At 38.1% G+C, this 72089-nt stretch overlaps 1 protein-coding gene and 1 long non-coding RNA gene across 3 annotated transcripts; one reads left to right on the forward strand and one right to left on the reverse strand.

Moving 5' to 3' along the window:
• Positions 1–3139: 3139 nt before the first annotated feature.
• Positions 3140–36024, forward strand: LOC140847903 (uncharacterized). Of its 2 annotated transcripts, none has more exons than XR_012128167.1 (3): positions 3140–3293; positions 32681–32913; positions 33703–36024. It is a non-coding gene; the product is annotated as an uncharacterized lncRNA (long non-coding RNA). The 2 variants fall into 2 exon arrangements; XR_012128166.1 differs by lacking the exon at positions 3140–3293 and adding an exon at positions 29760–32383.
• On the reverse strand, positions 13746–29263 carry LOC140847902 (ankyrin repeat domain-containing protein 26-like). Its single transcript, XM_073229510.1, has 4 exons — positions 29038–29263; positions 21845–21914; positions 20761–20806; positions 13746–19674 (listed from the first exon to the last, which is right to left on the reverse strand). Exons 1-4 carry the CDS (start codon positions 29187–29189, stop codon positions 19538–19540), a joined length of 405 nt encoding a protein of 134 aa, XP_073085611.1. The 5' UTR covers positions 29190–29263; the 3' UTR covers positions 13746–19537.
• Positions 36025–72089: the final 36065 nt, after the last annotated feature.

The following is a 72089-nucleotide window of genomic DNA, read 5'->3' on the forward strand; positions in this document are numbered from 1 at the left end:
ATATGTTTTTGGGAGGAGATTTCTTCTGTCCTACTCATGCTGCCATCTTGGCTCCTCCCCTCCCATACATAACCTTTTAACTGACATCCTTTGATTCCATTGTTACCTTTATTACAGCCAACAATCCTATTTTACTTTCCTTTTCTTCCCATTTATTCTTGTTTCATTCTTGCTACTTTGTTTAAATATGCAATGTTTATATACTGTTCTTCCACTCAAGCTGTCATCTTGTTTTCACATCAACTCTAAAATTAAATATGTTAGATATTTGTCATTAGTTCTTTTGCTGATATTTCCCCATTGATCTCCCATTTGCATAAAACTCATCCACCTGTATATTCCTCAAGAAAAGCTCAGGTGTACAGTACAGGCACAGATCTTGCACATTCTAAGAAGTTTTTCTATAGTCTGGCCCCTTGAATGACAGCTTGACTAAAATCCTTGGCTTACAGTTTTTTTTTTCTTGACTTTCTTGAAAATATTATTCTGCTCTTGATATCACTGGTGCAAGGCTATTTTCTTACCCTCATTTTTTTGCCTTGAAGCATTGACATATTTTCCATTGTTCGAGTTTTACTAGGATAGTTCTCAAGGTTGATCATTTCTGGCTAATTTTTCTAGGTTTCTTCATATGTACACTTAACTTTTCTCATTTCTAGCAATAATTTTCTTGGATTGTGGTATTGGTTCTGTTCCATTGTTTTGTTTTCTTCAAGGATTCTAATTATATATTTAAATTCTGGTATATGTATAATCTTTCTTTGCTTATCTTCTGTTTCAGTTCCTTTCTCTCTCTCTCTCTTTGCTATTGTACCTACTTTGTTTTTATTCCTTCAGTTTTCTTGGTTTTACTCAGTATTTCTTATTAAATTTTCATTCAAATATATTTTCCTTGGACTCCTAATTATTTATTCTTCATTTATGAAATCTTTTCCCTTCCATTTCTGTTTTTATTTTTTAAATATCTGATTCTAGATTTTCTTTTTTAAAATTTATCCTAAGTGAGGTTAATGCTCGCAGTCCAGTGACTACCAGGAAGAAGAGTGCATTGAAAGTCATTGACTTGAAAGACAGGCGGCCAATGAACAAGGCCTTCTTCATCTGATGAAAAATCTAGATATTTCCCCATGTATTCACTGAATGTGGTTCGGCAACTTATGAATGATTGGTTAGGTGTTCATAAACCCAGAGAGATGGACACTCTGCAGGTTTGTAGGGGGGCAGAAATTTATTCATCTCACAGTGTAAGAATAACAAAGAGACAATTTTTTTCTTAATTTTGGTTCCAGATATTAGGTTGTGTATTTTAGGGCTGGAGCTGGACAGTAGGACTAATAATACCTTGTTCAGCCTTAGGTAGATAATTAAATAAGTGGTGATAAATCTTTTAGTAAAAAAGGGTTACACATGTTTATAACTTTAAGTGGGATGCTTTCTGTTAAAGTTGAATAGCAAAAGAACTCTAGAGCCATAGCTGTGGGTTTTTTCTCTGCACAGAGGTCTCATTTATGTTTCTTATATTGCATAATGTTTGAGAGTGATGACCTACTTGTCCTTGTGGTTAGGCAACACAGCCTGACCATTTAAAGTGTTAAAAGCAACTGTTATTAATAGCTTGTTTAGCCCATCAATGTTTTGTAGAATACAGTTGCTGCTTTCCAGAAATATTGGCAGGCCAATCGCTCTTACGTTCTCATCAATAACACAACAGGTTCTAATAAAAGCCTTTTCCTTTCTTTTTTAGGCTATTCTGCATAAAACTTGCAACTAAAACTGCTATATTTCACAGGCTAATAATTTTATTTAACCTGAGTATAAACACAGTTAATGTGTTATTGTCATACTTTTGAGGATTCAGTTGACATACAACATGAACTAGGAAATGCCCCCCACCTAGGGCAACCCATAAGTGAGGCTACTTGTACTTTAGCAGATGTGCGGGAGGTTGAAACAATAAGGGCATGGAGCAAAGTATGGGCTACGACTGAAAGGAGAAGTGCACAAGGCCCTGTGAAGGTCTCCAGGACCTGAAAGAAAAATTCAATGGGCAGCCCAATAGAATCTTGTTAGAACTGTGGCAATATTACAAGAGTTTTGGGGTCTTTTGGGCTACTGAAAAGGGTTTATCCAGCACTTGGTGCAAATTCTGAGGCCCTTATACCAGTTGGTACGGAAGGACATCAGGTGGGACTGGGATGAGACACATGCAGCTGCTTTTAGTGCTGCCAAGTGGGCAGTCAAGGTCGTACAGAACTTGAATGTAATGGACTCACCAAGGCCCTGTGAACTAGATGTTCATGTAACCGAAGATGGTTATGGATGGGTTCTTTGGCAGCAGCTTGAACGGACACGCCAACCTGTTGGATATGGTCACAACTATGGAAAGAAGCAGAGGTCCGGTACACCTCAGGGGAGGAAGAAGGGGACTGAGGGGTATTATGATTAGTACACATGGTGTGGGGGGATCATGGGGAAGACAGTGTAGCACAGAGAAGACAAGTAGTGACTGTGGCATCTTACTACACTGATGGACAGTGACTGCAATGGGGTATGAGGGGGACTTGATAGTATGGGTGAATGTTGAAACTACGTTTTTCATGTGAAACCTTCATAAGAGTGTATATCAGTGACACCTGAATAATAATAATAAAAAAGGCTGCAGGCTTATGATGGGGATTATGTTGAATCTACAGCTGATCTAGGGAGAACCGAAATCCAGTTGAATTTTGGAATCCCTGAACATGCCACCTCTCTTCATTTATTCTTCTTTAATTTTTCTCAGGAATTAAAAAAATGTTTGTTATTAATAACAATGTTATGAAGGATTCACATAAGCAACATTGCGGTTACTATATTCACCCATGTTATCAAGTCCCCGCAACACACACACACACACCCCTTTACAGTCACTGTTTGTCAGACTAGTTAGATGCTGCAGTGTCACCACTTGTCTTCTCTGTGCTATGCTGTCTTCCCCGTGACCGCCCTACATTATGTTGTGTTAATCGTGTTGCCCTTTAATTCCCTTCTCCCACCCTCCCCATCCACGCTTCCTCAGTAATGTTTTATGGTTGGTTCAAACCACCCTCTCCCTAGCAACAAGGTTCCCGCCATAGAGCGAGCGGCTCTGGGTGTAAGGAAGGTGGTGCCTTAAAGCCGTGAGTGTCATTAGCCAGGGTTGGTGCGGAGAGAAGCGGAGGAAGTGGCTCGAACATTCGGGCGGCCGCAGGAGGAGCAGACGGATTCCCCCAGGTGTGAGCGCAGACTGCAGGCGAGCCCGCGGCGCAGTAACGGTGAGTAGCGGGAGGGACCGGGTAGCGGCGGAGTCCGGCAGCCGGGGCGACCCGGGGGTTATGGGGGCGAAGCGGCCGGAGCCGGGACGGCCAAGTGGGTGGTAGCGCTCTCTGCCCGCCTCCGCCGCCGCAGCTGCCCGACCCGCGCCGCGGCCCCTCCGCTCGTCCTGACCCGTTAAGTCTCTTACCTGGTTTCTCTCCCGCCGGCCGCTCCTGCCGCCGCCGCCGCCGCATCCCCGGCGCTGGGCGGGCGGCCGGGACGCGGCCGGCCAGTTTTCTGGTCTGGGTGGAGCGGCTTGTTGCTTCTCTCCGCGCGTTTCCCCACTCTGCTGCCCCTCGGCGCCTCGTCGTCTCCTCATCCCCGTCCGTGTTAGCCTCCCTCAGCGCGGAGGCCCCCGGGAGCCGGGGAAGTAACTTGTGCTGGCGCGGACCCTGCAAAGTGCTTGCCGCGCGCCGCGGCCCCGGCCGTCGTGGTCGCTGTCACTCGGCCCCGCGTCTTGGGCCTGCCGGGGCTGCGGGCGCGCGGCGTGTGGCGGCGGATTGCGGGCTGCGTTTCGTCCGTGCGCGCGTGTGCGCGGGTCCCGGCCGAGTGTCAGTTAGGAACTGTAGCTATTGGTAGGAGACCGTAGAGTATGGAGGCGTGGGAAAAGCTTCAACGTCTGTTTTGCAGTACCAACTACATGTGTGCTGAAATTACTAGTTACAGATGCTTGTGACCACTTAATTCCCTCTCCCCTCCCTCTCTTTCCCCATCCATACTTAAAATTAAATGTGAATGGAAGATAAACGTGGGAATTAGGTCAATTTCTTATTTTTATTGCTGTAGTCTAAGACTATTCAAAGATCTTTCTCTTTTAAAGTATTCTAATTTCAAATTTTCAGATAAGTTTATTCCAATTTTGGTTTTTAGATATCTTAAATAATCCAGTTTCAAATTTCTTTTTGTAAAATGTGATACTGTTGTTATTTAGATAGCTCAGTTACTATTCGTGGTCATCAATGGACAATATATCCTAATTTTCCTAATCTAAGATCTTTATATCTATTCAGTCTACATTCTAATTGAATGTTTGGGTTTTTTGTTAAATGCTCAGTGTGAAGAGTTTTGATTAGAAAATTCATGATTCTCTTGGAATCTTACATTTTTAATATGGAAGGCATCCTCAGAGGTCCGTCCCTTTTTATCTGAAAACTGATACAGATAAGCTCAAATTTAGGGTCTTTCAAGTTAGAAGCTGCTTAAGAGGCTTTCACATGGCTTTGAGGAGGAGTCATAGTCACGTGTGGGACAGGGCACAGTGATACTCTTCAAAGAATAGATGGTGCTAACTTGGGCTCAGGATAAACTTACTCTGCCTTAGATCTTGAAAAGGCTGTACAAAATCACTGTTTCTCTTTAATGTTTTCTCCTTTCTACCCTAAAAAACTAAGTCGGTATTAGTTTTGTAATAAAGTTGCTATTACTGATGTAATAAACATTCGTTTTTTAACCTCCATCAAGGTTAAAATCTAGACATGCTCATACCATACTGAAGTTTCTTGTCAAAACTGATGTCCCGATAATGCTTCCTTTAGGAACTAAGTTCCTATTCCTTCATTTCTTTTTTAGCCCTCTTTTGATACTCTTGCTTTTTGCTTCTTTTTTTTGTGGGGGTTGCTGGGGGGATAGTTGGAGGAGAGAAAGTAATTGCATATTAATAAATATTGATTAAGAAAATTAATGAAATAATTTTGGAGCTGTAAGAATTTGGAGAATAAACCAAATCCATTTTTGCAGATAAGAAAACAGATTGAAGACATAAAAGGACTGCTCAAGTGCTAGTACTACTTAGTATGTATACTAAGTACTAGGTTATAGCTTTTCATACTCGGAACTCAGTATTCCTCTTATTAGACTGTTTGTAACAGCTGAGAACTGGATGCCATGAATTTTCAAATTTATCATAGTTCAGATCAAGATGTTTAGAATGCTTAGTCATTTCAGGTAGAAGTATTTCTAACCACTTGCCAAAATTGTATCAAATTTAGTAGTTGGTGTGACTAACAAAATATTTGAGTTGTAGAGAGTATTGCTTATAGGCATATTCCTATTTGGATTACAATTTTTACTTTTCCCATTCTCAACTGCCATTCACTCTGTCCATCCCAATCCTCACTTGTACCCCATCTAATGTGTTTTATATATGTTCTTGGTTATGTCTCTGTCCTTGTAAAATTATCTAGTTCTTTTGTGTGTTTTGCATCTGCAAAGCTGCCATTTTGCTATATATTTTACTTTGTTCACTCAGCATTCTTTGAGATCTGGTCATGTATGTACATCTAGGTCATTGCTACTAACTGCAATATTTCATGGTTTACTTTATCATAAATGCACAAATGGTCACAGTGACCTCTTTTTCCAAAGGTGAATTGATAGAATCATAAAATAAAGTCAAAGTTTAACAGTAGCAAGTAGAAGTTTTGGAGAGCAATCTTTGATTCAGGGATGTTGACATGACACTTTGGGGAAATTCTATAGACTGTGAGGAGAATGTTGGATAATTTTAAGTGATTTATGAAGAAGGTAGTAGTACTATTTAAGAGTAGGCACCAGGGGTAAAGAGAGAAGACTTAGATCCTTCAGAGCAGTTGTTCTTCATCCCCTGAGGACCACATTCTTTTGAGACTCTGATGTTAGCTTACAGAAATTTCCATATAAATTCTACAGTTTTACAACTACATGAAAGTCTTTCTATGTATGGGTCAACGCCTAACCCTATTCCCACTTAGAACCTGTACTTTAGAGGTTCTTGAGAGGTTTTATCCTGTAGCTGTATGCTCATGATAAATGTCTCTAAGATAATTTCAGCTGTTGTTTTATTAGCTACTTCAAGTAGTTTAACTTTCAGTGGCACTTGGTTTTATCAGGCAAAACAGAGGACTGTTACTGATTTTTACTTTAGAGCTGAAACTATGTATATGGCCTAATTCCCTTTCAGAGACCTTCAAAGAGACAGTATTCCGTCCTTAATTTACTTGAGTGGCCTGTTTTTCTTTTGTAAGACTAATAAGTATGTATGTTACTTGTTTTGTTTGTTTTGTGGTTGTTTTTGCACTTCTTAAAAATTTTGGTATCATTAATATAAAATTACATGAGCAACATTGTGGCTACTAGATTCCACCCATTATCAAGTCCCCACCACATACCCCATTACAGTCACTGTCCGTCAGCATAGTAAGATGTTATGGAGTCACTAGTTGTCTTCTCTGTGTTATGCTGCCTTCCTCATGCACCACCCTGCGTTATGTGTGCTAATCGTAATGCCCCTTATTCCTCTTCTCCCTCCCTCCCTTCCCACCCACTCTCCCCAGTCCCTTTCCCTTTGGTAACTGTTAGTCCATTCTTGGGTTCTGTGAGTCTGCTGCTGTTTTGTTCCTTCATTTTTTTGCTTTCTTCTTATGGTCCACAGATGAGTGAAATCATTTGGTGCTTGTCTTTCTCCACCTGGCTTATTTCATGTATGTTACTTTTAAATAAGAAAAGCTCTTGCAGCTGAATAAAGACATTTATTTTTTAAGAATATGTATAAATGTATAGCAGTTTACAGCTTTGACCATCAGATAATTTGGGATGTTAACGAAGAATTCTGGGTATTTATGACAGGTCCCACCCACTTCTCTGCTAGGGAGACTAGGTCATGTAATATATGGTATTTTAAGTTGTTCTGGATTAATCCATCTCAACAGCACAAGAGAGTAAAGTATACCGTGGTAGATATTGTGGTATAACCTTCATAAAGTGTTTCACAGAAAATAAGTATTTCTTGATTATATTTTTTAAAATAATGCAAAATTGCTGTGTTACTATGTATTTCACTTGTGTGTGTTAGTGTGAGGACCGTAAGAATCTGAACTTTTTCCACTTCAAAATTGGGCCAAATGAGTCCTCTCGGGTGATTACATTATTTTATCTGTGTCTTGAAGTTCCCAAGTTCCTCCCTTCCCCTACCAAGCATATCTTTCTTTCAGAAGTCAAAACAGGGGGATTCATTTTATGAATTATTAACTTATTCTTTTGGTACACACAGGAAACCATTTGTATGATAAACTATAGCAATTTAAAGTTTGGTTTTTGTCGATGGAGCTGCAGCTAATCTTTAAGACCCACTGATAATGTTTTAGTAATAGCAGTTAACATTCCGAAAGGAACAGTAAATCACCTTACTTTTCATTTTCAGATTTGTATAATTTTACAATTTGGTACTCGATGACATTCTTTGTAGAAGATGAGATAGTATAATGTATCAAACATTAAATGATTGCCTAATGTGTTGTAGGACTCCTAAGTGCTAGGGATACAATGGTGGAAAAAACTGGTTTTGCACATATGGAGCTCATGGTCAAATGGCGGATAGAGACATAGAGACAGATACTGTTAATACAGTACAGTCACTAAAATATAGAGAAATGGAAAGAATGGTCAAAGAAAACATTACCTGGAGAGATAATGTCCAAACTGAACATTAAAGGATCAGAGAGAGAGAAGGTGTGTGTGTATGTGTATGTAAGAATCGAAGTGAGGGGCACAGGGGGATGGAAGCACAGGACCAACCGAGAGGAGAACAGGAGCAAAAGCACATTGCAAATAAGGGGCAGAGAGTGATGGAGAGGTATTGAGGCAGACTGTGGAGGGTTCTTTATGCCATGTTTAGAAACTTAGACTTCATCTCTGATTCTATGGTTTTGGGAAGCCATCAAAGAGTTTTAAGCAGGAGCCTGATCTGATTGTAGTTAGGTTTAACAGATTACTCTGGTAGCTGTTGTGGATTATAAATTTGAAGGGAAAAAGATTTGAGGCAGGGAAGCCATTTGGAAGATAGTGGACTTAATGAGAACTGATGAGGGTTTAGATTCACGCTCAGTTCATAGAAATGGAGAAGAGGGACAAACTTCAGATTATTTACCTTTGTTGTTGGTAAGTAAGAAATTCAGTAGGACTTGATGCTTGCAAGTAGTCAGTGGAGAAGTAAACAAGCTTAACTCCAAACTGGGTTCTAGCTGGGGTGACCGCATGGAAGGTAATGACACCAAACTAAGAGAGAATTTGTATGGGTCAATTTAGAAGCTCAGGAAGTCAGTTTGGGATGTTGTGAGTTTGAGATGGTAGTGAAATATCCAGTGCAGGGTGTCTAACAGGGCATTTGGCCTTTTGAATTTGATACTGTGGGATGTGACGGGCTCTGGGCTGGAAAAATCAGTGTCTGAAACCATGGGACCATATAGGGCGTGTATGTGGGCTCAGGAGAAAAAAGAGAGCAGAAGACAGCAGCTTGGGGACCATCAGTGTTTCAGAGTCAAGCAGAGGAAGGGAAGTCCCACAAAGGAGAGAAAGTGCTAACCAAGGACAAGTGAAGTAATGAGTGATCACTATTGGATCAAAGTGAGAAGAGAAACTATGCATTGTTAATGAAACAGGTTGGTACAGTTGTGATTTCTTTAGTTGCCCTCTGTAGCCTAAATGAGTGATGGAGATCAGGAGGTAGCATTCATCTAAGGACTGAGGTTTTACCAGGCTGGTACAGTGAAAAATGATGTGTAGGGAAGCTAAGGTATTGATTTAGAGCAGTTTAGACGATCCATTGTAGCAAATGTTGCATATTATGTTCTGTGTATTATTCTGTATAAATATTAACCTATTTAATCCTCGCAACAACTGTAGTTGTCACAGAAGATTGTAGAATGTAAATTCCATGAGGGCAAGGAGGTATTTTTTTATTTGTGTATTCCCAGTGCCTGGCATAAAGAATGGGCTCGAATACTTGTTAATGAGTAGATACGAAGTGTACATATTATCCCATTTTACAGGTGTGGAAGATGTAACTTATGCTACTTAATGGCAGAGCTAGTAGGGGAAGGAAGTGAGTCTAGGAGAGGGAGCTGGGATTCTAGGACTGGAGATCTCTACGAGGTGTCCTAGAAATGGAAGGCAAGAGAGATAAGAGGAGGAAGTATGGTCAGAGAGTGCAGTGTTGGATTCTACCTTTTTGAGGTGGAGTTGTTCTGGGTGATGACAAAGGGACAAGTTTTAGGACTGGAGTAGAACAGAGGATATTTCATTGTTGAAGCTCAATGGGACAATACGTAGATGTTGAGAGATTCCTAGGGTTTAAAATAAAAGTTTAGGTAGAGAGGAAGATTATGAGCAGTCCTCAGTAAGTGGGGAGCTATTACATGGAAATGTATAGGTGAGGAACAATAGAGAATAGTTGTGGGATTTGCATATAAATCAAGTATAAAAATCAAATGAATAATTATATCTGACTTGATTGTTTATAGTTCATGATGCGTGATCAAAACCAAAAGATTCTATGATATGACTGCCCTTGCATTGTTCACCATGTAAGAACTTGTTCGTTATACTACAGAAGATTGGAGACTGTTGAGAGTTAAGGTTTAGGGTTGATTAATGATTGTGTATTGAGTCCCCTATACAGAATTTTGTTGTTGTTAACAACCATTTGATCAATAAATATGAGAGGTGCACTCTCAGCACCACTCTTGCACAGTTAAGCCTCGAGTCCCCTGGTTTGTCCTTTCAGATCTTCGATATCTCGAGTCTCTTCCATTATCTGCGGGTCAGAGGCAGGGAGGGATTCAACAAATAGAATAGATGAATGTCTATTTCTTTGAATCCAGGTTTTTAACATAGGTTGGGCTTAGATCTGGTTTGCTGAAAAGACTGGATAAGCTGAGCTTGCTGAATATGATTTATTTTTCCCTCCTGGATATGGATTATCCTTTTGGAAGACTTCAAAACTACTCAGAATATAAATATGAAAGTTTATAAGTTTGCCTGATACTCCAGCCATACTTAAGGTATGAATTCTAAATGTTACATTTTCCCCTTCAAAAATCCTACCTCACTCTTTTTATATAGTAGTAGAGAGAATTTTGTGTCTGTAGCAGCAGCATGGCCCACCTCTGTGTTCGGAAACGGTTGGGTACACATCCCAAGGATAGTAAAAACAGAATACATGTGCTCTTCTAAATCTTCAGCCACTGCCCAGTGGATCCTCATTTGTTCCCTTGCTGGCCCTTTTACCCTCCTTCTCCTCCAAGTATCTTTTTGAATCCTTTTGTTTCAAGAAGCTCTTGAGAGCTCTCTTTCTACATACATTGTGTGACAGAAGAAAAGTAAAAATTCATTTCAACAGTAACCTATACTTAATATGAAGTTGAACACTTTCAGGATGTTTCAGTAAACCTAAGCAATTAATCCTGGTTCATTTTTAAGATTACTGAATCTCATATTTCATTTGCTCGGAAAGGCTCTCGTGTAATTTCATAGATTTCAATAGCATTGTAATTTCTGTCCTGATTTATTTCCTTTCAGAAAAATATGAAAACCCAGTGATTTATTATAGGTTTATATTAAACCTAATTTCACTATTTATTGTATTGATTTAAAGCACTGATTAAAGTACCTGATTTATGGAATTTATCATTCTGTGGTTGAATACTTATGCCTGCTTGTCCTTTTGTTTGTGTATGTATGTGTGTCTTTCCCACAAATGAGTGAGTGCTCTTAGGAAATCACAAGTTAATCAAATATGGTATGAAATATGTTTGTATAATTAAAAGTTTGGAGGAGATGATTTTCAAAGATGCCTTTTAGAGCAGATATACCATCATTTTGTGGTTCTCTGTGCTCTGTCCACTTTACTCTTCGTATGCAGCAGCTGCAATACTGCTAAAGGACCTTTGACACAGAGCCCATGAATACCCCAAGTATGATTTTACTTTCACCTCCCTCTTTGGAGACCTAAATGTTTGTCAAATCAGATGTGTGTTGAGGAGGAGAACAAATCATGGGGTCAACTTGGCATAATCCCCACATTTATCTTTATTATAGAGGTTTATTGGGGGATGGGGTGACAGTTCTTTCTGAGGAAAAAGTGCAAGTGAATGTAGGTGGACTTGCTGTCATCTTCATAATTTTCCCTGCAGCCTCGCCAGCCCGGTGATTTCCATACATTAACATAGAGTAGAGTAGGTGGTATCTGTAGTCTCCATTTGATCCAAGTACTGTTACAGGAATATTACTTGACAAATTAAGGCACTGTATTTGGAAGTATTTAGCTTTCCCCCTATCAGTAGACTAGATTAGATTACCTCACATTAGTTATTATCATGAGGCCTTTTATTTGTTCAGGTATGTGTATAGTATGTATTAAAATATTTTCTGTGTAAATTTTTGTGAGTCTGGTAACTTTACCAATTCTGAAGTATAAAATATTTAAATATAAACATACTTCAATAAGTACTTAATACCTAATGGGAATTAAATTTTATACTAATAAAAATGGAAAATTCTTGAACTTTCTTTTATCCTTTAAACTTTCTGAATTAGGTTCTGATAATCTGTTTGAAAATTAGGAATATGCTTAGAATCACATGACTTTTACTGGCAGAAGCTACTGTGTCTTTACTGATTATAATCGATTAGAAGCTGCAAACAACAATCACTAATTGTTAAACTGTAAGAACATTGCAGAGAACCATATGACCAAAGTAGTTAGCTTTACAGTTTGTTCACTGTACCCTATACTCTTTGTTTCAAAAGAAAAGCTCTATTCAGTGTCTTGTGAGAAGACCCTTACTCCCTTTAGACAAGGATTGTGGGAAATTGCAACTAATTCATTTTTTTCTTGTTTTGCTGAATCAATAGTCTTGTGACTAAAACTTTTGCTGTTTTAACAGATTTAATAAAGAAATATTAATTTGAAACTCAATAAGTATTACGTAGAGTCCAGTACTTTTGACTTTGGAGATCATAGAAATCAAGGTATTTAAATATTTGTTCAGATAGTAAGTTTGGACTAGAAGGAAATGTTTTCTACCAGAGGAACTGGTTTTGATATTAACAACTTGGGGTCGAGAGGAGTAAATTGGGGAGGTGATTTAGCCCAGATTAACCACTAACATGCTAAAAACCCAAATTCATAGGCATTATACTATTTATATTTTCAACATTTTCATTGACTAGTCTTTTTTATTTCAGGCCTCCCAAGTTTATCCGTAACTCCATTTACAGCTTTATCCGTAACTACATTTAGCTGAAGATGAAGGCATAGATTTTGGGGGAGTTGTTTTATACAATGTAAAAATTCTTTCACAGCTATTTAAAATAGAAACATTAATTTCAGCTTCAGAATTTACTTAAAGGTCAACTGATAACCTAAAACTCATATTTTTTCCTCTAAGTTTGTCACATTTTTCAGTAAATGTGGTGACTGGAGATCCTATGTGCTATTGTCCAGCTGTACAAAACTACTTTCCAGAAGTCTTGATGTTTCCCATAAAGGTATATAGACAAATCAAAATCTTAACACTTTTTATGGGTTATGAGACTCATCTTGACTAAGCAGAATATCTTTGGGACCACGAGTCTAAAGGGAGAATGTTAGCAGAAAAAGGAAGCTGTTACCACAGACAGTGTCATTAACTTTTAGGAATCATCATACTACAAGGGAAATCAGGTATGAATTGGATTAATACCTAGGTTTTGAACATGCTGGAAGAGCTCAGAAATCTTTGCTGTGTGGGCTGTCAGAAAAAGACAAGCACATATTCTTTCACTCTTTAGTGCCCTAATCACTTTTGAAAGGGATTTGAAAAAGTCTGAGGGAAATGAAATAATAGATTTTTAGGTTGGAAACAAATTTTAATCAATCTGATCTGGTCATTTTATAGGTAGGAACTGAGAGCCTTAAAAAGTTGTGTGATTTGGTGAAGATTATAGAGCTAGTTTGAACTAAAAGCTGTAACTCCCCTACTAGATTTGGTTGGTTAAAAGTGTGAAGTCACTTTTAAAATGTAAGGTTATGTGGGACCATATGACAGAACTACTAGCCAATTTTACAGTTTGTTCATGTACCTCCTCATCTACTTTGTTTCAGAAGAAAAACTGTTCAGTGACTTGGGTGAAAGACTGTGACCTTCCCACAAACTAAAATTGCTGGAGAGTTGTTGCTAACTTGATATTTCAATTACTTCAGGGTTATTTCTAGGACCTAGATAGTTATACTTCAGAATCCTGGTTGAGGGGAGATGTAATAGCAAATGAGTTTAAGAGTCATTGATATATGGAAGCCATAGACCCAAATTAAAGAATGTGAGTTTAGTACAATACTTTTTTGAGATGTTTTATCAGTTGCCCTTACCAATTTATCTTAAAACTAGATTGGTTTGAGGGTAATGGTAATTCTTTTGGCAAGAAGTACATAAATGGATCTTATATATGTATCCATTTTTTCTTTTTTTCATGTGGATAAGGCATTCTGATGTTCTTAGCAAGTATGTCTTGATAAGTCAGGCATAGACCACTTGTTGAAGAGAATAATGAAATGATAACTGAAGTAGAAAAAATCCCATTAGAAAAAATAAACAGTCTTTTCACTGTGTTTTTATCTGGTTATTCTTTATTGTATAAAGGCAACTTAAACAATCTTGTCAACCTTCACATTTCTTCCTGCCTTAGAGATATAACCATACATGTTCAGTGATGTCAGTTATCAGGTCTTCTGTCACTATATGGCGGGAGCCATGCTACTCAGCTGTGTAGCAAAGCTCAGGCTGGAGGAAGACCCCTGCAAAGCAGCGGCCTTCGCAGCCGGCTCCCCCTATTACCACCTTGATTTTGTTATTCTCCATTATACTATTGGCTTTGCTTTTGCTCGCATTTTTGCCAAAGACTAAGCTAACCTTTGATAAGCAGCATGGAAAGGAGGAGAACATAAACTTCCCCAAAGCTTTTCAGGACAGTGCTCCTGAAGAATAGAACACGCAGGGGCCAGATGGCTATCTTGGCATAGAATACCAAAACCTGCAGTTAGTTAGTCAAACATTGACTACCCCATCTCCACTTAAGTGGGAATGCCTCCCTCATTTGCAATGCTAGTGAAATTAGTGATGAAGAGTTTTATAGGAAAATTAGAGAAATAGAGTTATGAGAGATTACTGAATAGAATAACCCTGTCTGACACTTAATCCATCTTCTCATGTTTTCTTCTATTTGCTACTTGTACAACTTTTCTTCCTTTGTCATTACAGCCATTTACTAAAATTCATGCCTTATATGTGAAATTACCAAGTACCATAATTTTCCAAGAAGTAAAGATACCTCAAGACAAGTGCAGGGCCAGGAAGCCACAGGGCATAAATCTGCAAAGAAGTAAAAAGCTAACATTTTCAAAGAACATTACTTCTCTCTCAGTCACCAGCTTTACATCTCCCTGTATGGCCCCGGAAGATGGCTGGTTAGCCAGAGACGGGTAAGATTCCTCAAGGGAGGAACAACCTAAGACAGGCACAGTCGCAGGGGGGGCATCAGGTGAGGAAATGGGGGCCAACAGAGGTGAGGCTTAGAACCACACCCCCCCAGTTTTGAGAGAAATTGTCTACACCCGTGGATGTTTTGTTGCCCTTGTCTGGCTTGGATTAATACCTAGTCTATAAGCACAAACCTGATCATCTACACTTGCCGTCTTACAGCACTAAATCATGCTTTCCATCTATATCTTGCATCTACCTACATCAACATTTTATTAGAAATGTAAAGGAGAAAATGTGAGATTCACATATAAAGTATAAAAATTGAATGAGTAATGATACATGATATTTGACTTGATTGTTTATAGTTTAAGATTTGTAGTTAAAACAGAAACAGTTTCTATGACATGAATGCCCTTGCATTGTTCACCATGTAAAAACTTGTTTAGACCCTGCAGTAGTGGAGTCATGGAGACCTGTATATTATGTCAGGGAGATTTTGGTATCCACACAGAAGAAAGAGAAATGTAGATAAGAAGGGGAAATTTAGTTTGCTGCTTACTGTGCCCTATAAAGGGGTGTATAATGAAGATATGAGTTTATGATTTTAGATTGATTATAAATTTATTAAAGCCTCTAAGAATATTTTTGTGGGAAAGAATCATAGCCAACTGTGGCAGTAGGTGACCTGTATTTCACCCTGAGCTGATAGACTCCATAGTCACTGCTACATACTGCACGCTCCTATGGTCACATGCACTACTTAGAAACTGTGTTGCATAGAAATGTAAACCATGAAAGACTACATGTTGCTAGGAAAAGTTTTGGTCAAGGAACAGAAAATGATCACCTAACACTTGACCAACCATGAATAGATTAGAAAGAAGAAAGATGCCTATACCTATTAATGAACTGCCCATACCAATTAATCAACAGAACAATAAAAAATAATCATATCCTTGTGCAAAATGGTATAAATAAAGCTGTCATTGACACTTTGTCGAGAGATCACTTCCATCTGACTCTCTGTCCTGTCTCTCCATGCACCGACACCGTCTCATCCTTTTGGGTTTCACACACACCCCTGGACTCCGGCAACTATCGGTTACAAAGTAAATAAATATTTAAATCTTAAATCTTTAAATGAAGAGACATGGCACTTTTTTTTGCACCACTTGATAATACTTGCACAAAATACTTGTCTATCCTCAGACAGTACTTCTGCTAACTCAGCCCTTTCCTTGGGGTTAAGATTAGACAGGATTTACACAGCTTTAAGAGTGTGATTTTTTAAGAAATTCAGATGACCAGCAGGCACATGAAAAGATGCTCCATATCGCCAATCATCAGAGAAATGCAAATTAAAACCACAATGGGATATCACCTCACACCAGTTAGGATGGCCAACAGCCAAAAGACAAACAACAAATGCTGGTGAGGATGTGGAAAAAGGGGAACCCACCTTCACTGCTGGTGGGAATGTATATTAGTTCAACCATTGTGGAAAGCAGTATGGAGGTTCCTCAAAAAAACTAAAAAAAGAAATATCATTTGACCCAGGAATGCCGCTTCTAGGAATTTATCCTAAGAAAACAGGCTCACAGTTTCAAGAAGACATATGCATCCCTATGTTTATTGCAGCACTGTTTACAATGGCGGAGCTATGGGCAACCTATGTGTCCATCAGTAGATGAATGGATAAGGATGTGGTACATATACACAATGGAATACTATTCAGCCATAAGAAGAAAACAAATCCTACCATTTGCAACAACATGGATGGAGCTAGGGGGAATTATGGTCAGTGAAATAAGCCAGGTGGAGAAAGACAAGTACCATATGATTTCCCTCATCTGTGGAGTACAACAACAAAGCAAAAACTGCAGGAACAAAAGAGCAGCAGACTCACAGAACCCAAGAATGGACTAGGTATGGTGGGTGGGAAGGGAGGGATAAGGGGATTAAGGGGCATCATGATTATTGTCACACAAAATATAGGGGGGGCATGAGGAAGGCAGTATATATAGCACACAGAAGACAAGCAGTGACTCTATAGCATTTGACTATGCTGATGGACAGTGACTGTAATGGGGTATGTGGTGGGGACTTGATAATAAGGGGAAGGTAGTAGCCACAATATTTCTCATGTAAAACCAGAGCATAAGATTGTATATCAGTGATACAATAAATACATAAATAAATAAATAATTTTTTAAAATGGCATAGAGGTCATAAAAGGCCTCAGGAAAAAAAAAGGTGTGTTTTTTGAAAGGCCTCTAGCTATTGAGGACCATTTGAAGCCTTGATAAGCGATATTTAGTGCTTTAAATGAAGAATTAAAAAAAACTCTCTCAAAAGACTTGTAAGATCTTTATTCCAATTCTAAGTAAAACCCAAATCAGCTTTAGATAAGGAGCATTATGAAGTGTGGTTTTTTTTTTGTCTTGGAATAATTTCTGGTTTCATACCTTTGTGGTCTGAGAAGCTGGTTGGCATGTTTTTAATCTTCTCAATTTACTGAGGCTCTTTTTGTGGCCTAGTATGTGATCTGTTCTGGAAAGTGTTCCATGTGCACTTGAGAAAGCTGTGTATCCTGCTGCTTTTGGGTGGAGTGTCCTTAGATGTCTGTTAGGCCCAGCTGTTAGGTCCATCTGTTCTGATGTGTTCAGTGCCTCTGTCTCCTCACTTATTTTCTGTCTGGTTGATCTGTCCTTTGGAGTGAGTGGAGTGTTGAAATCTTCTAAAATGAATGCATTGCATTCTATTTCAGCCTCTAATTCTGTTAGGAACATCCAAATACATGAAACAAATACTATGTTGAGTACATAGATATCTGTAGTGGTTATATCTTATTGTTGGACTGACTTCTTTGTCATTACATAATGTCTGTCTTTGTCTCTTGTTACTTTTTTTGTTTTTGAAGTCTATTTTTCTGATACAAGTACTGCAACTCATGCTTTTTTCTCCCTATTATTTTCATGAAATATCTTTTTCCATCCCTTCACTTTTAGTCTGTGTGTGTCTTTGGGTTTGAAGCGAGTCTCTTGTAGGTAGCATATAGACGGGTCTTGCTTGTTTATCCATTCTGTAACTCTGTGTCTTTTGATTGGTGCAGTCAATTTACATTTAGGGTTATTATCAATAGATATGTACTTATTGCCACTGCAGTTACCGAAGGTTCAAGGGCAGCTTCTTTACTGTCTAACAGTCTAAGTTTAACTTGCTCATTACAGTAGTTCAAACATAATCTAAAGGTTCTTTTATTCCCCCCTCTTTTTCATCCTCCTCCACTCTGTTTATTTTAGGTGTCATATCCTGTATTCTTTGTGTATCCCTTGACTGACCTTTTGGGTAACTGATATAATTTTGCATTTGCTTAGTGATTACTTGGTCTACTACCTTTACTATGGTTTTATTTTCTCTCGTGACAGCTATTTAGCCTTTGGAGCAGTCCCTTTAAAATACTCTGTAGAGATGGTTTGTGGAAGGTAAATTCCCTCAACTTTTTCTTATCTGAATATTGTTTAATCCCTGCTTCAAATTTAAGTGATAATCTTTCCAAGGAGAGTATTCTTGGTTGGAGGCCTTGTTTCATTTCATTAAATATGTCATGCCACTCCTTTCTGGCGTGTAAGTTTGCTGCTGAGACGTCTGCTGATATCCTGATGGGCCTTCCTTTGTATGTGATCTTTTTTCTCTCTCTGGCTTCTTTTAATACTCTGTCCATGTCCTTGATCTTTGCCATTTTAATTATTATATGGCTTGGTGGTGTCTTCCTAGGGTCCCTTGAGTTGGGAGATCTTCGCACTTGCATGGCTTGAGCGACTCTTTCCTTTCCTAGACTGGGAAAGTTTTCAGTATTTCCTCAAAGCTGCATTTTCTTCTTTTCTCTTCTTCTTCTTTTGATACCCCTGTAATGTGAATATTATTCCACTGGGATTGGTTGCAGAGTTGTCTTATTATTCTTTCATTCCTAGAACCTTTTTTCTCTCTGTGCCTCAACTTCTTTATATTCCTGTTCTCTAATTCCTGTTCCATTGACCATCTCCTCTTCTAATCTGCTTTTAAATCCCTCAAGTGTGTGTTTTATTTCAGTTACTGTATTTTTCATATTTCGCTCTCTCTTGAAGTTGTCCCTGAGATCTTGAATATTTTTCTGTAGCTATGTGAACATGTTTATGATTTTTATTTTGAAATCTTTATCAAGAAGATTGGTGACTTCAGTTTCACTGAGCCCTCTTTCAGGTGTTTGAGGTATCCTGGTTTGTACAAAATTCTTTTGCTGTTTCATCATTCTGATGATGACTATGGAACAATACCTTTGTGTAGGTGGCACCCTCTAGTGCCCAGCTCTACTCTCTGGAGCCATCCAACACCTGGAGGGTTGGTGGGGTCACAGGTGCGCAGCGCTGGTGCCTGCCAGGAGGAAAAGTTCTTTTGGTAGCATGAAAATGCTACCTGGCTGCAGTGTCTGTATCCACTGCCAGGTCCAGTAGGCCGAGAATGGAGGTAGGAACCTCTGTGTTATGTCCCTGTAGGTACCCTAGGTGGGGCTGCCCTCCACGTGACCTGGTGCAATGGTGGTAGCATCAGCTGTGCGGACTCATGCCTGCTGGGAAGAATGAGTGGCAGGCTGCATATCACAGTGAGGGGGGTCTCAGCACTGCACTGCCAGCCAGGGGAATGGAGCATCTGATGGTCCTGAATGTTCCTAAGCTGCTGGGCTGAGTTTGCTACTTTACCCTTTTTTTTAAGGTCTTTTCTTTTCCGCAGAGGTAGGCAGTGTGTTGCGGTCTTCTGGGTCACTCTTTTAGGGTTACTGGTATTTGCTGTATTTTCATTACATGTGGTTTTGGGAGGTGGTTTCTGCCTCAGTTCTCTCACTGTCAGCCATCTTTTTCCCCTCCATGAGACAAGTACATTTTACATTTCTTTCAGATCATATAGTTTTTCCTCAAAATCTGTGCATATTCCTGTGACGTCTTCAAAAGTAGAGCTTGAGTTGGAGTTAACCCATCCATAGATCCTAGAGGAGCAGCTATAGAGGATTCAAATTCAAATTTAGCAGCATCTGGAAAGAAACAGAAACAATTATACTCTTCATATAAAATACTTTAGAGTTAACATGTATGAGTTAATAAAAAGAAGTTGGGGCCTTTAAGAGTGTTAAAAATGAAAAAAATCTCTACACAACTGCGGTACAAAATACAAGACTACTAGGAAATATAACTTGCCCATAGTTACACACAATTAATTCCAATTGTGGCTATGTATCAGAGCTTCTGGTTTTCTTATTACAAGATGGAACTATAGAAGATAAAGATGACACAGTTCACCGTGACAACCATATTCTGTAAACGGGAAAAACAGACCGACAGCCAGTTCCCACACAGTCAGGTATACCATGACAGGTATAAAACAGGGTGCTGTTAGAAAACACAGAGGGGACATCCAAACTGATATTGCAGGAAAAGGGAAAGATGTGCCAGATAGAGGGAAGAAGCATCTGCAAAGAGCTGGAGGTGAGGAAGAACATTTGTGGAACTGTAAGTAGTCTAGTTCAGTGAAATGCTAGAGCAAATGTGCAGAGTAGGGTAAGTAGCAAGAGATGAGACTGAAGGACTTGGCAAGCACCAAATTTTATTTGGGTGTTTTTATTCCTTGCTAAGGTATTTGTAATTTTTCGTGAGAGTAGAAAGATAAAACCAATGACCAAGTCAATGGCTAGAGATTTAAATGTCATCCTTCAAGTGACACTTAAAATTGCCTATTAGTAGGTGTGTCTTGGTTTTTTGGCCTTAAATCACTACCAGAAACATGAGAAGCTGACAAAGCCCATGTGTTCTGAGAAGTGTAGGATAAGAGTTCTAAAGGAATAGCAGAAGTAAAAGAAAAGGTATAGCCAAAAATAAGAACAGACTGATGGATGTGTTGAGATTTTAAAAAATCTATGGAACATGCTGAATAAATGAGGAAGAAGTATATTCTTCACTATGAATGGCTGTGCCCTCACATTTTCTTATTAGATATGTATAAGAAACAAATATTTACATAATACCTATTATCTGAACAATGGAAAGAGTTGCTATTTACTATTCAGAGTTCATTTCAGAAAGCAGTGACATCTAAATTTAATTAATACATTTTGGCAACATACCTTCTTTTTGTGCTCTAGTTATATTTTTGTCAAATTCTTGCTCCATCTGAAATAAGTCAAATATTATTTGTCATTTTTAAGTTAAGCAAGACATTATCATGTGAGTGACACATAGCTGATGAAGTATGGCCTTTAACTAATAGTTTTAGAGACTAGACTTACCTTAGGGATTGCTTACACAGAAAAATAATCACATGAATAAAATAAATTCCTACTTAATTTTAGATAACATATCTGCAATGTTATTTTGATTAATCTGATAAAAAGTACAATATTGGTGTGTGTTAAATACATGATTTCAGAAAGGTAATATTTGATCTTACTATTAAGAAGAAATTTAAACAAGTCAAGTCATATTATACACTGACTGCATTACTTTGCAAGACTTAGAAAAACTATCCTGTATACAAGCTTTATCAGTTTTTTTACTCTAATGAATTTTTCCTTCAAAAGGGCTTTCTATTATTGTACTTTTAGATAAGGTATAATCTGTGCTATTAATTTTTCAGCACAGGATCTAAAATACATAAAATGAAGAAAGTGGGAGTGTCATAACAATGTCATGTAAAAATTCCTGCAAAAAGTTAAGTGAAATCATTTTTCTATCTGTACTATGACTACAAAATCTCTCTCTACTGCATATGGACGCAAAGATTTCAGAATATCTGCTTGAAGACAGGAAAAATAGAGGCTAGAGCCAGTTTTCAAACTTAATTTCTGATTCATAACTTTCTAGAATTAGAAACAAGGCAAATAATACTCAATTCTTTAATGACGATTTTGTTGCCTTTCTGGAAAGTAGGAGTTTTGATGCATCTTTTTCAATATGCAGCTTTTCACGAAATTTAAAATGTGTCAGTTTAGTTTCACTTACTGAATAGAGTTAAGATTAGGTATCTCTTGAAAATGAGAAATCCAACAACTTTAAAAAATAAAATTTCTGTCTCCTTTCTCAGAAGCACAAATAATTATGACTTTTAAATAGTGAGCACTAATCAGTTAAACAACTAGAATTTCAACAAATTAAGAACAAGAATTACATCACAAATTTGAAACCTGGGGGAAAAAGGATAGTATAACTAACCTTGGCAAAGAATGTGTCCATTTCCTTCTCTCTATGTTTGCTATTGATCTCTGCTAACTTCACAGTAATCCTGTGGAGAGTGGTGTAAACAAATGCTTATTATTTCATTTTTCCCTAAGTGATACCTAAATGCCTTGCATTAAAAAGTTACCACAATAGTAAATTGAATTTCTTACAAAACAGTGTTTCAGCATTGAAAATCTGCTGAAGATCTATTGTATACAATTAAGTACATGTTTTTCTAGGGTGACTAGTAGCTAACAAGTAATTCAAAGTAGGGAAGGCAGAGAAACGGCTATTCATGATATAGAGGGCTTACAAGTAGACCTTCCTGCCTTCTGGAATGGCTGTATTTACAAGATTCATGAGGAGACACTTAAACCTATTTAGTAAACCAGTTTAGAGATAAAAGATAAAGCATCCATCAAAGACATTTTCAAGCATTTGCTTTTACCACCCTTTATGTCTCACTCATTATCTCAGAGAAATTAGGCATTAGGCACTGAGGCATAATTGAGAGCAACAATCTCTAGGGGAGGAAAAACGGTGTGGGTGACCAAAGAATAAAATAGCTCTGGAGGCAGTTAGCATGTAACATCGTCACCAAGGTATCCATCCTTTCTGTTTTCCACGTACTCCCTCAGGCAGACCACAGTGTTGTTATTATTTTTTTATTTTGGTATCATTAATCTGCAATTACATGAGGAACATTATGTTTACTAGGAACCCCCTGCACCAAGTACCCCCCACAAACCCCATTACAGTCACTGTCCATCAGCATAGTAAGATGCTGTAGAAACACTGCTTTTCTTCTCTGTGATGCATAGCCCTCCTTGTGCGTCCCCTACATTATACATGCTAATTGTAATGTCCCCTTTCTTTTCCCGCTCCTTATCCCTCCCTTCCCACCCATCCTCCCCAGTCCCTTTCCCTTGGGAACTGTTAGTCCATTCTTGGGTTCTGTGATTCTGTTGCTGTTTTTCTCCTTCAGATTTTTTTTTGTTCTTTTACTCCACATATGGGTGAAATCATTTGGTACTTGTCTTTCTCCACCTGGCTTATTTCTCTGAGCATAATACCCTCTAGCTCCATCCATGTTGCTGCAAATGGTAGGATTTTTTTTCTTCTTATGGCTGAATAATATTCCATTGTGTATACGCACCACATCTTCTTTATCCATTCATCTACTGATGGACAGTTAGGTTGTTTCCATTTCTTGGCTATTCTAAAGAGTGCTGTGATAAACACAGGGGTGCATCTGTATTTTTCAAACTGGACTACTGTGTTTTAGGGTAAATTCCTAGGAGTGGAATTCTTGGGTCAAATGGTATTTCTATTTTGAGCATTTTGAGGAACCTCCATACTGCTTTCCACAATGGTTGAATTAATTTACATTCCCACCAACAGTGTAGGAGGGTTCCCCTTTTCTCTACAACCTTGCCAACATTTGTTGTTGTTTGTCTTTTGGATGGTGGAGATCCTTACTGGTGTGAGGTGATATCTCATAGTGGTTTTAATTTGCATTTCTCTGATGACTAGCGATGTGGAGCATCTTTTCATGTGTCTGTTGGTCATTTGAACTTCTTCTTTGGAGAAGTGTCTATTCAGCTCCTCTGCCCATTTTTTAATTGGATTATTTGCTTTTTGTTTGTAGAGGTGTGTGAGCTCTTTAGATATTTTGGATGTCAACCCTTTATCAGATCTGTCCTATATGAACTTCTCCCATACTGTAGGATGCCTTTTTGTTCTATTGATGGTGTCCTTTGCTGTACAGCAGCTATTCAGCTTTATATAGTCCCACTTTTTCATTTTTGCTTTAGTTTCCTTTGCCTGGGGACATATGTTCATGAAGACGTTGCTCACGTTTATATCCAAGAGATTTTTGCCTATGATTTTTTCTAAGAGCTTTATGGTTTCATGACTTACATTCGCGTCTGTGATCCATTTTGAATTTACTTTTGTGCATGGGGTTTGACAATGATCCGGTTTCATTTTCTTACATGTAGCTGTCCAGTTTTGCTAATACCAGGTGTTGAAGAGGCTGTCGTTTTTCCATTCTGTGTCCATGGCTCCTTTATCATATATTAATGGACCATATATGTTTATGTTAATATCTGGAGTTTCTATTCTGTTCCACTGGTCTGTGGCTCTGAACTTGTGCTGTTACCAAATTGTATTGTTTATGTGGCTTTGTAGTAGAGCTTGAAGTTGGGGAGTGAGATCCCCCACACTTTATTTTTCCTCGTCAGTATTGCTTTGGCCATTTGGTGTCTTACGTGGCACCATATGTATTTTAGAACTATTTGTTCCAGTTTGTTGAAGAATGCTGTTGGTATTTTGATAGGGATTACATTGAATCTATAGATTGCTTTGGGCAAGATGGCCATTTTGACAATATTAATTCTTCCTAGCCAAGAGCATTGCACGAGTTTACATTTGTTAGTGTCTTCTTTAAGTTCTTGTAAGAGTGTCTTGTAGTTTTCAGGGTATAGGTCTTTTATACTTCCTTGGTTAGGTTTATTCTTAGGTATTTTATTCTGTTTGATGCAACTGTGAATGGAATTGTTTTCCTGATTTCTCTTTCTGTTAGTTCATTGTCAATGTATAGGAAAGCCACAGATTTCTGCATATTAATTTTGTATCCTGCAACTTTGCTGAATTGTGATGTCAGTTCTTGTAGTTTTGGAGTGGAGTCTTTAGGGTTTTTTATGTACAGTATCATGTCATCTGCAAATAGTGACAGCTTAAGTTCTTCTTTACCAATTTGGATTGGTTGTATTTTGTTGTTTTGTCTAATTGCCATGCCTAGGACCTCCAGTACTATGTTGAATAACAGTGGGGAGAGTGGGCATCCCTGTCTTGTTCCTGATCTCAGAGGAAAAGCTTTCAGCTTCTTGCTTTTCAGTATGATGTTGGCTGTGGGCTTATCATATATGGCCTTTATTATGTTGAGGTACTTGCCCTCTATACCCATTTTGCTGAGAGTTGTTATCATGAATGGATGTTGAATTCTGTCAAATGCTTTTGCAGCATGTATGGTGATTATCATGTGGTTTTTGTCTTTCTTTTTATTTATGTGGTGGATTATGTTGATGGATTTTCAGATGTTGTACCATCCTTGCATCCCTGGGATGAATCCCACTTGGTCATGGTGTATGATCCTCTTGACATATTTCTGAATTCGATTTGCTAATATTTTGTTGAGTATTTTTGCATCTATGTTCCATCCCTTGATATTGGTGTGTAATTTTCTTTTTTGGTGGGGTCTTTTCCTGGTTTTGGTATTAGGGTGATGCTGGCTTCATAGAATGAGTTTGGGAGTATTCCTTCCACTCAATTTTTTTTAGAAATCTTTAAGGAGAATGGGTATTATATCTTCTCTGTATGTCTGATAAAATTCCGTGGTAAATCCATCTGGCCCGGGGGTTTTGCCCTTGGGTAGTTTTTTGATTACCACCTCAATTTTGTTGCTGGTAATAGGTCCGTTTAGATTTTCTGTTTCTTCCTTGGTCAGTCTTGGAAGGTTGTATTTTTCTAGGAAGTAGTCCATTTTCTCTAGGTTTTCCAGCTTGTTCGCATATTGGTTTTCACAGTATTCTCTAATAATTCTTTGTATTGCTGTGGGGGTCCGTTGTGATTTTTCCTTTCTCGTTTCTGATTCTGTTAATGGGTGTTGATTCTCTTTTTCTCTTAATAAGTCTGGCTAGGGGCTTATCTATTTTGTTTATTTTCTCAGAGAATCAGCTCTTGGTTTCATTGATATTTTCTATTGTTTTATTCTTCTCAGTTTTATTGATTTCTTCTCTTACCTTTATTATGTCCCTCCTTCTACTGACCTTAGGCCTCATGTGTTCTTTTTTTTCCAATTTCAATAATTGTCACTTTACACTATTCATTTGGGATTGTTCTTTAAATATGCCTGGATTGCTATATACTTTCCTTTTAGAATTTATAATGGTTATATTCTCTTGTACTGACCCCTTTATCATTCTGTAATGTCCTTCTTTATCTCTTGTTACTTTGTTTTGAATTCTGTTTTGTCTGATACTAAAACTGCAATACCTGCTTTTTTCTCCCTGTTGTTTGCATGAAATGTCTTTTTCCATCCCTCTACTTTTAGTCTGTGCATGTCTTTGGGTTTGAGGCAAGTCTCTTGTAAGCAGCATATAGATGGGTCTTGCTTTTTTATCCATTGTATTACTCTGTTTCTTTTGATTGGTGCATTCAGTCCATTGACATTTAGGGGTGATTATTGAAATATATGTACTTATTGCCATTGCAGGCTTTAGATTCATGGTTACCAAAGGTTCAAGGTTAGCTTCTTTACTATCTTACCATCTAACTTAACTCACTTATTGAGCTATTATAAACACTGTCTGATGTTTCTGTATTTTTCTACCTTCTTATTCCTCCTACTCCATTCTTTATATGTTGGCTGTTTTATTCTGTGCTCTTTTGTGTTTCCTTTGATTGCTTTTGTGAGTAGTTGATTTTATTTTTTGCCTTTAGTTAGTATTTGGTTGGTCTGCTTTCTTCGCTGTGATTTTATTTTCTCTGGTGACATCTAATTAGTCTTTGGAGTACTTCCATCTAGAGCAGTCCCTCTAAAATACCCTGTAGAGGTGGTTTGTGGGAAGCAAATTCCCTCAACTGTTGCTTGTCTGGGCATTGTTTAATCCCTCCTTCATATTTAAATGATAATCCTGCTGGATACAGTATTCTTGGTTCAAAGCCTTTCTGTTTAATTACATTAAATATATCATGCCATTCTCTTCTGTGCTGTAAGGTTTCTGTTGAGGTCTGATAATAGCCTGCTGGGTTTTCCTTTGTAGGTGACCTTTTTTCCCTCTCTGGCTGCCTTTAATAGTCTGTCCTTGTCCTTGATCTTTGCCATTTTAATTATTGTGTGTCTTGGTGTTGTCCTTCTTGGGTCCCTTCTGCCGGGTGTTCTGTGGGCTTCCGTCATCTGAGAGACTATTTCCTCCCCCAGTTTGAGGAAGTTTTCAGCAATTATTTCTTCAAAGACAGTTTCTATTCCTTTTTCTCTCTCTTCTTTTTCTGGTACCCTTCTAATGCGAATATTGTTCCATTTGTATTGGTCACACAGTTCTCTTCATTATCTTTCATTCCTGGAGATCCTTTTATCTCTCTCTGCATCAACTTCTCTGTGTTGCTGTTCTCTGATTCTGATTATATTAATGGCCTCTTGCACCTCATCCAGTCTGCTCTTAAGTCCTTCCAGAGATCGTTTTATTTCTGTATTCTGCTTCCCAACCTTATCCATTAGCTCCTGCACATTTCTCTGTAGCTCCATCAGCATGGTTATGACCTTTATTTTGAATTCTTTTTTAGGAAGATTGGTTAAATCTATGTCGCCAGGTTCCCTCTTGGGGGATGTCAGGGTTATTCTTGTCTGGATCAAATTCTTCTGCCTTTTCATGGCGATAGAAGTAGTCTTGGGCAGTTGGTGTGTATTTCAGCTGGGAGAACAAAGTCCTTTCACCTTCCTTTCCTGTGAGAACAGCGACCCCTAGCAGCTTGTGCTGGGCAGTTGTGCACAGATGGTGCCTCTGAGTCTTCCCCTGATGGCTGCAGAGTAGGCTCTGGGCAGTTGCTGTGGGTTTGGCCTCTCCCAAGCTACTCGCTGCCATGGCGGGGCTGCACCGGAGGGGGGATGGACGGGAGGCTGTTTATCGCCGTGAGGGGCCTTAGAGCTGTGCTGCCTTACAGGGGGTAGGGCACCCAGAGTTCTCTGGGGTTCCCAGCTGCTGAGCTGAGTGTGCCAGGATCCTTCCATCCAGCTGTGAGGCCCCTGTCCCTTTAAGACTTTTGAAAAAGCACTCACTTTTCTTTTGTCCAATGGGCACTGTTTGCGGGGACCTGCTCGCAGATTTTACTGTTCCGTTTCCCTAATTTCCAGTGCACTACGTACCGTGTGTTTTCACTCCTGGTGTGGATGACTAGGGCTGCTTGTTTAGCAGTCCTGGGCTCCCACTCCTTCCCCGTTACAACTCCTTTTCTCCCACTCGGGAGCTGGGATTGTGGGCTTGCTCGGGTCCCACCGGGCTGCAGCTTGTATCTTAACCCTCTTCGTGAGATGCTGAGTTCTCACAAATGTAGATGCAGCCTGGCTGTTGTACTGTATCTTCTGGTCTCTCTTTTATGAATAGTTGTATTTGTTTTTATTTTAAAAAATATGTATGGTTTTGGGAGGAGATTTCCACTGCCTTACTCACGCTGTCATCATGTCTCCCCCTCCCCCCACAGTGTTATTTTTAACCACTTTGTGAATTATAGTGCTGTTCATCCCTATGTCAGTCTTTATTTCACACGAATGCCTTTATGTAGAGTAGAAAAATTATGATAGTTTGTTCCATGAAGCCCTCTAGTGATAACACCAAAGATTACAATCAGGAAAACAAAACTTCCGTGCAGCGGATGTGCTAATGTGAGGAAAAGGGAAGTTACTATTGCCAGGATCCTCACCAGAACCTAAACTGGTCAATTTAATTGTCCTGCTGCTAGGCCACTGCTTCCACACCCATAGGCAATAAGCTATTAATGGCTGAGTCATTATATAAAGAACCCTTCCCAGAGGCAGAGATGTGGATTACGGACCTGCAGAGTGTTGGGTGCATGTGATTCTAGTGTCCAACTACTGATGGGAGAATAAAGCCAGGTAGAAACCTTTTAACCCCAGGAACGTTCCCTTGTCATTTCTCCATCTCACTGAATTCATAGTGAACTTGCCTGGGGCTGAAGCCCTCAGGCAAGACAGCTGAGTAGTAGTACTTGGCCCTTTGAGTTTAAGATGTAATCTTCCAAAAAATAGTTAAACTCATTAATATTTCTATTTAGTGGAATTCTTTAGGAAGTCATTTTATAATAATATCACTGTCTAAGTTAGAAAGCTTCAAAAACAATGAGCTTCAAGACTAGTAGATCAGGTTAACTATGAAAATATTAAAAGGAAAAAATAAAGTCATTTAAAACCAAGAAAGGGGAGAGGGGTACAAAAACTGTCTTGAAGGAACATTTTAAATGTAAGTTCATTTACAAATATCATTTTCCAGAATATACTATCCAGTTAGCTTTCAGTCCTACTAATCTTATAAACCTGGCTCCATAGAAATAATGCTTTAGAGGCAAACTAATGAGCTTAATTTATTTTCTATGATTCTGTTTTGACTTACTTGTCTAGTTGCTTTGCCAATGACAGGGTGGTATTTACTTCTTCTTGGTGTAATTGTTTATATTTCTCCAATTCAGCTCTAATGGAATCTTCTTGAGAAATTTTTTTGGAGAGTTGAAGTTCCAGATCTTTAATTCTGAGTTCCATTTGCATTCTAAATGAAGAATTATCCTTCTCTCTCCACTGCTGTAATCTCTTTTGTGATTCATCCTTTAAAACAAATTAAAAGAATGCGTTTTTTAAGTAAGTATCATCTGAATAATTATAGCATATTTGTTTCCCTTAGTTTTGACTCAGTGTTTCAGAAAGCAATTTTAAATGTGAAAAAAAAGACTTGAAGTTTAATATATTTACCTTAACCTCATCTGAATTAAATGTGCATTATAAAAATAAGGTTGAATCATTCTTATTTTAGTACTCATATAATCTGACATTTCAAAGAATAACAATCTATAGTTAAAATATTTAAACAATATAATCCAAGAATATGGTATACTTTTTAAATCACAATTTCCTTTTCCTCTTGTCAACCAGTCTTAAAAGTTCTAAGTGATTGTCTAATGAGAATGATTCTGAAAGATGGATTTTGTGATAATGATGGAAACTGAAATATTTAGGAGAAACACATGCTCCCATGCTCCCAGAAATCTATGAAACCAACTGGCATAAAAGTAGAGGAAACAGAGATAAATGTATACATCAAAAATGTAATCTGCAGGGAGATGAATTAAGGCACATTACAGATTAATAAATTAACCTGTAAAAACCAATCGACTTCTTTTAATTTTTCTACTGCTTTCTGTCTTGCTCTTTCTTCAGTGTCCCGTCTGTACTGTTCCATCTTACTGTGTTCTAGTGACATCCTTGCCATGTGAGTTTTAAGGTTTCTGACTTCTGAAGATGAAAGTTCCAGTTTCCTTGAAAGATCAACAACCTACATGAACGAAATAAGTGAATTTTGTAATGAAGGTAGACTGAGAATAGCCCAAGTCAAAGCCAGTATCAATTAAAATAAATTAAGTTATAATAAAATGTTACTCATACCATAGTAGAATCTTAGAACACTGAACCTTGAATTACTCAGACAATCAAGAACAAAATTAAAATCACCAGGAGTCAAAATAATACACCCTTTGCTGTCATTTTTGCCATTACAACATTTGCACTTGGTTTTATGCTCTTATTCCCATGTTGTTTCTCCATAAAGTTATTATATGTCACCTCTCAGTAGGAAAGGTCCCCCATCCTAACACTTCATAATTAAAAAAAAGTTTCAGAACTATCACATTGAGTTATTTAGCCCTAAGTCAATAAATGCCTCCCAAAATAAGACTCTAATGATCTATAAATATGTATTCTAATGCCATAAGCCTTTTTCTCAACTACAAATGTTTTATGCTAATTCAAATCAGTTTCCAAGGAAAGGGTTGTCACAGTTAAGGAGAATTCATATCTCGCAATATGGAATTTTAGTGACATGATCCATACATTTTTTTGAACAATACCACAACTCCATAGTGCTATCTTGTTATCTTTTGTTTCTTACCACCAAATAAGAAAACATAATTAACAAAAAGAAAACCTGTTGTAATTTCAGCGATACCGAGCTGGGAAGAACTACTTTTGTTTAGATACAGTGATTATTTGGTAAGACAAGGTGAGTGGATGTGGTTTTTACAAATTCTTACAAATTTTACATTTCCTGTGAAATTCCCTCCCCTTTCATATGTGTGGCCTTACTACCTGGTTTCTAGTGAAGAGCATATGGTGGAACTGCTGTGTGAACCCAAGGCTTGGTTAGAAAGTGTAAATACAGCTTCCATCTGATATTCTCTCTCTAGGGGGGCTTACCCTAGGAACCCAGCCCCCTTGCTGTGAAGCACCCAGGGCACCTAGTGAATCCTCACAGAGATGTGCCAACTGAGACTGATGTAGCTTCTGTGCCAGCCAAAAGCTGACTTCAACTGCCAAACAAGTGCATGTGGCACCTTTAGGTGATGCTAGTCCCCAGTGGTGTATCATCCCAGATGATGCCAAGTGGAGAAGAAAGAAGCTCGCCTCACTGAGCCTTGCCTAAACTGTAGATTTGTGAACAAAATAAGTACTGTTTTGAGCCACTAGGTTTTGAGGTGGTTCATCATGCAGCAATAAATAACTGGCACAGATACTGATATTAAAAATGGGGTGCTGCCATTAAAAAACAAAACAAAACAACTAAAACACAAAAAGAGTGCCTTTGAACAGGGCAATAGATGGAACCTCGAAGGAGGTGGAGAAGAGTCAGAATGAAAACCAGCAGGGCCTCCGGGAGCATGTTAGTGGAAGCCTGACGGCCCCTGAAGAGGCTGACAGCAAGGGCTTCTAGGCAGGGAAAGACAGTGACACTGGAACCTGGAGGAAAGGGGACTCTTGCTCCAAAGCAGCTGGAAGTAAAGATCAGTGAGCAAGATAAGCTGAAGAATTTTACACATAAAGGAACTAGGGCTTACTAGGGTCAGATATCTGTTTCCCAAAATTACAGCCTTTCCTCATGTCTAATTGCCAAATAATTCTAAAAGAAATGACTTCTGAACTGAGATAAAAGCCAGGGTGCTGCCAGGAGAAAACACAACCTAACGTTGCAGCCAAGACTGTAAAATCCTTTGTTAGGATCTCAGAAAGATTTATGGTGGTGCCTCAACTTCTTCTAAGGATCTTCAGAGTTTATACATTTTAAGGCACCATCCTACAACAGCTTCACAGGAAGCCCAAAGTGAAGAGCTTATCTCAAAATGACTCATGAGGGTCCCTTTCCTATTGGCATGAACCCCAATAAAATTCACAGGAAACTGTTTAAAAACAGTATTAGCAAAAACACTGCCTGGTAGCCTGGACTGAGAGATGGAGAGAATACAAATGAAAAGAGGCCTTTGGGTCTTAGAAGTTCTACAGGGAGGAAGCAGGCTGAAAAAACAGATGCAAACACAGGTCCTCTCTTATGAACAAGACAGAACTGAGAGCTCAGAGGCACAGCAAAGGGCCACGGAGAGGCATTCCCATGATTAGGACTAAGTCTTCCTCAGAGAACTTTCAGAATTGCTATGGACTAATGTGTCTCCCATTTTCCATTCTGAATGAGAGTCTTGAGCAGGTCAGCAGAATGTTGGCTCTGTGGGTGGTGGTAGATGACTTGGCTCTTCAGTTCTCAATCTTTGTATTGAGAGGAATTGTACTCCAAGGGCTAAACTGTAGAAACCACAGCCCAGGCTCCTGTCCCATCTGCACCTGATGAAGATGTAAGATCTCAGACTCCAGCCTGAACTGGATGCCATCGTCACTGAGGCTTGGCATGCAGGTATAGGGTACGGGTGAGTGTGTGTTTTTTGCCTTTTCCTTTTTTATGGAAATGTTTTATATATCTTGACCAGTGTTTTGGCTACATGGATATATACTTTGTTGTTGTCTCTTTGGCTTTTTTATTTTAAGTATAGGTGACATATGATATTACACTGGTTTCAAGTATATAACATAGTGATTGGAGTATGTTTTTCATGTGGGAGGGTAATGAAAAATTGTGCTTTTTAAATGTGTCTCCACTTTTAAAACATCCATTAATTTATTTTAAAAAGGAAGGTTATGGGCCAACCTTACTGACTTTCTCCCAGTGAACAGAATATGGTGAAGGTGATGCTGTATGAATTCCAAGGCTGGTTGGCCTGGATAGGCCAGGTGTTCCAGCTGCCCAGCCCAACTAAAGTCCCAGCCAGGGCCTGGCACCAACAATCGGACATGTGAGTGAACTAGCCTTCAAATGATTCCAGCCTCAGCCTTCGAGCTGTCCCAGCTAAAGCTGAAGGAAGCAGAGACAAGCTGTCCTGGCCACACTTTCCTGATGGAGGTTTGTGAATAAGATAATGTTATTTAAGCTACTGAACCTGGGAGTTTATTAGGGTAAAACAGATAAGCAGAAAAGTGGTGAAAAAAGGGATAATATGAAAACTAACTTATTTGTGGTGAACTGATTTTCAACAAGGGTGCCAAACAGTAGAAATGAGTCCCCTTTAAAATGGGTTATAATAAATGTTGAGATTAATTTATTAATGGAAAACAATGCTAATGAGAAGAAGCAGATGACTAGAAGACCTAAGAAGTTTTTCTAGGGTTCCTTTCAATTACAAATTCTTACCCCTAGGCATACATGCCTCTTCAGAATTTTTCCTCAAGTTAGGGGATAGGGAAGACTGGTAAGCAAGGAGAGACATAGGATTTAAAGAATAACAACTGAAATACTTTCGTAGCCAAAAATGACGCCTTTTGTCCGATTTTAATTAACTGAAATTCTAATAGACAGCATGGAGTATTTATTAGTCAGTCTAGCACTCAATCTTCATTTTACTTTCCTCAGTGAGGAAATAAAGAGAACATTAAGGAATCATTTTTAATCTCAGTAGTAAAATAAATGCAGTGTCCTTTGGACTATTTAAGTACAATTTCTCCTTTATCTTACCTCAAGGTTGTCAGTATGGGGAGGTAAGACCATCTCATCTTTATGTTGCACCGTAGTACTTCTGCCTATCATACAATTTAGCTTTGAAATTCTGATTAAGTCAATTGTTTATTCAATGACTTGGTTGAATAATTACCTCACTTTTAAGAATTGTACTCTTGACGTTTTTTTTTTTTCTAGGGATAGGAAGAAATAGGATTCTGTCAATTATGCACTGAGCTATAAAGTATAGCTATCCATCTCTTTCGATTTAAGTAAAAGGAGGTGGATACAGAGAACTGAGGTTTCTGAGAACATAGGATCAGCACCAAGAACAAGGTTGGCCTCAGGATTACACACAAGAACCAGGTCAAAAGAAGATTTAATTGTGAATTGCAAGATGACAGATTAGCAAGACTTCCAAAGAGAAAGCCAAAAGCCCAGACTTCATCTCTTCCTTCCTAGATGGTGAAATCTATGGATCAGTCTATGCCCTATAGTGAGTCACCGAAACATAATGAACTACACAGACTGAGTCAGCAGATCCTGCGACCCAGACATGCAAATGGGAGTGAGGTGGAGGAACACTGGTGAGAGACTAAAGGTGTGAATGGAGAAAAGAAAGAGAATGGGCTCTACCTTTGTTGTTAGCCTGACTTCCCATCATGGCACAGCCAGCAGGGCACAAGCTGGACAAAGGCTCTCTGAAGCTGAAAGTGTCTGCATGAGCTGAGAGAAGCAACTGGTAATATTCAAGATGACCGTGAAAGAGTCCTCACAATATTTGATTTGGTACTGGCATAAGGATAGACATGCTGCAACCGTATTAGAATTGGGAATACAAAATAAACTCTGGTGAACTGATTTTCAACGAGGGTGCCAAAAGGTTAAATGGGTCAAGAATAATCTTTTTAACCCATGGTACTAGGGGCCACTGAATATCCATATACAGAAGAATAAAATCAGACCTCTACTTTGTAGCATATATACAAAGTCAACTCAACATGTAAGCGCAAAAATTATAAAACCCAAAGGAAAAAACAAAGGTGTGTATCGTTGTGACTGGATTTGGCAATGGTTACTTAGATGACACCAAAGGAGATAAGCAGATTAACTGGATTCATCAGGACAGTGAAAAGGCAAGCTATAGAATAGGAGAAAATACTTGAAAACCCTTTATCTGACAAGGGATCTGTATCTAGAATATAGAAATAACTCTTTTAATTCACTTATAAGAAGACAGTCCAATATTAAAATAGGCAAAGGAATTGAACAGCCAGTTCTTCAAAGAAGATAACTGAATGGATAATAAGCATAGGAAAAGATGCTCAAAAACATTATTCATCAGAAAAATGCAAATCAAAACCACAGTGAGATGCCATTTCATACCCACTATAGGATGGCTACAATAAAAAAGACAGATGATGACAGATATGGTAAGAATGTAGAAAAGCATCAGAACCCTCAAGTACCACTTGGGAAAGAGTAAGATAAGAATCTTACTTAACTTCCTGCCTTTTACTATGCTGTTTACAGCTGGGCCTGCATGCTAAATTAGTTGCCTGGGTTGCAAGTTATTTGATTAGTGGTGAAGGAGAAACAGACCAGCAGATAGGTAAAGTGAAAAAATAAATTGGGCCTGCATAATTAACACAATAAAGACATGGGCTATGCTGAGGTACCCTCCTTTATCTGGGGAATATTCAAACATTCCAGGCCAAGTTGTTCCTGGCCTTTTGAGCGTTAACTGATTAACTCTGGGTCTTTTTCAGTGGGCTTTTTCCTGTCCTTACTCTTTTTCCACCTCACTCATATCTATTTTTCTGACTAACAGCTGGATGTAGATAATTTTCTTAATTCTCTATGTTTGGATACATACTATACATGATCTGAATCTTTCCACATTTTTACGGAATATGTAAAGAGGAAGGAAATGATGGAAGTATCTCATTTCAACTGGTTTATATAATGACCTTTTGTACAATTAACCTGAAATCCACAAAATAAATGTATTCTACATCTGCAACAGTGAAGGTAACAAAAATTACAACTTTCTGAAACATTCCATTAAACATTATGCTGTGATTTTATTTGGATTGCCTCATCATGGCAAAAGAGAGATCTGTAAAAAAAAAACAATGGTTGGTACTAACAAATAAAGCCTCAACTGATGTGAAGAGTGATGCATAATTCTGTTTTCCTAAGGATAAATATTGTAAGAAAAAATGCATAATATAAATGGCAGAACTAAAGTCAGAGTTTAATAAGTGCATTGTAAAGACAGAATTGTAATAAATTTGTTGTAATGAAAATATAAAAGCTGTCCACAGAAATTAATATTCTAAAACACTGTGTATTATTTCATTAGCTATAGATTAACTGTTGGTATGTTAAATTTCACACATACCTGACTTAGGGCTTGATTTAATCTCTTCTTTAAGTCCTGTCTCTCATTGGTATAGTAGGAGGCAGCTTCTAGCAAACTCTCTGACTCAAATCGTTGTATTTCCACGTCAGCCCATTCTTGTTGGAGTTTGTGTCTCACAAGTACCTAATAACATATTTGTTGTTAATATGTAACTCTAACATACGTGTTTTGAAAAATGTTACTGCATTCATCAATTCACCTTTTCCTCATGCATACACATTCCTGTTTACTGAATTTTGTGTGATCCTCCTGCCTAATCAGTATTGTATACTTAAGACAATGAATTCGGCCCCACTATCCACTCCCCCTAAGAATTTGCAGAGCTTTACCACCTAGGGAAGTCTCAAAAAAAAAAAAAAAACCATTTACGTGAGACTTGGAGGTGGTAAATTATATGTTGTGAAAGGTTTTCCCTCTTTTTTCCTAGTAACTTAAACTGACTTCAGAGTTCCTCACATACTGAATCCTCTGTGTGAGTCCTTGCAACAGATCCCCATCTGAGAATAAATGTGAAGTCATGTCAGTGGGACTCAGGCCCTAGGTAACCAGGCCTCTACCTGCCTCCCTGACCTTGGCTCCTATAATGCACTCCATTCCTGCTATAGACAAATCCTGCTGCCACTGCACATTAGTCTGAAAAAGAGCTCCAATCACAGACAGTTACAGTTCTCTTTGTACTGGACACACTTATTATATCCAGTAAGTTTGTTATGTACTAACCTACATTTCTCCTTGAAATGAGAATTGTGAGCAAACTATTTGTAAATAAGTTTGAAGTAGATTTTAAATAGCAATGGGAAAAATCAAATATGTTTTTTTGCTATATGTCACCACATTTGTCTTAAAATATGATGTTTTGGAGAGCAGATGCCTTTGAAAAGGTCATAATACACGATTTGAGACTAAAATGTTTCCAAATTTAATTCAAATTGACATGAATCACAATAAAATTACACCAACTGAAAATGTATAAAAGCTACTGAAGGAAAAGGACTGTGACATACAGCATCGGCCCTTCATCTCATCTGGGAAATCTGGAATAACTGTCAAGGTGATCCACTTGATTGAATCTAGAGGTTCATTTTAAGTATGAGCATTTCCACTTATCTGCTTCATCACGGTATTAAAATGTGATGACACAAAGACTAAAATTATTATTTAAGCAGTGTAAGACTAAATTATAAATGAACATAGTCAACACAAATGTCTTTCTTCAAAACAAAGCACCTGCCAAATTAATTTTTTTGCTGGCTACAAGCATGCCTTTAAGATATTTATAGTCTATATCCTTTTTATATTCAATAGACTCAACACTTTTCCATAATCAAATATTACTTTGAATTTTCTTTCAGGAATTTTGAAAAATGTTTATTTTCCTGGATACTTACTTCTAGTTCTCTTTTCTCATTTTCACCTTGTTTCATTCTTTCTTTGAGATGATTAAAATCATCGAGTAATTCTTTATTCCTTCCTTCTAGGGTAAGACATTTTTCCCTTTCAGTTTGGAGTTCATTCTTAGCTTTGTTCTGAGCAGTATTCAGTTGCTGTCGGAGCAACTCATTTTCACTTTGTAGTTGAGATAATCTGTTTTCTAAGAACTCCTGCTTTCTGATGTATTTATTCAGTTTATCTTGTTTGTTCTCATACTTGTGTTCACTGTTCTTCTTTTGACAGGGTATGTGGCTTAGGTCTGTTTGCACACTTTCTAAGTCCAAAGTCTTTTCTCTAAGGGCATCTCTGGTGTGACTCAGCTCAATTTCCAGGCTACTGACTTTACCTTCAGCTTTAGAAAGCTGTTGAGAAAGAATGCTCATGTTTTCTTCCTGACTAGACAGAAACCACTCATTTCTTGCTCTAAGACTATGGAAAGCAAATCCTAGTTCTCTTTCTGATGCCTGACTTTGCTCATGATCACGGGTAGCAGTAGACAGTCTAGAATTGTCTGATACAACTTCTGTCTCCAATCTTTCTTTGCTTGCTTTTTCATTCTGCAACTTAGAATGTAGCATTGTATTCTCAGATGTCAGGAAGTCAAGCCGTCCACCATACTGGAACATTACTTTTGTAGATGTTTCCTTAATCACTGTTTTCTTTTGAAGATCATCTTTTTCTTTTATAATTTCAGTGTCCTCAAGATATTTCTTTTCTTTCTGATTTTTCATTGCTTGTGTTTCTGGTTTTAGCATGGCAATTTTATCCTGCAACATGTAGATTTTAAGCAATAGATATTCATGACTATCAGAAATCTAAGTAAAAGGAGACTTTCAGCTAGCACTCAATTAAAAGACTTATCATGATTTCCTCTGAAAATAGGGGACAACCTGAATGTTTATACAATGAAAAATTTTGTGATTAACAGATATCCAACTGAAAAAAAACTAAGTTGGATCCAAATCTCAAACTTTACTCAAAATTTAACTGAAGAATTACGACTCAGAAGGCATAAAATAGAATAATAATGAATCTAGCTACACTTAAAAATTGACTTCAAAGTCTGAAATCTAACCAATTCAGTTACCCTAGAGTAAGAGCCTTAGATCGGCATATATTTGGGCATATTTTATTTCCTAAAATTCTTTTTCCTAAAGATCACCAAACTTCTGCTTTAACTCATTTGTGATGAGTTTTAAATTATTTTTTTTACTCAATTTGCCTAGTTTGATCCACATTTCCTCACACTTTTGCATGAGGAAGACCTGAATATATAGATGTATTCTATGACATTTCTCATTCATTTTTGCAAGTAGTAAAATTTTAGACTTCCTATGAAGTGATCTATTGACTCTGAAGGACTAGTTGAAAAGGTAATTTCATTTAAACTATGTTACAACATTAAAGAATAGTCAACAATATTAAACCAGAAATTAAAATTTTTTATATACCTGTTGGTGGTGATAGTCACTTCCATCAGGCCGTTCTTTCTTTGACATCATTATGACGTCTTGTTCTGCTGACAAATTGATATATTCAGTTAAATTGAACTACAACAGAATGGTTCAGTAAAAGCCATACTCTTAAAAAAAGAGAAAATAACATTTTATCAATTGAGAGTTTAAATTAAGCTTAATCTTTATCTGAATACTTATTTAGGAAATATTTCTAACTTACGTACAACTTCAAAAAACACTTGGGAAATACTAGAAATTGCCAGGATAAATGCATACAAACATGTAAAAGCCTCATTCAAAAATCCATCCAACATCAAACAAAATAATCAGAAAAAAAACCAAAATTTAAAAATGCAGAAGAAACATATAAAGCCACAAGATACTCTCTTTTCTACCTCAAAAGTGTACGATCTTAACAACATGCTAGGCTTCAGCTACATTATTCAGGAACCAAAATTATTACTTTCTATGACTTTATTGGGGTATACACCACCCCTCCTTTACCTGAAATGTTTGGCTGCACTATTATTGACAAACTCCTCTTCCTCTTACAAGATTCAGACTGCTGTACAAAGCCCTCCCTTACTATGGCTGTCTTTCCCCCTATGAATAGGTGTTTCTTTGGGCCTACCTTAGTGTTTTATACATTTCTCTTGTATGTCTTTACCATAAGAGCCATAAATTATCATCTACGTGTTTGTCCCCTTTGCTCCGAAACTGTAGGGGACAGTCTTGTAAATCATCTTTGTATAAATAGTCATTAGTTACTTTACTCAATTGTTATTTATTGAGTTCCAGCTAAATACTTAAAGGTTTAAAGAAGACTGTGGACAACAGGAATCAGGAACGGGTTTTTAGAGACAATGCCTGTGCTGACTTAAACAGTGAGGTTAGCCAGAACCAAATGGGTAGAGGGCAGAAATGCGGAGAGCATGCGGGACCACTGCAAGACAGGCAGAGCAGCACATAATGGGGTGACTATCTGACTGAAATACAGGGATTGGTTAGGCTGGCATGCCCAGCAGTTCAGAATGCCAGAGAAGAGGGTGGGCAGTAGAAAAGGCTGATGGTAGGGAGTTAGGTAGGACTCAGATTACCAAAGCCTTCCTTATATGTAATTTTGGATGCCTGGACGTAAATGTGTTTTAGGGTGCTTCAAGGTTGTTACTTGTAGCTGAGATAGGTCACTCTAAGAACTGAGGGGAGGGATGAATATGGGTGGAGAGCAAGTGAATAAATGGAAGCAGACATATTATAAAGCAGTAATGTAAAATAAAGATGATACAGGCCTGAACTGAGAAGATTCTGGAAATATATTTAGGATACAAAATTACCAGGGCTAATCATAAAATTAAGGTCCCTGGAAAACTAACTCTGCTCATTACTTTGTAAAAGGTATTAGTTAAGAAGAGCAATGGTCCACATGAACTGGTCTAAGTTGCTTATATTTAAATCTGTAGTATTTCTATCTCACATCTTCCAATGCAGCAGGAACTTGTGGAGGTGTTTTGTTTTAAATGTCCTGCTTTTTGGGTCTGCCCAACTTGCGAGGAAATAGAGCAAACAAGTCACTTTTACAGGTAAATAACTGGGCTGACAGCTCAATGTCATCACTACTCTCAGATATAACTAAAAATCTTTTCTAAACTACACTGTTAATTCTAAAGGTAAAAAGAAAAAGAAGATAAAACTATAGGGGTAGGAAAAATATTATATAATATTTTAGTACATACCTGAGCCTATGACTGATAAAGAGCACTGAATTAACTGGTGCATAACGTTAGAATACACATTACATGTGGTTAATCAGCAGACACATTACATATGGTTAATAACAGGCTGTTATCCTAGCAGTATTAAAATTGGTTTTCTGTATTTTAGTTTTAAATGATTCATTCCTCAAAATAACCAACACTCCTTGTGAATTATTTATTCATTAAAAAATTGTAAGACAAGTTGACAGACTATGTGTACATATCGGAGGCGGCACGGCACTGTGTAGTAAATTCCCAATAATTCCCATTACTTCTGGGAAAGCCAACTCTAAATTACATAAAGTCATAGAAAATACAAGGAATATTTTAATTTTTGGCTTTGGAAGGTGCTCTTTTAGTTACACTTAATGTAGCTGTAACTAATACTTGTGAATTCAGGGCTATAAAAATAAAGCTAGGAGACTACGTTTGGTCTGAGTAGGCAATCTTTACCTATCTACCTTGTTTCCCAAACAGTCCCTAAACTCTAAACTCAATCCTGTTACACACTCTTAAGTATATGCTCAATACTAGCCTAGAAGAAATTACTCTTTCTCCTAATTCTCTGTTATTTATATGTTGTTTTGGGAGAGAAAGAATGCCAATTTTTGCTAAAAGATATTGTGTTTGCTTGTAGGTTGCCACAAAGATTTTGTCACAAAATGATTTTTGAAAAATCAAAACTACACGAAGCCATGCAGAGGTGATCAGGGGTTGAATTCCCTGTGCTTTTTTTCTTACCTTCTGTGCTTTCTCTGTCTTCTGGAAGCTGTGATTCACAAAGGTCAGAGTTTATAATCCTCTAACAGAAACACAGCTCCAATATTAATCTTTCCTTTATCTCTGTGAGTCATCTGTCCAAATTCTGTGGTTGCTGACTGATTTTTGTTCCTTGACAGTGACACAAATGGACACTTACCTTCAGTTTTCAGATCCCGAGGTGTTTGACTGGACACATCACTGACCGTGATACCAGGAGAGTTCGAACCTGAAAAATCGGAAAACAAGGTTTCCACGTGTTAATCTGTAAGTAATGATACAAATTTGGCTAACTTATGCAACGTGTTTATCAGAGAAGCTCTCCCACATCCTCCCCTCCCCACTGAGACACACTGCTCCCTCACCGCTTACATGGGCATTTTATATGCTCTGTATTGCCATTCACGAAGGCAAGCCTAATTAACCACGGTCTGTCATTTTTTCTACTTTTATGTTTTCTACTATCACTTTGACTTGCTCATCAATCTCTATTACCTATTCTATATTCTGTAGAGCTTTGTTTATCAGGAATTAAGACTCTTCAAGGTATGAATTTTGTTTGTATTAATGAAATTTATGGGTAACCACTTATTTTAAACATGCATAAAAGGTACTGGGTGCTCCTGAGACATAGATTTCAAAAAAGCTTCAGTGAATGGCATCACTTTAATTACATACAGTATGCACCAGTATTTTCAGAATTCACTTGTTAACCTAGGTAAAAACAGTCAATTTATGTGAGAAAAGAGCCTTGAGTGACCTGTTTCCATGTTAAAAGAGGGCTAGTCAAGGCCAGAGTGCCATGAGATAGGAAATGAATAACAACACTTTCTTTTTAAGACAAAATCATCAAATTTAAACTTTTCTAAACAAGTGAGCAAAGAAAAAGAAATTTGGATGGAAACTTTGAAGCCCTTCCATCACAAGGACTGCTAAAAGTTTCATCCATAGGCCCAGCCTGGCTTAAAGTGGTGGTTGTGAAGCATCACCCGGGAGTCCCTGGAGTCCCAAGATCCATCTGCTCATGGGGTCCAAGAGGTCCAAGTATGTTTGCTATAAAGTTCAATGTTACTGGCCATTTCCATTCTCATTCTCTTTACAAGCACACAGTGTAATGCTCCAGAGAAATGGTATGGTATGTGAAACATCAGAGCTCTAATGGCTAATGTGATGTATGATCATGTACATTTGTATTTAAACATTTTCAGTTTTAACTTCTAATGTTGTTACTATCAATAGATACAACCCATTTAACTAAAAGTTCCTAGGAATTCTCAGTAATTTTTAATAATGCAGAGGAGTCCTAAGACCAAAACATTTCAGAATTACTGTTTTAAAAATCTACCAAATATTTATTAGGGTATAATTACACTGTCCATTTTTAATAATCAAAGACTTCTCTCTCTCACACACACACACACATACTGCTAATTGGAACGTCTGGGTGGCTTAATATCATTAGTGTTAAGATGTGATAAAAACAATTGAGATGTAAGAAAGAAGTTTTACTCTAGGTACATGAAGCATAGAATTCAAATAAGCTTTCTAAAACACTGGAAAACTCTCAGAGTCTAATAATTAACCTCTGGGAATTCCCTAAGATATACAGGGATTTTAAACTGGGAATGTCAGGGTATCAAAACATAAAAGTAGAAACTTCTGAATTAAAGGTTTTATTTTAGAGGCACAGCCAGGATGGCGGTGTAAGTAAAGCAGTGGAAATCTCCTCCCAAAAACACATAGATCTATGAAAATATAACAAAGAAAACTCTTCCTAAAATAGAGACCAGAGGACACAGGACAACATCCAGACCACATCCACACCTGCAAGACCCAGCGCCTTGCGAAGGGGGTAAGATACAAAGCCCCGGCCCGGCGGGACCCGAGAGCCCCTCCCCCCGGATACCGGTCGGTGGAAAGAAACCGGAGAGGTTTTTATTTTTGGCAAGTGCTTTTTGTAAGCCTTAAAGGGACAGGGACCCCGGTGCTAGGGAGGCAGGGCAGCAGGACCGGTGAGCAGGTGTCTGGGACCGGCGCCTGAGGACAAAGAATATCGTGCGTTTTTCCCTTTATTTTTTTTTGGCGAGTGCTTTTTGGAAGCCTTAAAGGGATGGGGACCCGGATGCCAGGGAGGCAGGGTGGTGGGACCGGTGGGCGGGTGACTGAGACTGGTGCCTGGGGACGAAGAAAATCGTGTGTTTTTCCCAATACTAGGTAGGCAGTGCGGCGGGACTGGTGGGTGGGGGCCAGGCGCCGGCGCCTGAGGACAAAGAAAATCGCGCGTTTCTCCCTTTTTTTTCTTTTTGGTGAGTGCTTTTTGGAGCCCTTAGTGGTACAGGGATCCCAGTGCCAGTGAGGCAGGGTGGCATGGCCGGTGAGCGGGTGCCTGGGACCAGCGCCTGGGGACGGAGAGGGTCGCGCGCTTTTTGCTTTCTTTTTGGCGAGTGGTTTTTGGAGGCCCTGCAGGGATGGGGACCCCGGTGCTAGGGAGGCAGGGCAGCAGGGCCGGTGAGCGGGTGCCTGGGACCAGCGTCTGGGGACGGTCAGGGTCGCGCCCTTTTTGCTTTTTTTTTGGCGAGTGGTTTTTGGAGGCCTTGCAGGGACCCTGGTGCTAGCGAGGCAGGGCAGCAGGACCGGTGAGCGGGTGCCTGGGACTGGCGCCTGAGGACAAAGTAAATAATTCAAAAATTCATATGGAAACACCAAAGACCCCGAATAGCCAAAGCAATCCTGAAAATCAAGAATAAAGTGGGGGGGGGATCTAACTCCCCAACTTCAAGCTCTACTACAGAGCCATAGTAATCAAGACAATTTGGTACTGGCACAAGAACAGAGCCACAGTCCAGTGGAACCGATTAGAGACTCCAGAAATTAACCCAAACATATATGGTCAATTAATATTTGATAAGGGAGCCATGGACATACAATGGCAAAATGACAGTCTCTTCAAAAGATGGTGCTGGCAAAAATGGACAGCTACATGTAGGAGAATGAAACTGGACCATTGTCTAACCCCATATACAAAGGTCAACTCAAAATGGATCAAAGACCTGAATGTAAGTCATGAAACCATTAAACTCTTGGAAAAAAACATAGGCAAAAACCTCTTAGACATAAACATGAGTGACCTCTTCTTGAACATATCTCCCCGGGCAAGGGAAACAACAGCAAAAATGAGCAAGTGGGACTACATTAAGCTGAAAAGCTTCTGTATAGCGTAGGACACCATCAATAGAACAAAAAGGAACCCTACAGTATGGGAGAATATATTTGAAAATGACACATCCGATAAAGGCTTGACGTCCAGAATATATAAAGAGCTCACACACCTCAACAAAGAAAAAACAAATAACCCAATTAAAAAAAGGGCAGAGAAACTGAACAGACAGTTCTCTAAAAAAGAAATACAGATGGCCAACAGACACATGAAAAGATGCTCCACATCGCTAATTATCAGAGAAATGCAAATTAAAACTACAATGAGGTATCACCTCACTCCAGTAAGGATAGCTGCCATCCAAAAGACAAACAACAACAAATGTTGGCGAGGCTGTGGAGAAAGGGGAACCCTCCTACACTGCTGGTGGGAATATAAATTAGTCTAACCATTGTGGAAAGCAGTATGGAGGTTCATTAAAATGCTCAAAACGGACCTACCATTTGACCCAGGAATTCCACTCCTAGGAATTTATCCTAAGAACGCAGCAATTAGGTCTGAGAAAGACCGATGCACCCCTATGTTTACCGCAGCACTATTTACAATAGCCAAGAATTGGAAGCAACCTAAATGTCCATCGGTAGATGAATGGATAAAGAAGATGTGGTACATATACACAATGGACTACTACTCAGCCATAAGAAGTGGAAAAATCCAACCATTTGCAGCAACATGGATGGAGCTGGAGAGTATTATGCTCAGTGAAATAAGCCAAGCGGAGAAAGAGAAATACCAAATGATTTCACTCATCTGAGGAGTATAAGAACAACGGAAAAACTGAAGGAAGAAAACAGCAGTGGAATTACAGAACCGAAAAATGGACTAACAGGTACCAAAGGGAAAGGAACTGGGGAGGATGGGTGGGCAGGGAGGGATAAGGGGTGGAAGAAGAAAGGGGGTATTAAGATTAGCATGCATGGGGGGGTAGGGAGAAAGGGGAGGGTGGGCTGTACAACACAGAGAGGACAAGTAGTGATTCTACAACATTTTGCTAAGCTGATGGACAGTAACCGTAATGTGGTTTTTAGGGGGGACCTGATATAGGGGAGAGCATAGTAAACATAGTATTCTTCATGTAAGTGTAGATTAAAGATTTAAAAAAAATTTTTAAAAATTAAAAAAAAAGAAAGAAAGAAAAGGGGGATTACTCCTTGATAGGATAAAACTATTGGTAAATCAAAGATCAACGCATGCTTCAAATATCCTTAATGTTGATCACTTAAAGGGTGTCAGATGATCAGCTATGGAGGTACTCTTTTCTGATAATATTCCTTTCTCTTAATTAAAAAAAAAATAAGCAGTTCCTGTGTGCTGACCTCCAATGATTTGTACACAGTGGTATAGAGGGCATGTCAAAGTGTGGGCAAAGGGTCTGTTTGTATGCAGAAGATCTAGGCCTAGCTTGGCTACCCAGGAAATGAACTAAGATACAATATGAGGAGGAGCTTTCGGCATCAGCACTCTCTGGAGGACTTGTGCCGGGGGATGATCATCAAAAAGCCTCCACAGGGATCCGGGCGATGCTGCGGTTGTGGCTGCGTCCACCCCACCGTTTCCTGGACTTGCCATTGGAATGAGGAGGGAGATGTCTAGGCTGGCATGTGCATACAGTGAGACAACGAATTTGACCGGATCTGTACTGTTGGAACTCAACCAGGAGTTGGGAGGGGTGCAAGTTGTAGCACTCCAAAATCTTATGACTATAGACTATCTACGGTTAAAAGAACATATGGGATGTGAACAGATCCCAGAAATGGGTTGCTTTAATTTGTCTGATTTCTCTCAGACTGTTCAAGTACAGTTGGACAATATCCATCGTATCATAGACAAATTTTCACAAATGCCTAGGGTGCCAAAATGGTTTTCTTGGCTTCACTGGAGATGGATGGTAATTATAGATGTGCTTTGTTTATGTCACCATATTCCTATTATGTTAAAATGTGAGCACAAGTTAGTTAGTAGTTTAAAACCTATACATGCTTAAGGTACTCTACAAGAAGATATGTCAAAGAAATAATCAATCCTCCCATGTTTTCTTCCATATGCTACCTCTATAGCTTTTCTTCTTCCTTCCTAATTACAACCCTTAAATAGAATTCGTGCCTCATATCGAATTTACCGAGTATCATAATTCCTCCAGTTGTAAAGATACCTCGAGACAAGTGCTGGGCATAGAAGCCACAGGGCATAAATCTGCAAAGAAGTAAAAAGCTAACCTTTTCAAATAATATTGCTTCTCTCTTACTTACCAACTTTACATTTCCCTGTATGGCCCCGGAAGATGACTGGTTAGCCAGAGACGGGTAAGATTCCTCAAGGGAGGAACAACCTAAGACAGGCACAGTCACAGGGGGGCCATCAGGTGAGAAATTGGGGATCAACAGAGGTGAGGCTCAGAACCTCACCCCCCTGTTTTGAGAGAAATCTTCTGCATCCGTGGATGTTTTGCTGCCCTTGTCTAGCTTGGATTAATACTTAGTCCATAGGCACACACCTGATCATCTACATTTGCCCTCTTACAGCACTAAACTATGTTTTCTACCTGTATCTTGCATCTACCTACCACTTCAGCATTTTATTAAAAATAATAATAATAAGAATAATAAAGGGAGAACTGTGGGATCCACATAAAAATCAAGTATAAAAATCAAATGAATATTCATATTTGACCTGATTGTTTATAGTTCATAATGCGTGATCAAAACCGAAAGTTTCTGTGATGAATTTATTCACTATGTAAGAATTCGTTCAGCATATAAGAACTTGTTCGTTATGCTTCAGAAGATTGGAGACCGATGAGAATTAGGCTTGAGATGGATTAATGATAGTGCATTGAGCATTGACCCCCCCTATACAGAATTTTATTGTTGTTAACAACTATTTGATCAATAAATATGAGAGATGCCCTCTCAAAAAAAAAGGTTTTATTTAAAAAATTTCCTTTTCAAATTGTTATAAGCCTTTTTTTTGAAACATGGATACCAACAATAACATCTGCCATATTTATGTACAGCCCTTCAATTAAACTTAAAAAAGAAGAAACAATGAGGAATAAGAACACTGTGAGCTTTTCAAATATTTTAGTGTACTTCTTTTCAGAGTTAAACATGTATTACAAACTTTACCTGCTCTGGATGTTTGTGTTGCCTTCTCTGCTACTCTTTTATGGCCGACAGAGTCTTTTGCTTCCGAGGCAGGCTGAATGGGTTTTGAAACAAGGTGAATAATAAATAACTTACATTTCATACAATCTGTGGTTATTAAATCAAGATAAAAATATGTAAATTTTACCTGGATGTGATAGTTTTCATGAGAACCTAAAAAGCAAAAGGGATATGTAATCAATGATACATTAACAAGAAAGCCAACTATATATTCATGGCAGATATAGTGCTAAGCTGAATCCTCATGCTTGGCTATGAAAATTATTACATTATGATTTGGTGCTTTGTGCTATTTGAGTGTTTAAGACAGCAATAAGATAGAAATATGAATCCAGTGTAAATGCTGAAGAAAAACATAGGACTATATAGGTTTAACAAAACATGCAGTTAAGATTTCAAAAGTAAGACTATGTTTCACGTGAGTATAACTAACACAGAAAAATGCACATACATGAAAGTGAACATGCTGACTGATGGAAATAAAAGTGATCATTAGTCAGAGGAACAAATCATGACCCTGAGGGGATAAATGTGAAAAGCTGATGGTAGAATGCAATGATGTGTCTTTAATGCAATATAGCTGAATCATTTGTAGGGTTATGCTCCAAGTATTTGTAAATTTCTTCCATTTGTTCTGAAATTCAGGAAGTACAGAGTTGTGATGGAAATTCAGGGATTGGATGTCTTTCTCATCAGAGAGAGTGTTATGAATTGATAAGTTGGATATACAGGTTGTAGTGTAATAGTTTAAAAAATACTCTCTTTTTTTAAAAATACCTGTGTGGCCTACTGATATGCCTACATTTCTTGCATCCTCTAGTTTAGCCATCTTTAAATTTCTTAATCCGCTCATGTGAGAAGGTATATAAAAAACACTTCTAAGAGATAATGTATAATGTATAATGAGGTCTCAATATGAAATATGGCTACTGAAAAGGAAGAAAGAAATTTAATTGCCACTGAATTTTTAGATATCAAAAATTTTTATATTTCAAAATCAGTGTAACATTTGCTAAAAATCTGAATTTTAGTATTTAGAGTATGAACTCCCTCATTTCTCATTTCCCAAGTTAGTTTGGCTTGGTGTACAATGATAGCCCTTAAAGAATTTTTGTGAAGCAACTATCTTACCAAAAAGATTATCTTAAGAAAAGACAGCCAGTGCTTCCCTTTCAAATTACTTACATAACCTGATTAAAAAATGGGCAGAGGATCTGAATAGACCCTTCTCCAAAGAAGAAATTTAGATGGCCAAAAGGCACATGAAAAGATGCTACACACCACTAATTATCAGGGAAGTGCAAATTAAAACCACAATGAGATATCACCTTATGCCAGTTAGGATGGCCCACATCAAAAAGACAAGGAACAACAAATGCTGGAGGATGCGGAGAAAGGGGAACCCTCCTACACTGCTGGTGGAAATGTACATTTGTTCAACCATTGTGGAATGCAATATGGAGGTTCCTCAAAAAACAAAAAATAGAAATATCATTTGATCCAGGGATTCCACTCCTAGGAATTTACCCAAAGAAAACGGGTTTTTGGATTCAAAAAGACATATGCACCCCTATGTTTTTTGAAACACTATTTACAATAGGCAAGATACAGAAGCAACATAAGTGTCCATCAGTAGGTGGATGGATAAAGAAGATGCGGTACTTATACACAATGGAACGGTACTCAGCCATAAGAAGAGAACAAATCCTAACCATTTACAACAACATGGATGGAGCCAGAGGGAATTATTCTCACTGAAATAAGCCAGGTGGAGAAAGACAAGTTCCAAATGATGTCACTCATTTGTGGAGTGTAACAATAAAGCAAAACTGAAGGAACAAAACAACAGCAGGCTCACAGACTCCAAGAAAGGACTAGTAGTTACCAAAGGGGAGGGGTGGGTAGGAGTGGAGAGCGAGGGAGAAGGGGATTGAGGGGTATTATGATTAGCACATATGGTGTGTGTGGAGTCACGGGAAACAGCACAGCACAGAGAAGACTAGCAACTCAGTGGCATCTTACTACACTGATGGACAGTGACTTCAATGCGGTATTGGGGGGAACTTGATAATATGGGTGAATGTAGTAACCACATTGTTTTTCATGTGAAACCTTCAGAAGAGTGTATATCAATGATAACAGAAAAAGGGGACACATGTGGAGGGGGGAGGTGAAGGATTCAGACTGCTATGTAAAGTACTCCCTTAGTATGGCTGTCTTTCCTCCCCAGATGATTAGGTGTCTCTTTCTTTGGGCCTACCTTAGTTCTTTAAAGATTTTTCTTGTATGTCTTTACCATACGAGCTATGAATTATCATCAACTGTTTATCCCCTTTTGCTCTGAAACTAGGCGACAGTCTCCTATATCATCTTTGTAAAAATAGTCTTTATTTACTTTACTCAATTGTTATTTATTGAGTTCCAGCTAAATACTTAAAGGTTTAAAGAAGACCGCGGACAACAGGAATCAGGAACGGGTTTTTAGAGACAATGCCTGTGCTGACTTAAACAGTGAGGTTAGCCAGAACCAAATCGGTAGTGGGCAGGAATGTGGAGGGCATGCAGGACCATTGCAAGACAGGCAGAGCAGCACATGATGGGGTGACTATCTGACTGAAATACACGGATTGGTTAGACTGGCATGCCCAGCAGTTCAGAATGCCAGAGAAGAGGGTTGGCAGTAGAAAAGGCTGATGGTAGGGAGTTAGGTAGGAGTCAGATTACCAAAGCCTTCCTTATATGTAATTTTGGATGCCTGGACATAAATGTGTTTTAGGGTGCTTCATGGTTGTTATTTATAGCTGCGATAGGTCACTCTAAGTACTGAGGGGAAGGATGAATATGGGTGGGAGAGCAAGCAAATAAATGGAAGCAGACATATTATAAAGCAGTAATGTAAAATAGAGATGATACAGGCCTGAACTGAGAAGATTCTGGAAATATATTTAGGATGCAAAATTACCAGGGCTCATCATAAAATTAAGGTCCCTAGAAAACTAACTCTGCTCATTACTTTGTAAAAGGTATTAGCTAAGAAGAGCAATGGTCCACATGAACTGGTCTAAGTTGCTTATATTTAAATCTGTAGTATTTCTATCTCACATCTTCCAATGCAGCAGGAACTTCTGTAGCTGTTTTGTTTTAAATGTCCTGCTCTTTGGGTCTGCCCAACTTGTGAGGAAACAGAGCAAACAAGTCAGTTGTACAGGTAAATAACTGGGCTGACTGCTCAATGTCATCACTACTCTAGGATATAACTGAAAATCTTTTGTGAACTACATTGCTAATTCTAAAGGTAAAAAGAAAAAGAAGATAAAACTAAAGGGTGTGAAAAATATTATATAACATTTTAGTGGATACCTGAGCCTATGACTTATAAAGGGCACTGAATTAACTGGTGCATAAAGTTAGAATACACATTACATGTGGTTAATCAGCAGACATATTACATGTGGTTAATAACAGACTGTTATCCTAGCAGTATTAAAATTGGTTTTCTGTATTTTAGTTTTAAATGATACAATCCTCAAAATAACCAACACTCCTTGTGAATTATTTATTCATTAAAAAATTGTAAGACAAGTTGACAGACTATGTGTACATATCGGAGGCAGCACTGTGTAGTAAATTCCCAATAATTCCCATTACTCCTGGGAAAGCTAACTCTAAATTACATAAAGTGATAGAAAATACAAGGAATATTTTAATTTTTGGCTTTGGAAGGTGCTCTTTTAGTTACACTTAATGTAGCTGTAACTAATACTTGTGAATTCAGGGCTATAAAAATAAAGCTAGGAGACTACGTTTGGTCTGAGTAGGCAACCTTTAGCTATCTACCTAGTTTCCCAAACAGTCCCTAAACTCTAAACTCAATCCTGTTACACACTCTTAAGTATATTCTCAATAATAGCCTAGAAGAAATTACTCTTTCTCCTAATTCTGTTATTTATATGTTGTTTTGGGAGAGACAGAATGCCAATCATTGCTAAAAGGTATTGTTTGCATGTAGGTTGCATAGAAAGAGTAACCACAAAGATTTCGTCACAAAATGACTTTTGAAAAATCAAAACTACATGAAGCCATGCAGAGGTGATCAGGGGTTGAATTCCCTGTGCTTTTTTCTTAACTTCTGTGCTCTCTCTGTCCTCTGGAAGCTGTGATTCACAACGGTCAGAGTTTATAATCCTCTAACAGAAACACAGCTCCAATATTAATCTTTCCTTTATCTCTGTAGGTCATCTGTCCAAATTCTGTGGATGCTGACTGATTTTTGTTCATTGACAGTGACACAAATGGACACTTACCTTCAGTTTTCAGATCTCCAGGTGTCTGATTGGACACATCACTGACAGTGATACCAGGCGAGACCGAACCTGAGAAATTGGAAAACAAGATTTCCATGTGTTAGTCTGTAAGTAGTGATACAAATATGGCTAACTTATGCAACGTGTTTATCAGAGAAGCACTCCCACGTCCTCCCCTCCCCACTGAGACACACTGCTCCCTCACCGCTTAAATGCCCTGTACTGCCATTCACGTAGGTAAGCCTAATTAACTAACTCCGTCTTCGCACAGTTGTCCAGCACAAGCCACTAGTGGTTGCCATTCTCCCAGGAGACGAAGGCCACCTACCAGCAAGAAGGGATGTTCTCGCAGCCACCACATGTGCCAGTTCCCCACAACTACCTCTATCGCCATGAAAAGGCAGAAGAATTTGACACAGGTAAGTCCAACCCAGACATCCTCCCCTGAGAAGGAATCTGGGGAGATAGACCTAACCAATCTCTCTGAAAAAGAATTCAAAATAAAGGTTATAACCGTGCTAATGGAGCTGCAAGAAACATGCAGGAGCTAAGGGATGATGTCTGGAAGGAGATAACACAAATGAAACAATGTCTGGAAGGATTTATTAGCAGAATGGAAAAGATGCAAGAGGCCATTGATGGAATAAAAACCAGAGAACAGGAATGCATAGAAGCTGATGCAGAGAGAGATAAAAGATCTCCAGGAATGAAACAATATTAAGAGAACTGTGTGACCAATCCAAAAGGAACAATATCTGCATTATTTGGATACCAGAAGAAGAGAGAAAAATGGATAGAAAGTGTATTTGAAGAAATAATTGCTGAGAACTTACCCAAACTGGGGGAGGAAATAATCATTCAGAGCACAGAAGTACCCAGAACTTCCAACAGAAGGCACCCAAGGAGGACAACAGCAAGACACATAATAAATAAAATGGCAAAGATGAAGGACAAGGACAGAGTTTTAAAAGCAGCTAGAGAGAGGAAAAAGGTCACCTACAAAGGAAAAACCATTAGGTTAACATCAGACTTCTCAACAGAAACCTTACAGTCCAGAAGAGAATGGCACAACATATTTAATGCAATGAGACAGAAGGGCTTTGAACCAAGGGTACTGTATCCAGCAAGATTTTCATTTAAATATGAAGGTGGGATTAAAAAATTCCCAAACAAGCAAAAGTTTAGGGAATTTGCCTCACACAAACCACCTCTAAAGGGTATTTTAGAGGGACTGCTCTAGAAGGAAGCACTCCTAAGGCTAAACAGATGTCACCAGAGAAAATAAAATCAGAGCTAAGAAAGCAGAACTATCAAATATTAACTAAAGGCAAAAAATGAAATCAACTACCCCCAAAAGCAGTCAAATGAAACAAAAAAGAGCACACAAATAAACCACCTAACGTACAAAGAATGGAGGAGGAGGAATAAGAAGGGAGAGAAATAAAGAATCATTAGACTGTGTTTATAATAGCTCAATAAGTGAGTGAAGTTAGACAGTAAGATAGTAAAGAACGTAACCATGAACCCTTGGTAACCACGAACCTAAAGCCTGCAATAGCAGTAAGTACATATCTTTCAATAATCACCATACATGCAAATGGAATGAATGCACCAATCAAAAGACACAGAGTAATAGAATGGATAAAAAAGCAAGACCCATCTACATGTTGCTTACAAGAGACTCACCTCAAACCCAAACACATGCACAGACTAAAACTCAAGGGATGGAAAAAGATATTTCATGCAAACAACACAGAGAAAAAAGTAGGTGTTGCAGTACTAGTATCAGAAAAAATAGACTTCAAAACACGGAAAGTCACAAGAGATAAAGAAGGACATTATATAATGATAAATGGGTCATTCCAACAAGAGGACATAACCATTATAAATATATATGCAACCAATACAGGAGCACCAACATATGCGAAACAAATATAGAATTAAAGGAGGAAATAGAATGCAATGCATTTATTTTAAGAGACTTCAACACACCACTGAGTCCCAAGGACAGATCTACCAGAGAGAAATTAAGTATGGACACAGAGGCATTGAACAACACACTAGAAAAGATGGACTGAATAGACATCTATAGAACTCAACACCCAAAAAGGACAGGATACACATTCTTCTCAAGTGCACATGGAACATTCTCCAAAATAGACCATATACTAGGCCACAAAAAGAGCCTCAGTAAATTAAAAATGATTGAAATTCTACCAACCAATTACTCAGACCCAAAGGTATAAAACTAGAAATAAATTGTACAAAGAAAGCAAAACAGCTCATAAACACATGGAGGCTAAACAACAAGCTCCTAAATAATCAGTGGATCAATGACCAAATCAAAATACAGATCAAGAAATATATGGGAAGAATTGACAACAACACAAAGCCCCAACTTCTGTGGGAAAGCAGTTTTAAGAGGAAATTATATAGCAACCTAGGCATATTTAAAGAAGGAAGAACAATCCCAAATGAATAGTCTAAGGACACAATTATCAAAATTGGAAAAAGAGGAAGAGATGAGACTTAAAGTTAGCAGAAGGAGGGACATACTAAAGATCAGAGAAGAAATAAATAAAATTGAGAAGAATAAAACAATAGCAAAAGTCAATGAAACCAAGAGCTGGTTCTTTGAGAAAATAAACAAAATAGATACACCTCTAGCCAGACTTATTAAGAGAAAAAGAGAATCAACACACATCAACAGAATCAGAAACGAGAAAGGAAAACTCACGACGGAGCCCACAGAAATACAAAGAATTATTAGAGCATACTATGAAAATGTATGCGCTAATAAGCTGGAAAACCTAGGAGAAATGGACAATTTCCTAGAGATACACAACCTTCCAAGAGTGACCAAGGAAGAAACACCAAATCTAAACAAACCAATTACCAGCAATTTAATTGAAGTGTTAATCAAAAAACTACCCAGGAACAAAACCCCCAGCCCAGATGGATTTACCTCAGAATTTTATCAGACATACAGAGAAGACATAATACCCATTCTCCTTAAAGTTTTCCAGAAAATAGAAGAGGAGTGAATACTTCCAAACTCATTCTATGAAGCCAAAGACCCCACCAAAAAAAAAAAAAATTACAGACCAATATCCCTGATGAGCACAGATGCAAAAATACTCAACAAAATATTTGCAAACCGAATTGAAAAATACATCAAAAGGATCATACACCATGACTAAGTGGGATTCATCCCAGAGATGCAAGGATGGTACAACATCTGAAAATCCATCAACATTATCCACCACATAAATAAAAAGAAAGACAAAAACCACACGATCATCTCCATAGGTACTGTAAAAGCATTCGACATAATTCGACATCCATTTATGATAAAAACTCTCAGCAAAATGGGTATAGAGGGCAAGTACCTCAACACAATAAAGGCCATATATGATAAGCCCACAGCCAACATCATACTGAACAGCGAGAAGCTGAAAGCTTTTCCTCTGAGATCGGGAACAAGAAAGGGATGCCCACTCTCCCCACTGTTATTCAACATAGCAGTGGAGGTTCCAGCCACGGCAATTAGACAAAACAACGAAATACAACCAATCCAAATTGGTAAAGAAGAACTTAAGCTGTCACTATTTGCAGATAACATGATACTGTACATAAAAAACCCTAATGACTCCACTGCAAAATTAACACACAGAAATCTGTAGCTTTCCTATACAGTAACAATGAACTAATAGAAAGAGAAATCAGGAAAACATTTCCATTTACAATTGCATCAAAAAAAATAAAATACCTAGGAATAAACCTAACCAAGTAAGTGAAAGACCTATACCTTGAAAACTACAAGACACTCTTAAGAGAAATTAAAGGGGACACTAACAAATTGAAACTCATCCCATGCTCTTGGCTAGGAAGAATTAATATCATCAAAATGGCCATCCTGCACAAAGCAATATACAGATTTGATGCAATCCCTATCAAATTACCAAAAGCATACTTCAACGAACTGGACCAAATAGTTCAAAAATTCATATGGAATACCCAAAGACCCCGAATAGCCAAAGGAATCCTGAGAAGGAAGAATGAATTGGGGGGGCATCTCACTCCCCAACTTCAAGCTCTACTACAAAGCCACAGTAATCAACATAATTTGGTACTGGCACAAGAACAGAGCCACAGACCAGTGGAACAGAATAGAGACTCCAGACATTAACCCAAACTTATATGGTCAATTAATATATGATAAAGGAGCCATGGACATACAATGGGGAAATGGCATTCTCTTCAAAAGATGGTGCTGGCAAAACTGGACAACTAGATGTAAGAGAATGAAACTGGTCACTGTCTAACCCCATACACACAAGTAAATTAGAAATGGATCAAAGACCTGAATGTAAGTCATGAAATCATAAAACTCCTAGAAAAAACATTGGCAAAAATCTCTTGGACGTAAACATGAGCAACATCTTCATGGACATATCTCCCCAGGGAAGGGAAACAAAAGTAAAAATGAATAAGTGGGACTATATCAAGCTGAAAAGCTTCTGTACAGCAAAGGACACCATCAATAGAACAAAAAGGTACCCTACAGTATGGGAAAATATATTCATAAATGACAGTTCCGATAAAGGGTTGACATCCAAAATACATAAAGAGCTCATGCACCTCAACAAACAAAAGGCAAATAATTCAATTAACAAATGGTCAGAGGAGCTGAATAGACAGTTCTCCAAAGAAATTCAGATGGCCAACAGAAACATGAAAAGATGCTCCACATCGCTAGTCATCAGAGAAATGCGAATTAAAACCACAATGAGATATCACCTCACACCAGTAAGGATCGTCACCATCCAAAAGACAAACAACAACAAATGTTGGCAAGGTTGTGGAGAAAGATGAACCCTCCTACACTGCTGGTGGAAATGTAAATTAGTACAACCATTGTGGAAAGCAGTATGGAGGTTCCTCAAAAAGCTCAAAATAGACATACCACTTGACCCAGGAATTCCACTTCTAGGAATTTACCCTAAGAATGCAGTAGACCAGTTTGAAAAAGACAGATGCACCCCTGTGTTTATCGCAGCACTATTTAGAATAGCCAAGAAATGGAAACAACCTAACTGTCCATCAGTAGATGAATGGATAAGGAAGACGTGGTACACAATGGAATATTATTCAGCCATAAGAAGAAAACAACTCCTACCATTTAGAATAACATGGATGGAACTAGAGCATATTATTCCCAGTGAAATAAGCCAGGTGGAGAAAGACAAGTATCAAATGATTTCACTCATATGTGGAGTATAAGAACAAAGAAAAACTGAAGGAACAAAACAGCAGCAGAATCACAGAACCCAAGAATGGACTAACAGTTACCAAAGGGAAAGGGATTAGGAAGGATGTGTGGGAAGGGAGGGATAAGTGTGGGGATAAAGAAAGGGGGCCTTACGATTAGCATGTATAATGTAGGGCGGGCATGCGGACGGCTGTGCAACACAGTGAAGACAAGTAGTGATTCTATAGCATCTTACTATGCTGGTGGACTGACTGTAATGGGGTATGGGGAGGGGTGTCTTGGTGAAGGGGGGCGCCTAGTAAACATAATGTTCTTCATGTAATTGTAGATTAATGATAAGAAAAAAAGTGTAAGACAAGTTGATAGACTGTGTACATATCAGAGGCGGCACTGTGTAGTCAATCCCAATATTTTCCATTACTCCTGGTCGAGCCAACTCTAAATTACATAAAGTCATAGAAAATACAAGGAGTGTTTTAATTTTTGGCTTTGGAAGGTGCTCTTTTAGTTACACTTAATGTAGCTGTAACTAATACTTGTGAATTCAGGGCTATAAAAAATAAAACTAGGAGACTAAGTTTGGTCTTTGGCTATCTACCTAGTTTCCCGAACAGTCTCTAAACTCTAAACACAATCCTGCTATACACTCTTAGGTATATTCTCAATACTAGCCTAGAAGAAATTACTCTTTCTCCTAATTCCCATTTTACATGCCCTGTACTGCTATCCACGTAGGGAAGCCTAATTAACCACGGTCCCTCATTTTTTCTACTTTTATATTTTCTACTATCACTTACTTTGACTTGCTCATCAATCTCTATTACCTATTCTATATTCTGTAGAGCTTAATGAGGAATTAAGATTCTTCAAGGTATGAATTTTATTATTAATGAAATTTATGGGTAACCACTTATTTTACGTTTAAGCGTGCATACTGGTTATTGGGTGCTGTAAAGACATAGGTTTCATAAAAGTTGTCAGTGAGTGGCATCACTTTAATTACAGTATGCACCAGGATCTTCAGAATTCACTTGTTAAACCTGGAATAAGCACAGTCAGTTATGTGAGAAAAGACAGCCTTGAGTGGCCTGTTTCCAAGTTAAAAGAGGGCAAGTTGACTCCAGAGTATAGAGTGCCATGAGTTAGGAAATGAATATATAACAAAATTATTTTCTTTAAGACAAAATCATCAGATTTAAACTCTAAATTTTAAGCAAGTGAGCAAAAAAAACCCCGAAATTTGGATGGAAACTTTGAAGCCCTTCCATCACAAGGACTGCTAAAAGTTTCATCCATGAGCCCCGCCTGGCTTAAAGTGGTGGTTGTGAAACATCACCTGGGAGTCCCTGGAGTCCCAAGATCCATCTGCTCATGGGGTCCAAGAGGTCCAAGTATTTTTGCTATAAAGCTCAATGTTACTTGCCATTTCCATTCTCATTCTCTTTACAAGCATACAGTGTAATGTTCCAGAGATATGGTATGTGATAACATCAGAGCTCTAATAGTTAATGCGATGTATGATCATGTACATTTGTATTTAGAATGTTTCAGTTTTAACTTCTAATGTCATGACTATCAATAGATACAACCCATTTAACTAAAACTTCCTAGGAATTCTCAGCAATTTTTAATAATACAGAGGAATCCTAAGACCACAACATTTCAGAATTACTGTTTTAAAAGTCTACCAATATTTATCAGGGTATAATTACTTTTCGCATTTTTAATAATCAAAGACCTCTCTCCCTCTCTCTCTCTCTCTGTCACAAATGGCCAACATTGGAAGTTGAATAAATTGAGCACCCGGACTGTGTTCATTTCAGTACCATTGGGTGAACACCTCAAGATGGGCTGATATGAGTCCAAAGAAACAAAAACTTCCTTTGGCTGTGTCACCTTCTGTGTTTTCCTTCACTGTGTCCTCTATATGAAGGGTCATCAAGCTGTGGCCCACAGGCCAAATCCAGTCTGCCATCTGGCTTCGAAACAGTCGTCTGGGAGCAGTCATGCTTATTATTCACTTATGTCTTGTCTACGACTGCTTTCAAACTATTATGGCCCCACTTAGCAGATGTGACAGCACCTGGCCTCTCTCATTCAGGTTTGACTTAATGAGGTATGAAGCTGGTAACAGGCCATGTTAGTGTAACAGTATGTAAAATAAGCTGTGTTTCTCAACGAGGCATGGCTTTTCTGACTCCTGTACTTCCAGCAGGAGTCTTTAAGAGCCTGTCTCAGCAGTACTGCTGCACACCAGTGAAGTTCTGAGTGTCTGTCATTTATGTATGGTTCTTCCAGGAAGGTATTGCTGTGTTCCCAGTTTTAAAGACAGTTATTTTTATTAGTGAGATAAATCAGTATGTAATAAGAAACATTCATGTACTAAATGTAATTCACTGTTATAAAAATATTCTATTTTTATTTATCATATTTTACCTTATTTTCTACTTTATTATGACAAGTTCAATTTGTTATAATGTGATTATAGAGGAAAGATACAACATTTAACTTAAAAATCTTTTATGTACACAAAGATATATGTGATTTTAGGGGTCATGACTAAATGAATTCCTTTTCAGACTATTGAAATAAACACCATCTCAAATTTTAAGTTACTTACATTAGCTTTAAAAATAATTCTGAATATTGAACTATTAAGAAAGAAATAAAGAAAGAAAAAATATACATGTAACTTATACACCGTTTTTCTTCATTGGTCTTTCATTATCAAAACTCCCTTATTCTTACTTTATCTATGGTAGACCACCAAGGGCAATTCAGTATCTCAACTCTTACCTGGAGAAGAGTTTCGATTATTTTGAGAAGAATTTTTAATTCCCTTGTCCACTTTGTACATATCAATTAGTTGGCAAATGCTATGTGTAAAGAAAGGTTACAAATAATATTACTACTTTAGTACTGATTTGAAAAACATTTATCAAATAACATTCCTAAGAATATTTTGGATAATAACAGCTAATACAAAGCCTTAATTAGCCCATATACTCCAAATTTCTAAGTGTTACAAACTTTTTATCAAGCAAATAATTAAATATGACAAGCGGTAAGATAGTAAGGTGGACCAGTCATGAACTGAGGGCACTATAGCTCAGTAAATGAGTCAGACTTAGCGTGTCATAATGGATGGATGTGTCTTGAACTCAGAAGGCCTAGCTCTATAACCAACAGCTTTTTGTTATTGGACAAGCTGCTTCTCTTCAATTCAAAGTCTTGCTCTAGAAATTAGGGATCTTGCTCTAGAAAGTAGGGATCTTGCCGCCTCATTTTACAAAGTTGTTGCAAGGGTTTCATAAGCTACTATACCCCCAAAATGCTCACAGGAACACTCAAGGAATGGAATGATTTGCTCTTCAACTTGAAACTATTTTGGAATACCAAATAAAACCCAGTGGGTTTTCACATGTTCTAACAAGTTAGCTGCCGTGTTCAGAAGACGTAATTATTTTCGGTTAACTGTTCTTTCTTTGTGGTAATTTAGGTGATAAGTAACTTATAAATATACTACCTCATTAAGTTGGATGACAGCATTGTCCCCTATCATTGTAGCTAATCACATCAACGGCACAAACCAATAGAAGTCAAAACCTGGCACCGACTGCTACTTTTTCCTCTCCATCTACTCAAACTCTGAACTAGCAGGTCTTTATCTGAACGATGTTTCATCTCCATGTCATCTCCAGTTGACTTGAAAGACTTACCCCTACTCTTGTACATGTGGACATGGATGGGGCTTAGCTCTCCTAATGCCAAGTAACCTACTTGAGATTCAAAGATTCCTGTTGAGTGGCTGGCTTTCTTGTGAGGCAGAATCTGAAAGTATTTTGAAACCTGAACTCCACTCAAGGCACTTTGGAAATTTTCATCATTATGGAAAACAGACCACTTAAGGGGTGAACCTTAATTATGGAATCTCAGGCAAATTGGTCCCACTATTTAGGTCAGGGCAATATGGGGTGTTCCATGACCTAAGAAACCTGCTACCCTGTGGGTACAGAACATCCTACGAGAAGGCAAGTCTAATCTCTTCCTGCAGCCTTATCTGAACCTCTCTGCTAATATCTGCAGCTAATGGTCCCACCTAATATCGGCAAACAGGACAGACAATATCCTCAAAGGGTGAGTCATTGTGAGGGTCTCAGGCTAGGGTGCAGGCTCTCCATAAGGCTTTTGAGGGTGTGCAGAAAAGTGTGTTGCTGAAGCTAGCAGGCCCAGCTGCCAGAACAGGGAGCTCATGCTCTGGAATAGTGGCTGAACGTACAAGCATATGTATGTGAACTGAGAAAAGGTGTGGCTTTTCCAGTCTAGTGTGGATCACCATGAAGACAGGAATCTAGAAAGGCAAGGACATCCTGGGAGCAAAGGTCAATCAGGACTGCCTATAGGGCCATTTCAGTAGCAATGCTGCAGCAGTACAAGCAGTGGAAACAACAGAACATAGAGTGTCCTTTCCCGCCCCCTCCAAGGGACTTATGAAAGAGCACTGTCTCTTTGGTCTTAGGGAAACCCTTGGGTTCTTGGAAAATTCAGGGGGGAGAGTATAGGGGTAGTACCCAGGGAAAAAAGCAGGATTTTCTGCTATTGTGAACATGTCCAGGTAACAGTAGAAAATTCGGAGATGTGACATTATTTGTGCCTCATGCATAGCTGATATACATCGAATTAAATGGATAATGTTATATCTTAAAAAAAGTCCTGTGATAAAGAACTGGGCACCATTGCTACCAGTCTAGCTTTTTGCAGGGTTTCTGGCTGATGATGTGCCCTATGTGTAGTGCCATTCCAAAACTGACTGAACCAAACTATGAAATCACCTGTTACATATTGAGTAACAGTTATTTTAAACATTAGTTCAGTGGTAGCTAGCATTTTAATGTAAATACTTACGTATTCAAACCTCTCTTATAAGCATAATTTTCTGCAGTCCATCCAAGGGTATCTTCCGAAAAGACATCAATATCTTGCTGAAGAAGCAGCCTGGCTATAACTGTTGATCCATTATCTATAGCAAGCATGAGTGTTGTTCTAAAATGACAGAGAAGTAACTTCATCCTTAGGAACTTTGTTACTTAAATAGCTAACTTGATACACTTTACCAAGTTAAAATCTTGCCTGTCTGTGTAGAACTGACCATTCTCATGGTCAAGGGTTCGTCTTTGTAAATTACTTCCAAGACTAAAAGGAAGGGACAAAAAGGAAGCCTTTTGTCCCACTTGGCTGTTATGTAGTAGAAGTTGCTACTTTCAAGTCCTCTGGTGGACAAGAAACTATAGTGAGGACACTTTTCTGAAATAGGTGAAGATTTAAATGAAGAATCCCCCATTTCTTCCTTAGTCCGGTATATTATACTTGAAAAAGACTGAAGTCTGATACATTAAAGCTATTTGCAGGCTTATAACAATATTAGTAATAATGGTAGTACTCATAGTTGCAGTTAAGATGCTAAGTATGTGCTAGGCACTAAACTAAATGATGTATCTATAATCTTATACACAACCATTCTTGAAGGATATATTATAATCCTATTTTATATAAAACATATTGGTGCTGATAAGTAATGTTCCCAAGGTCACACGCCTAACAAGCAGGAAAGTGAGGTATCACACTCAGTCTTGTGAGAACCTAAAGCCCACCTCCTTTCTCTTTATCACCCACCTATGACTTGTCTTCAGTAAATGGAAAGTTTGTTCAACTAAAGCTATCTTTCTTCCTTCTACCATACCAATGAAAAATAAAAACATCAAAATATACTAGAAGTGAAAAAGGATAAAAACTCATGAGCCCATAGTATCTGGTAATAGTCATTAACAGTCACTTAGGAATAACCTAGTAACATCAGTATTCTTTAAAGAAAGCAACTTAAAGCAAAGACATATCCAAAAGACAAAAATCAATTCCTTTTTAAGCTCAAGAAGCATCTTTTAGGAAAAAATGTATGTAAAGTAGAGGTAAAAAAAATACTATAAAAGCATTAAGAAGTCCAAAATTGCGTCCTTAAAAAGCCTGTATTTTATAAAAACCAATATGAAACCCACTCTTTAGCTAATCTAAAAATCATGAGCAAAAAAGTCAGATTGCAAATGTCATCAGCTAATATTGTAAAAGAACCCTGCTGTACAGACTGTTGCCTAGTCAGAATCATTGCTTTTCTACTAATGATGTGTTGATATTTTCCACTACATAATTATCAATTAATCCTACACTTAATCTTCTGATGTGTTTATCACGACGCTAGAGAAATATAAGGTTTAAGAAAACAATACTGTACCTTTTTTTCTTATCAACAGCATGTACATTTGCTCCTTTAGTTAACAAATACTTTGTCATTTCACACTTTCTTTGCCTTATAGCAAGCAAAAGTGGTGTGAAGCCTTCCTGTAAATCAGCAAAAACAATTTACAATTTAGAAAATCATATATTTCTAAACTGAATAAAAAAGTTATGAAAGATCCTCTGCCCTTAAACATATAATATAGAAGGAAAATAAAAAGTGGCCCCTTCCTTCTCAGCCCTCAGTTTTCACCTGCTGCTCCTTCTCTGGCAATGCCCTTCCTCTACACCTCTTCGACAGACTACCTGCAAAGGCATTCTCCACAACTCACTGCGAACACTGAAGTCTTCCAGGAAGTCTTTGCTTCCCTTCACAGTATTGACCATGGTGTGCTGTACTTGCCCTACTGCTTCCCATATAAACCAAGAGTTTCTTGAGGACAGGGGCTATTTCTTAATCTCTCTGTATCTCCAAGCTTTAAGATGTAGTAGGAAGTGCTTTAACTATTTTTACTGAGTTAACCGAAGTGAGTCTCTCTAGGGTACTGTTTCTTACAACAATTATTCCAAAGAATATGAACTTTACCAAAAGTTAATGACTATGCCACAGTGAGAATTCCATGTTCTGTATTTGAGAAATATTTTAAAGCTGTGCTTTATATGTCTAGTACTAAAGAAATCTGTTTAACTTTGCTTACTCCCTATCTGCCCAATACTTCTTTGTTGCAAACATTAACATTTGAGGAATTAAGTGTTTCAGGGATAGTTCTGACATCTTTCCAGTAAAAATGAAGGTTTTTCCCATGTGTACAAAATTGCTTGATTCTTCTATCAGTGGTGTCAGGTTCCAAGATGTCAATGTCAGGCACTACTGCTTCGAATGGGTCACTAGAAAATGGATTCTGAATTAAAGCGACAGGCTTCGAATGAAAGGATTGCTTATAACCAAATGATCCATAGGTTTTGTCCTATAAGAAGATAGTTTTGTTTTACCTTTGCTGTTAGTAAGCTCAATATGAAATTTTAATCCCAATTGTAATGATAACCCTGGGCCCACTAAAAAATCTTTTTATTTAGGATTCCATTTTAATTGCCACTTAAAATTGTATTCCATGCAAAATATGAATCAAATAAAAATATAATGGCTAATCAATAAAACTTCTAATACTGATCTACATGGAGTATTTGTAGCATAATGGAAGTTAACTAAATCACTTACATTTTTAAGGAACAATGCTGAGGGAAAAGATATAATATTGTCTACACTAAACAGATAACCTAACTGACTGTAACCATGATCAACCTCATTAGGTTTATAGACATTCCAGTGGGGATAGGATTACCAATAATACATGTAAAAAAAAGTCATTTTAAAAACCACTTATAAAAAAGATGGTGGCATAAGAAGTGAGACAGAGAACTCCTAAAATGACACATAATATGAAAATATAATTAATACAACTAATCCTGAAAGAGCAACACGAAAGAAGGCTGCACCAGACTGCTTACACATGGAGAAAAGAGCAGACCTCACAGAATATGGTAACATACCTGACCTGGCGGGACCCAAGCCCTTCCCCCACCCCAGCCCAGCAGAAGAGGAAGACACAGAGCAGGGAGTGAGTGGACGCCTGGGACTCCTGAACACCTAGCCCTGGCCATCTGCTCTGGGAGCACGAACCTACATTGCACGCTGCTATGATTTAGTGCGGTTGGAAAGCTAAGACAGGCTGAATACCTGCAGAGATGAAAATTCCAGCTGCTTGTGGAAAACAGGGATTCATATCTGGTTGATGTGGGTGGGCAGTCTGAGAGACTTCCTAAAAGTGAGAGTGCTGCTAAAGGGGCAAGGATTGTGCAGAGCTTACTGCTCAGGAGAATGGACAGGTAGACAAAATTGTCTGGGTGCACTCTTCCCAGCAGGTTTGGAGCTTAAACTATCTTCAGGCACTCCATCCCCCTGGCTACATACACAGCTCCAAGGCCCCCACCACCACCATGATACACAGCCTGCTGTGTCTTACTCCCGCCTGGCTAGCCTGCAGCTAGCTCAGGATCACAAACCAGCAAAACTTGCCCTGCCATCAGGCCAGCCAGAGGGAAGCCCCGGCTACGGCAGCTACAAACACACAGCATAGAGGCTTACCTGTGTGTTTGGCCCACTGGTTTGGGCAGTGGAGACAGGCATAGCAGCCCGGAAGCAGGAAACAGCTCTTTCCTCCACCAAGGCACCAACACAGCTCTGCTGCGACCCCCGACATTGCTCCAGGCGCTAAACAGCTCCAGAGAGTAGAGCTTCTGGGCACTACAGGACACCATAGACAAACTATGAACTGTCAAAGGAACTTGGTTGAAAGCAAAATTATGAATACAGCTGAGAAAGATTGAAATGAAATCGACCTCATGAATCTTCCTGAAAGATATTTCAAAATAAAAGTCATTACCAAAATAAAAGTCTATACCTCATGGAGGTATAGAAAAATATTCAAGATCTCAGGAATGAATTTAGGACAGAGATCAAATAGTTGAAGAATACAATGGAGGGTATTAAAAGCAGATTAGATACAGTGGAGACAATAAATGAAATAGAAATTAGGGATATGGAAGAGAAATTCAAAGAAGCTGAGGTACAAAGACTGGAAGAATACTGAGAGAACTGTGTGACCAACACAAATGGAACAATATTTGATTATAGGGGTACCAGAAGAAAAAGATAGAAGGTGTATTTTAGGAAGTAATTGCTGAAAACTTCCCCAATCTGGGGAAGGAGATAGTCTCTCAGGCCATGGAGGTGCACAGATCTCCCAACACAGGGACCCAAGGACAAAAACACCAAAACATATAATAATTAAAATGGCAAAGATCAAGGATAAGGACAGACTAGTAAAAGAAGCCAGAGAGAGAAATAAGATAATATACAAAGGAAAACCCATCAGGCTTTCATCAGATTTCTCAGCAGAAACCTTACATGCCAGAAATGAGTGGAATGATATATTTAATGCAATGAAAAAGAAGGGCCTCGAACCAAGAAAACTTTATCCAGCAAGATTATCTTTTAAATTTGAAAGAGGGATCAAACAATATCCAGATAAGGAAAAGCGGAGAGAATTTAGCTCCCAGAAACCATCTCTATAGTGTATTTTGGAGGGACTGCTACAGATGGAAGTGCTCCTAAGGTTTAATAGCTGCCACCAGAGGTAATAAAAAGTGATAGACAAAAAGTACAGAATCTGATATATAATATATAAGGAATGGAGGAGGAAGAAGAGGGAAAAAGAAAAAAAAGAATCTTTAGATTGTATTTGTAATAGCATACTAAGTGAGTTAAGTTAGAGTCTTAGATAGTAAGAAAGTTACCCTTGAACCTTTGGTAAACACAAATCTAAACCCTGCAATGGCAATAAGTACATACCTATTGATAATCACCCTTAAAGTAAATGGTCTGAAAGCACGAATCAAAAGACATAGTCACTGAATGGATAAAAAACAAGACCCATCTATATGCTGCCTACAAGAGACTCACTTCAAAATCAAAGACATGCACAGACTAAATGTGAAGGGATGGAAAAAGGTAGTTCATGCAACTAATAGGGAGAAAAAATCAGGTGTTGTAGTACTAGTATCAGACAAAATAGACTTTAAAGAAAGTCACAAGAAAAAAGAAGGACATTACATAATGATAAAGGGATCAATCCAACAACAATATATAACCATTATAAATATCTATGCTCTGAACACAGAAGCACCTACATATGTGAAAGAAATACTAACTGAATTAAAAGGGAAAATAGAATGCAATGCATTCATTCTAGGCGACTTCAACACACCACTCACTCTGAAGGACAGATTAATCAGACAGAAAGTAAGTAAGGACACAGAGGCATGAATAAAACATTAGAATAGATGGACCTAATGGACATCTACACTACTCTACACCCAAAAGCAGCAGGACACACATTGTTTTCAAGTGCACATGGAACATTTTCCAGAATAGACCACATACTAGGCCACAAAAAGAGACTCAGTAAATTAAAAAAGATAGAAATTGTGCCAACCAACTTTTCATATCATAAGGGTATAAAACTAGAAACAAACTGTACAAAGAAAACTAAAAGGCTCACAAATACATGGAGGTTTAACAACATGCTCCTAATCAATCAATGGATCAATGACTAAAGTAAAGCAGAGATCAAGCAATATATGGAGACAAATGAAAACACCACCACAACGCAACTACTTCTGTGGGATGCAGTGAAAGCAGTTCTAAAAGGGAAGTATATAGCAATTCAGGCCTATTTAAAGAAGGTAGAACAATCCAAGATGAATTGTCTAAATTCACAATTATTGAAACTGTTAAAAGAACAAATGAGTCCCAAAATCAGTAACAGGAGGGACATAATAAAGATCAGAGAAGAAATAAATAAAGCTGAGGAGAATAAAACAATAGAAAAAATTAATGAAACCACTAGCTGGTTCATTGAAAAGTAAACAAAGCTGATAAACCCCTAGCAAGACTTATTAAGAAAAAAAGAGAATCTACACAAATAAACAGAATCAGAAATGAGGTAGGAAAAATCACTACAGACCCCACAGAAATACAAAGAATTATCAGAGAATGCTATGAAAATCTGTATGCTAACAAACTGGATAACCTAGAAGAAATGGACAACTTTCTAAAAAAATACAACCTGCCAAGACTGACCCAGGAAGAAACAGAAAATCTAAACAAATCAATTGCCAGCAATGAAATTGAATTGGTGATCAAAATACTACCCCAGAACAAAAGCCCCATACCAGAGGGATTCATTGCTGAATTTTATCAGACATTTAGAGAAGACATAATACCCATTTTCTCCTTAAAGTTTTCCAAAAAATAGAAGAGGAGGGAATACTTCCTAACTCATTCTATGAAGCCAGCATCACTCTAATACCAAAACAAGGCAAAGACACCACAAAAAAAAAAAGAGAGAAAACTACAGACCAATATCCCTGATGAACACAGATGCAAAAATACATAGCAAGATATTAGGAAAGTGAATTCAAAGATTCATCAAGAGGATCATACACCATGATCAAGTGGGATTCATCTCAGGAATGCAAGGACAGTACTACATTAGAAAATCCATCATCATCATCCACCAAATTAACAAAAAGAGGGACCAAAACCATACGATCTTTCTGTAGATGCTGAAAAAGGATTTAACAGTATTCAACATCCATTCATGATAAAAACTTTCAAGAAAATGGGTATAGGAGGGCGAGTTCCTCAATATAATAAAGGCCATATCTGACAAAACCACAGCCAACATCATACTTAACAGCAAGAAGCTGAAAGCTTTTCCTCTAAGATTGGGAACAAGACAAGGATTCCCACTCTCCGTGCTTTTATTCAACATAGTACTGGAGGTCCTAGCCACAGCAATCACACAACCCAAAGAAAGAAACTGCATCCAGATTGGTAAAGAAGAATTGAAACTGTCACTGTTTGCAGATGACATGATATTGTATGTAAAGAACCCTAAGGACTCCATTCCAAAACTACTAGAACTAATATCTGAATTCAGCAAAGTTGCAGGATACAAAATGAATACAGAGAAATCTGTTGCATTCCTATACGGTAATGATGAACTAGCAGGAAGAGAAATAAGGAAAACAATTCCATTCACAAAAGCAGCAAAAAGAATAAAATACCTAGGAATAAACCTAACCAAGGAAGTGAAAGACCTATACTCTGAAAACTACAAGAATCTCCTAAGGGAAATTAAAGAGGATACCTATAAATGGAAAATCATCCCATGCTCTTGGAGAGGAAGAATTAATATTGCTAAAATCGTCATCGTGCCTAATTGAATCTACAGATTTAACACAATCCCTAACAAAATACCGACAGCATTCTTCAATGAACTGGAATAGTTCTAAAATTGATATGGAACCATAAAAGAACCCAAATAGCAAAAGCAATCCTGACAAGGAAGAATAAAGCAGGGGGACCGCGCTTCCCAACTTCAAGCTCTACCTCAAACCACAGTAATCAAGACAATTTGGTACTGGCACAAGAATAGAGGCATAGACCAGTGGAACAGAATAGAGAGTCCAGATATTAACCCAAGCATATGTGGTCAATTAATGTATGATAGAGGAGCCATTGATATACAATGGGGAAATGACAGCCTCTTCAACAGCTGATGTTGGAAAAACTGGACAGATACATGCAAGAGAATGAAACAGGATTATTGTCTGACTCCATACACAAAAGTAAATTTGAAATGGATCAAAGAACTGAATGGAAGTCATGAAACTATAAAACTCTTAGACATAAGCAACTTCTTCATGAACATATCTCCGCAGGCAAGGGAAACAAAAGCAAAACTGAACAAGTGGGACTATATCAAACTAAAAAGTTTCTGTACAGCAAAGGACACCATCAGATTAACAAAAAGGCATCCTGCAGTATGGGAGAATATATTCATAAATGACAGATCCAATAATGGGTTGACCTCCAAAATACAGAAAGAGCTCAGGCACCTCAACAAACAAAAAGCAAATAACCCAATTAAAATGTGGGCACAGGATCTGAACAGACACTTCTCTAAAGAAGAAATTCAGATGCCCAACTGGCATGTGAAAAGATGCTCCACATCACACAAATCAGAGAAACGCAAATTAAAACCTCAGTGAGATATCACCTCACACCAGTTAGGATGGCCAACATCAAAAGGACAAAACAACAACAAATGATGGTGAGGTTGTGGAGGAAAGGAAACCCTCCTACACTGCTGATGGGAATGTAAATTAGTTCAACCATTGTGGAAAGTAGTATGTAGGTTCCTCAGAAAACTAAAAATAGAAATACCATTTGACCCAGGAATTCCACTCCTGGGAATTTACCCTAAGGATGCAGTAAGCCAGTTTGAAAAAGACATAGGTGCACCCCTATGTTTTTGGCAGCACTATTTACAATAGCCAAGAAATGGAAGCAATCTAAGTGTCCCTCAGTAGATGAATGGATAAAGAAGATGTGGTACATATACACAATGGCACACTATTCAGCCATAAGAAGAAAACAAATCCTACCATTTGCAACAACGTGGATGGAGCTACAGGGTATTATGCTCAGTGAAATAAGCCAGGCAGAGAAAGACAAGTGTCAAATGATTTCACTCATCTGTGGAGTGTAAGATCAAAGCAAAAAGTTAAGGAACAAAACAGCAGCAGACTCACAGAACCCACGAATGGAGTCACAGTTACCAAAGGGAAACGGACTGGGGAGGACGGGTGGGAAGGGAGGGATAAGCGGAAAAAGGGGCATTATGATTAGCATACATAATGTGTGTGTGGGGGGAGACGGGAAAGGCAGTTTAACACAGATAAGTAGTGATTCTATAACATCTTACTACACTAGTGGACAGTGACCTTAATGGGGTATGTGGTGGGGACTTGATAATGGGGGAATCTAGTAACCACAATATTGTTCATGTAGGTGTATGTTAATGATGTATCAATAAATAAATGAATGAATAAATAAAAATAAGCAAATAAAAAGGGAATAAGTAAATATAAACCTCTTATAAATTCTAATTTAAGTCAATCCTTTTCCTGAGATTAATATATGACATAAACTCTACATTGTAAATTAATACAAAGCATCTCAAAAATCTTGAATATTTATCAAAAAATACGATAAAATAGTCTAATGTCAAATTGTAACCTCCAGTGTTTATAGAGGCGAAGTAGGTGACTCAAGGAAGTAAAGACCCCAGGTGGGGACAGGGGAACAGAAAAAGGGGAAGCCCTCTGCACAGCACACCTCAGAGTAGGCATGGCTCCACGTTGCAGATATGATCCTTTAAGAGAAGCCTGAAGCCCAGATTTCTACATGAGTCTCCTTCATTTTAAATATTGACTCAATTTATTGGGGCAAATTAAATGTATTCAGGGGCCACAGTTAGTCTATAGATCACTTGTTTTACATTTTTCACATTTCCCAGTGGTTGTGTATAAAACAAATCGGTGTATGCAAAAATCTTCCCTTTTTTTAGTATCATATGGTTTACCAAAACACTGGGCCCCAACATGTAATAAAAATTGCTATTAAGATTCATAATACCCAGAAATAGGATCACTCATACACTGTTGGTGGGACTGCAAATTGGTACAACCACTGTGGAAAGCAGTATGGAGGTTCCTCAAAAGACTATAAATAGAAATACCGTTTGACCCAGGAATTCCACTCCTGGAAATTTGCCTGAAGAAAACAAAATCCCTGCTTCAAAAACATATGCACCCCTATGTTTATTGTCACACCGTTTACAATAGCCAAAATGTGGAAGCAACCTAAGCATCCATCAGTAGATGACTGGATAAAGATGTGGTACATATACAATGGAATATTATTTTGCTCTGAAAAGGAAATCCTGCCACTTGCAACAACATGAATGCATCTTGAGGGTATTATGATCAGGGAGATAAGCCAGGTGCAGAAAGACAAATACCATATGATTTCACTTATTTGTG

This window comes from Manis javanica, chromosome 2 (assembly GCF_040802235.1).
Source record: "Manis javanica isolate MJ-LG chromosome 2, MJ_LKY, whole genome shotgun sequence".
NCBI classification, from domain to species: Eukaryota; Metazoa; Chordata; class Mammalia; order Pholidota; family Manidae; genus Manis; species Manis javanica.

Excerpts from the sequence above, each read along its gene's own strand:
- LOC140847902 (XM_073229510.1), bottom strand. The coding sequence starts at position 29,189 with ATGCAAATGGAACTCAGAATTAAAGATCTGGAACTTCAACTCTCCAAA. Across the intron at positions 21,915-29,037 it reads TTGGCAAAGCAACTAGACAA|GATTACTGTGAAGTTAGCAG; the intron begins GTAAGTCAAAAC and ends CACTCTCCACAG. Across the intron at positions 20,807-21,844 it reads TGGACACATTCTTTGCCAAG|ATGGAGCAAGAATTTGACAA; the intron begins GTTAGTTATACT and ends GACTTATTTCAG.